Source organism: Archocentrus centrarchus, chromosome 9, assembly GCF_007364275.1.
Source record: "Archocentrus centrarchus isolate MPI-CPG fArcCen1 chromosome 9, fArcCen1, whole genome shotgun sequence".
NCBI classification, from domain to species: domain Eukaryota; kingdom Metazoa; phylum Chordata; class Actinopteri; order Cichliformes; family Cichlidae; genus Archocentrus; species Archocentrus centrarchus.
The window spans coordinates 9480146-9552234 of record NC_044354.1 but is presented as its reverse complement, the minus strand read 5'-3'; the positions used below and the strand labels follow the sequence as shown (position 1 = coordinate 9552234).

Sequence of the window (72089 nt, the reverse complement as noted above, 5' to 3'; positions counted from 1 at the left end):
GTCTTCAGCACATGAATAGTGCTGAATCTACAAGTATAAGACGTATGTGTGCACGCTTGTAAGGCTGTGCAGTGTGTTTGATTGTGAATGTGTTTAAAGTGGTCTAGTGGCCTTACATTAGACTTCAGAATTTCTGTGGTAGGAAATCCCAGGCCTGTGGGTTTGTGTGGATGTCTATTAGCCAGCTTGAGTGTGTGTCTACAGGTGTGTGCACATATTTTAAGTGCATATTTAAGAGTGTGTGCTGCTTCCTCTTTCCTCTTTCATCTATCTATCTATCTATCTATCTATCTATCTATCTATCTATCTATCTATCTATCTATCTATCTATCTATCTATCTATCTATCTATCTATCTATCTATCTATCTATCTATCTATCTATCTATCTATCTATCTATCTATCTATCTATCTATCTAATTTAGACATCTATACATATTAATGTTTCTTATGTTGGAATCCATTAACATCCAGTAAATGCAGCAGTTAAAATGATAAGCTGCCACCACAAGTTTGCCATCAGCTCCACCCTTGTTGCCTGCTTGGGCCAGCATGTAGGTCAACCAGTGCTAGATGTGTGTGTGTGTGTCTGTAAAAGTCTTGTAAAAACATCAGACTATGGGTTTGGAACAAGGTCCCTGGCAACATATGAAAAAAAAACGAGCGAGAGAAGGTAAGAAAAACCACGGCAAAGACTTGAGAGAGTGTGGTTTGATGCCCAAAGTGGAAACCCACACACTGATGTTTTTGTGTGTGCACGCGTTTATGTATGTGGCTGTGCATGTGCGTTGCGATGCTAATGCTTGAATGGGCACATATATGGATTCTAGAAGAAATGTAGTGTAAACCACGTGTGTTTTTCCTGTACTGCTACTCTGTGATTATTACAGAGCCAAGAGAGGAGTTGTCATGCAACTCATGCATTTGCTGGTGTGTGTGTGTTTGCATGTGTGTATGTTTGCTTTCATGCTTGGAATGGAAGCCTTATCACGGCCAAAAGGTAATTGTGCTAGCGGGCTGTTATTTCAACATCCAGACATAGTTTGGGACACACACACAAAAAAATTAATTAATGACTACTACTGTATAAGCTTTTTGCAATCTTGAATTCCCAGGTGCACCATCTCAATTATAATATCAAATTCACTTACAGTAGTCACACTGGACCATTTAAGACAACATAAAGCACAAAATAGAATGTAGCAAAACTGTAATGCTGGAAATTATAAATGTAACCCTTAACCCAGTGAAAAAAAATATTAACCATAAATAGATTTTAGGGAAAGCCAAACCATGGGATGAACAAATTTTTTAAGTTGTCTTTTTGACCTTGTGGTTTGGCCAGAGAGGGATGGAGCCAAGTGAGGAGATTGGATATCAATCTCTCCCAGGGTCACTGAGACCAGGAGCTGCACAGCTGCTGACAAATTAGTCAGTTCTGATCCAAACCAATGCTTTTACCAGTTCTCGTCCAAACCAAAGCTATTACCAACCTGGCCCTGCCACCGTGGCCCTTGCAGTTCTCACTAAATCATCCACCGATGCTGCTCCGTTATGGCCAGCTGCTGCGTGTGTTTGTGTGGAAAATATGATGGCTGCGATAAAGAGCATTTGTATTTCATCATTTGAAAAAGAAATGGGACATTAGAGATTGTTCTTTTTGCCTTTGTCATTACTTTGCTTTTGTAAACTTTAATTTACAAAAACAAAGTGTTTGCAACAAAAAAGCATGGAAAAGACAGGTGCAAAGAACCTCAAAGGTGTCCATTCCTATGTGATAAAATTTAAAATCTTCAGTTCTGTTTGGGCTTAACTCTCATGTCTGGTTTTGAGGCGAGACAGAAAGAGGGGGCCAAAGAGCGAGAGAACGAGAGAGAAACACTTTTTAGAAGAAAAGGGAGGAACTGTTGGAGGTGTCTCCTGACAATGGCCAGCTCTCCCTCATAAATGGATTAATGTCTCTCACAAAGTGTTAGCCTGTGTGTGCCTAGTGTTTTTATTTTATGTGCTTTTATATATTTATTTAGGAAAAACAGGGACAGGCTTCAGTGCCTGTAATGTAAAATAAGTCTGTTTTAAATGCTCTAATTTTAGCTCTAGTTATCTTTTTTTTTTTTTTTGTTGTTTTCCCTTTTCATTTTATTTGATATGAAGTGGGAAGAGTTAGTATGCCACGTTATTGGGTTTAAAGGTATAGATTGTACATAAAAGATGTGGCTTGTTGTTTTGTAATTACCATCTTGTTTAATGTGGAGCCAGATGTAACCATATTTGGATTAGAGCCGGGACTGGTTATAAAATTAATGCTGTCTGGCTTGGTTAGCAAGGTAAAAACATAGACTGCACTGCAAAGGCAGAAGTACCTGCTACTGGATGCCAACATATAAACATAGACTGTAAATAAATGATGGACGCAGTCACTGCGACGTCACCCATTGTTTACTGAAGGTTGTGGCAAAAATTTGTGGGAGAAAAACCCACAAGCCTGTGAAACATGACGTACACACGTGTAAATCGCCTAAACATAAACTACAAAAAAATGGTGCAATCTTACTGGGGTGATTCAGGAAGTGACCAGTCTTTCGAGTGCCCACCACATTATTAAATTCTTTATTGATTGGGTTGCCGTTTGCTCACCTCCTGCACCAAATCTGGAATTCAATTCAGTTCAATTCAATTCAATTCAGTTTTATTTAGCATGACTGGAGAGCATGGCTCTTTGTCAGCCTGGGGTTGATCTTATGTTCTTTGATTAGTGAGGTATAGTAAGAGATGAATAGTAAGATGTCCTAGCTTTACAGAGGGCTTTTTTATAGAGCAAAAAACTCTTTTCCAGGCTAAATGAAGATCTTCTAAATTAGTGAGGCACCATTTCCTTTCCAGCTTACAGGTTATCTGTTTTAAGCTGTGTGTTTTTGTGTTATACCAGGGGGTCAGGCACTTCTAATTTGAGGCTTTCCTTTTCAGAGGAGCCACAGCATCCAGAGTCATACGCAGTGAGGAAGAAAAACTACTGACAAGATAATGGACCTCTCTGGGAGCAGAGTTTAGGTAGCTGCTCTACACTGTATTGGTACATGGCACTGAAAAGCATAATAATGGGGGAATTATATCCTTAAACTTAGTTACAGAACTTTCAGAGAGAATTCTACTGTAATAAAACTTTTTCCCCTACTGCTGTGTAATAATCAACTGAACAGCAGTCAAGCTTTTTTTTTTTTTATCCCTGGGAGTGTCCACCACCTCTGGAACTTGGAGGTACTGCTGGAGTTCCAGCACAAACTACCTAAATATCCTCTATCCCCAAGAGTGATCACTATGGAGTAAATTTGAAAGGCCAAAAATTTGATTAATTTAACTCCATTCAGTCTCATTACACTGAGAAAGGTTGAAAATAGCCTGGCTAAAAGACAGAGCATTTGACTCTGGGGTATTGAATGAAAATGGGCATTCCCCTCAGCCTTGATAGCTGGGGATTGGTCTGCCAGAGCCTCCATCCTTGGCCACCACCCAACATACTTTCCCTACTCTACCCTCACCTGTGGTCATGAGCTTTGGGTAGTGACCAAAAGAATGAGATTGTGGATGCAAGTGGCAGAAATTAACTTTCTCTGAAGGATAACAGGCCTCTCCCTTCAAGATAGGTTGAAGAGTAAATCATTCAAGATGGATGGATGGATGGATGGATGGATGGATGGATGGATGGATTTACAATCAGTGCCCATCGATGGATGGGCACTGATTGTTTATATTTTGCAGTGTTTTAAATACATTGTTAGTGCATTAGTCAGTTGCATTGTGTTGTGTGTTACTTGCTATTCTTTTGTTCATTGTGGGCTTTGTGTGTACCATTTATAGGGATTGGTCAAAGGCTCAGTTTCTTTATAGGGTGGCTGGTGATAAAAAAATATGCTTGTCAGACTGAGTCTGAATGGTACCCATCCAGTTGCCAACAACCACTACCTGACAACATTGCACAGCAGCTGCTTGTTAAGTACAAGTTAACCACATCCCTAAAGTGTACTCTTTAGCCTCCTTTTTTACTCTAAGTGGGGCCATTACAAAATGAGCATGGTATTAAATAAGACTTAAAACTTGTGACTGAGGCCATAAATGCATTAAGAAAGTATTTACAGATCAAGGAAGCAAAATTGGGAATATTTGTATACAAGTCTAAGGTTTGTGGCTAGATGAACTGCCCCCTGCTGGACATGAAAAAGAATGCAGCTTTAAGCTGTGCCCATCTTTTACATACAGTCTGTGCATTTAAATTAAATAACACTAATAACACAAATTTCTTGAAGGGGGCTGTTGGTAAAGTGAACCGCATAGCATGCCAGGATATTTGTCTCACAATTGCATTTAAAAATTTTCAAAAGGCACAAAGCCCACAATCATACTAGAGAGGTAAAGCTCAGTAACTTTTGATCACTGCTCTGTACACTCTGCTGTAGGACACAAAAAATATAAAAAAAAACAGAAAATGAAAATGTCCAACGCAGAGGAAATCAAGTTCTATCCAGGCTCTACTGTCTTATAATATCTGGTGTGAGCAGTCACAGAAAAAGTGTTTAAAATTCTGCCTAGAGGAACACATCCTACCTTACATAACCTTTCTCACATCTTTCACATACAGACACTTATAAATATGTTAAGGTAAAATACGTGGGACCAAATAACTTTACAAAAATACAAAAAAAAAAAAAGGATTTACTCTATCCTATTTTCTTTTTCATGCACAAACACTCTTGATGGCACAACCAGGCATTTTTAAAGTATGCTGCTTTATTGCTTTGAGAGGAAGCTGGGGATTGGCTGAAAGGGGAAAGCAATTCTGTGACCAATGTGAAACAGTCTGTACACACCATCATGCCATCAGGCACGCATGGACACACAAATACACACTTCCTACTGTGAAGTGAACTTTCACAATTATGAACACTTTTAGGGAACTTTGCATGCCTTTGCGAATATTAAAAAAATATTTATGTATGAATTTAATCATACAGTGGGGTTTTTTTGGTACTGTGTGTGTGTTTTTATAACACTATCTTGCAGTCTTCCATCTCTTTTGGAGTGCACCTTCTGCATGAAATTTAGTTTGCCTGTGTGCACTTCTCTCCACTCTTATATGTCACCCTGTGTTCTTCCCTCTGCTTGAAATATGTGTTTACCACAGCCATTTCAATCCTTTTCACAAAATCCATCTGTCCTTCTGCATTTCTCTCCTTAACACCATGCTTACCCAACACCTTGCCTGTGTTCCTTTCATCTATATATCCAGTGAAGTCTGTTCTAATCACCATCCTCTCCCCCTTGGGGACACTCTCTATCACTTCATTCAACTTACTCCAGAATTCTCTTCTAACTTCAATTTGTGGGGCATATACACTGACAACATTCAAAATCATCCCTTCAATTTCCAGCTTCGAACTCATGATCCTGTCTGACACTCTGATACATACTCTACCTTCAAGATTACCTCTAATCCATCTCTTGTCTTTTTTACTGCTTGAACAACTGTCTACTACTACTTCTTCCTTTGTCTTCAGCCAACAGTAGAACATTTTCCACCGGCACCATGCTGGCCAACAGCACCGGAGGTCGTCATTGTTAAGCCGGGTCCTGACCAATCCAGTATTCTAATTCTTGGTGATCCCCATGTTTGATTTGGCAAAGATTTTACACCAAATGCCCATCCTGATGCAACTGTCCCCATTTATCCGGGCCAGTGACCAGTACTACCTGAAAACCGAACAGTTAGTTATTAAAAAAAGAAAGAGAAATCAGCACTGAAACTCCAGCAGCTGTCACATCTAACCTGTGCCAAGTGTTGTAGCTGTGTATGGTTCTTCCACATGCTACTGAGGCCAACTGTTTGTTAAATAAGATTTATTGCCAAGAAGAATTGTTACAACAAAGAAATACTGGACCAAACACAAATTTCCTTATTTTTTGTGCTAATTTTATTTCTGTAAGTCAGACCACTAGTTTGACACACATGAACTAAAAGTTGATTGTGCTGTTGCCAAAGCTGAAATCACTTCTGGCTTTATTGAGCCCCCAAAGACTCCACTTGAGCTGAAAATGACAGTGAGTTGGCCCTCAATACAACTTTGTCCATGTCATTCATTCATCACCCAAATTCAGCAAGTTGATACCAGAGCTTTGAGTGCATTTTTTACCATGACATACTGTATAACGCACACACACATACACTTGTATTCATACCAACACAATTACTGCACACACACACACATGTGCACACACACTGGGACACCTGCTTTCTATTAGTCCAATAGATTGCAGGGAAAATGAGTGGGAGTGTTAAACACACATACATCCATCTATCTGCCCCTCTGTCCCCAATAATTACACACTTCCTGCTCTAAAATCCTTCTCCAACAGCTTCCAATCTAAGTTCGAGTGTGCACGTGGAGGTGTGTGTGTTTGCGGGGATTGGTTTGCAGATGCATAAGTCTGCCAAGGTTCATCATTAGCAGCACAGAGACCGCATACTTCAAGTAAATGCTTAACTCTAGCACCTCTGAAATTTTTTCCAAGGGGTGGATAGATGGAACCAACTACAGTCTTAGTGTGTCACACCAATACAAAAAGCCATAATGGAATTTCAGGAATCATCATGTTGTTGTATTATATAGGATACGTAAAAATTGTGTTTTAATGTGTCATCTATAGGTGCACTACTCACTTTATTCAACTGCTTCTTAGTACAAATATCTAATCAGCCAATCATATGGCAGCAATTAAAAGAATTTAGGCATGCATACATGGTCAAGGTGACCTGCTGAAGTTCAGTTAAGACAGAAAACTGAGGTTAAAGTTTGCACAGGCTCACCTAAATTGGACAACAGAAGATTGTTAAAATGTTGCCTGGTCTGATGAGTCTTGATTCCTGCTGGGTCATTCAGATGGTATGGTCAGAATTTGGACTGTACAGCATGAAAGCATGAATCCATCCTGCCTTATAATGTGTGTGGGATATTTTCTTGGCACACTTTGGTATTTTTAATATCACGGGGAGGAAAAGTGACAAAAATTCATTTTGGATCTGGTGACATCCCTGCAGTGTACTGATCATCTGATGGCTGCTTCAAGCACAAAGCTCAGATCATCTCAAGCTGGTTTCTTGAACATGACAATGAGTTCACTGTAGTCAAATAGCCACCACAGTTACCAGAGCTCAGTCCCACAGAACTGCAGTTCCTGAGAATGGCTACAAAACCTAATCCTTCCCACAAATTGGATCAAAGATGAAAATAGCCACCATGACATTACTCACTGGCTTTGGACTCCGCATTTTGAAAGCTCTGCTTTAGTGTTTTACCACGTTAATTTTTTTTGTAGCCAGAAACGACCATATTTGGACGAGAACGCAGAGCGCTAAGTTATCAGCTAATGCAAGCAAGCTTGGTTTCATTAGTTGATTTCATAAACAGTAAGGCTGCAACACACAGACACACATATCTATTAATTTGTGTTGAGTAACAGAGAAATAAAATACATTCACTGACTCAAACTGAAGTGCAAAGGTCATGGGCAGGCCGAACCACACAGCAAGATATATAATTTGCCAGATAAACATGAAAACATTTGGTATTTTGGAACAAAAGACACAGACAGCACAAACACAAGGCAGAGGTCCAGTTCAGTGAATCCATTTAGAAGAGGTGAAAGCCAGCAGACAGCTACTGGGTACAGCTGCCTGTGTCAGATGCCTGTCAGTCCAAGCACCTACTGTCCAAACTCCAGTGTCCAGATGGATGATTTTTAATGTTGTAAACATGAACATTTTACATGGGAGCCACTTTCACAGCAGAAATAAACATGGCGGATACCAACACAGTGTATCTCTGTGCACTTTATGGATGTAGCTTTGCCAAGTAATCTTGCTAGCAATATTTGCACCCTCTGGTGCAAAGACTGTACTTATGCAGCGTATATATGCATGTAAGTTTTTTCTTTGTTTTAACATTGATTCTAAGGAACAAAAAATATCCAGGGAACAACCATGTTCAGGTTTAATAATTGCAATAATTTTCTAGATTGAACTTTGGACTTTTCAGAATGTGATCTGTTGCAGATGTTTCTCTGCATGTGTGTGTCAGTGTTGTACTCTAGGAGCAAATTTGAGGATGTAGTGAAGATCCTTAATTTTACATGAGTTATTCTTACTTTACTTTAACAACTTCACGTTTCACACTTCTCTGTCTCATTTGTATAAAATAAATTAATTTTAGTAAATTTAGAGCAACTGATTTATTAATACTACAGAATCTTTTGTGCTTGATTTCTTTTTCTTTATTGATCTCTTTCTATATATGTTTATGTGTATATTATACATCTCATTCATCTCTGTTTTACTTGTTAGTCTTTTGTCATTAACTGAGTTAACGAAAAGACTGAGGAGATTTAAAAAAGTTGATACAGAGATGAAGAAATAGATTTCTACGTCCATATGACATTTTCAAACTGAACTTTAAGGAGCGTTTAAAGTCAGGCAGGTTAGTCCTGTTATAGCTGAACCTAATTATGATCTTTTGATGTGTAAATACTAAGGGACTCATCGCTGTTCCTCTGTGCATTCACGCACTCATATCTGTATATATATTTTCTGTGCAGACAGTCTCTCTTTCGCTGGGGTCCTCAGAGCTTTCTTCCAGCCCTGTTCCTCATTAGGCATCTGTCATGGTGCCAGAATCAATAAGCGCACATGGAAGAGAGAAAATATTTCTCCTCTCGTCTCAGCTCCTCTTTGTGAATGGGCTGATCATTAGCAAATTCCAATGTGTTTACCATCATCACCAAGGAAAGACCCTCCTCAGATTTACTGTGCTTTGAGTAATTTGTACTCCTATTACTTCCATCTTTAAAAGCAGCTTTAAGTCCCCCTCCTTAATACAAAGTGCAACAGATATGTGAAAATCATACGCTCCACTTTGGCTTTGCGGAATCATGTATTTTCTCAACTCTTCCAGACACAGATGAAAATGTTTAGTTGTGGGTTTCTTTCTGTTGCTCTTTCCCTCTTCTGCCCCCTCCCCCCCATTCATCTTAAGATGACGCATCTGTTTCCATACGTTGTTGCATGTTTGCTGGCTGGCAAAGACAAACAGAATAGTTTAAACAAAGAGGTGGGTGGTGATGTGCTCATCTGGCTTGTGTGCGTGCATGCCACCAGGACTACATTAAACAAAAGGAAGAAAGGATGACAGAATCCAACCTCAGTTTGTCATCTACAGTGTAAACGGCCGTACATCACGCTAACATCTTGCATGTGCTCGGCCCAGTCGCTGCAGTCACACATAGCTGTGTCAACACAAGCAGTAGTGAAAACAAAAGGCTGGAAAGAGGGAGCTGAGAAAGAGATGGACAGAGACAAAGGAAAATGGAAAATTTAACAAAAAGTAAAAAGAGAGAAGTCCGATGGAAGCAGGATATTGGCGACGGAGAAAGAGAGAAGCTGAGGGCAGAATAAATGTTTCCAGTATTAGAGGAAGAGAAGAGATTATGACATGGCTTGGCACCACTCCGTAGTGCTCGTCTGTAACGCACAGAAAGAGTGGGTGGGTTTTCCACCTCACAGAATAAATGATGCGAGGGGAAATGGGAGTAAACAACATCAGTCATTATAATTACTCTCATACGGCTACTCCCATCCACCATCAACCATCCTCCATCCCTCCTCCCTTCACTCTTTTACTTATGCTATTTTCCATCTGTACTAACTTCCAGTCTCTTGACTTAATTACACCTTTCACTCGATTCTCTCTCACTCACACTCTTTTTCTAACAATCCTTGGCAAAGCACATTTCCTTTTTTGACTATTTCCAAATTAACCTATTTGTTTCAGGCCATAGATCTCAGGATTGAACTGGGGAGGTCTGAATCTGAGCTGTAAAGAAGAAATATGAGGCTGTGAAGGTTAGAAAAGCTAGGAGATCAGCATTTGTGTTAGGAAAGACAACAGCCAATAAGCCAGCCATAACAGTAATAATAATAATGGAATATTTCTTGATACATTTATTAATTAAATAAAGGCCTTGAGATAGATACTGCTTTGGCTCTGTAGGTGGACATCTTGCAGCAGAAACATGTCAGCTGTTTCTAAGAACTGGATGTGGTTCCCCCACTGTCTTGGATGTCTCTGCTACTCTGCCTCCCCACTTCTCCTTCTCTCATTTCTCTCATATGATTCCTGGAAAGCTGCAGTATCTTGTTTGAAAAATGTGTCCAACAGGGGCTAGTCCAGGCTTTTTTAATTGTGGTGGCATATGTTCAACCAAGGCATAGGCAAGGAGGCCTATGGGAAATCAGAAAATTCAATCAGAAATAAATACAGTGTTGAAGATTGGCTGAGAAAACACTGTACATGATTTATTAAGCAGGGATCTGTGCCCTAACACAGATGGTAATAAAAGTAGCAATGCCAAGGACTCTGAAAATTGTTTTGATTAACTGTTTTGCATTTTGGGCTGTGGAAGAAAGCTGAAGCACCCCACAGAAAGAAAACGCAAACTCCACAGTGAAAAGCCCTCACCAACCATGAGGTTTGAACAGATTCTTCTGATTCTGTGAGGTAACAGTGCAAACCACTGCAGCATCATGCCACCCAGAGTTTAGTGTAGACCATGTGCCGAGTAGCATTTCACCTCTGTTCCTTGCCAGGCTACAATGTTATACTTGCTGTTTATTAGACACTCTACTGTATTTTTTGAAATTCAGATCAAATTGATCTCAAAAGTCATACATTCACAATTTATTCCAAGGGAAACATATTAAGCATACAAAAGTTCATGGCAATCTATCCAACCCAAAATTGTTGAGACTCATCACCCAAGGAACTCAAAGGATGTACTGCATAGAAAATCACTAGATTTTTTTTTTTTTTTTCAAATAATCTAATCTGCATTTAGATAAGCATAACCTGCAGATCAGGGTACCAGTAAGGTAATGTCCTGGATTGTGAGGTTAAAGAACCAAAATGTAGACTCGGGACTCAAAAGTGACAAACAAAAGCTGGTAGATTCGCTCCAGAAAAGGCAATAAATGAAGGGTAATAAAAGCAAAGCAGCTATCCAAAAGGCAACAAACAGGGCGCAGGAATACAGAGACTTACAGTGAAGGAACAAAAGACAATCTGAAAAAGGCTACAGTGAAGATAGACTATTTATACACATGAGGGTAATTTGGGCTCAGGCAGGCAGCAAGACGCAGGTGTAGACAATAAGGGCAATCAGACACCGGAGGAAGTTACAAGATACCAACGATGCATGATTACCAAAGTAAAGTAGGAATAACTGAAATAATAAATAATAGAACTAAAGAATTATAAATAATAACTAGTCCTTTAGTCTAGTTATTATAAATAATAACTAGACTAAAGGACTAAAGGCTCAAGAAATAAACTCAAGCACCAAACTATAGAATTAACTAGAGCTCAAATATAACAGCATACATAAGAAAATAAAATGCAGGCTGCAAATAATAATAGAAAAACACTAGAAATAATAAAAACTCTCATGACAAAACCCACAGACCACAGCAGGTAATGTGAGAGGAACTCACATGCTTAAAATGTCAAACCTGATTTTAGTGTGGATCACATCCTGAAAACCTCTTCTTCACGAATCGAGGACATTTGATGGCATCTGTCATTCAACCCTAGAAAATCCAGCACAGATAGTCACAAAGAATTAGCATTCTGATGACTGTGCATTGCAGCAATTTGTGAATTCTCACATTTGAGTTTCAGAACTGTTCTACAACACTAGTGTAAATCTGGCCACAGGAGACTTGGACTTTAAAAATCATCTGGCTTGCTCTTGTAGGAAGAACAGCTATCTCCTCTGCAGGAGATAAAACAGTCGGCCAAGGCAAACAGGTCCCAGAATGGAGCTGAACTCCAGCAAAATGTTCCCTAAACCACCCACCTTGTTGCTTCTGCAGAACAGAAGGAAGGAGGTATGTTTTGTAATAAAAGTGGGGCTTCTAAATCTTTCTTCCAAAAAAAAAAAAAAAAAAATTGGCAATTTTTTGAGGGGGAATAATGTTATTCATCTGCTTCTAGATGAATAAAAATATCAATAATCTCATGCCTGTTTGTAATCTTTAATTTAGCTAGCTATTCCTCCCTGCTTCTAGTCTATATGCTAAGCCAAGCTAAGGATCTTCCGGCTGTTTCATCATATTTAGTACACAGTGCATGGGGTTCATGTTATTATCAAAATGCCAGTGACAAAAGTAATAGGTGCATTACTGAAAGATGCTTTTAAAAAATGCCATTCAAATTCCATTTGAAGCAAAACTAATCTAATGGCTCCATTTTAAAGTGTCTCATGATGATTTGACAAATGATCAGCAGAAACTGATGCATACGTTTCTTACTCAAGTCAGGTATTTACATACCTCCGGTAACTTTGACATCAATTTGGCAAACAGAGCTTATTCATTCCTGTTACACACATACACATAGCAGCAAACATAAGTCCACGGTTAAACGCCTTTCAAGGTGTCTGAGAGGCCTCAAAGGTAAAACTCCCATTTGTCTGAACCTGGAGTCGAATCAGCACACTATGTGATGTTTCCTGCAGATTTATTCTTGAACTCCCTTTTTCATAAAGAATGTGCAAATCTGCTCCCCTGGATCTCACTGGAGTGCATGTGTGCGTATGTGTGTGTCCCATGCAGTCATGTCAACAGAGCAATCATTCATGTAAAGGAGAGTATACACTTAGAGGGTTTAGCTCTGCTGGCAGGTGATGATGGACAAGCCTTTCAGGGAACAAGTGAGGGATGGAAAGAGGGAGGAGGGAGACAGATGGTTGGAAAAGAAGGACTGGAACAGAAAAATCCACAAACCCCTTTGTGTAATTCTCCTTACAAGTGTATGTTGCTGGTAAGAAAGCAAGGAAAGTTTAAAAAAAAAAAAAACAGCTTGAAATTTTAAAAAGGTAAAAGCTGTCATTGTATAGTGTATTTTCACTCCATTGTCACCCTGCCTGGTTAGAGAGCCATGGCCAAACAAGCCCCTTTTCTCTTGGTCAAGAGGACAGGTACAGGAAATAGTCATTCATTAACAAGCTGGAGCTCATTAGCTTTGGTGAAGTACTCTTCAGAATATGTGCAATTCCACCTCTGAGGGCAACTCTGAATGTGTGTGCATACATGTGTTTGTGAAGGGGCTTAGAGGTGAGGGGGGCTAAAGGGTAAGGCAGGGCCAGCGGAGGTGAGTGTGCAGGTTTGGTGACCTGGGGTCTTCCAGCAGATGAGGGAAATGCTGGTGAGAGAGATCTTAAGAACATTAGAACTCGATGAACCATGTCGCTTACAAACAACCATGGGGTCGGCACAGATAATTTACCTTTCAGCATATTTTTCAACACGCTGTTTTTCATTAAATGACTTTTAACCTGCAGAGGTTGCATTGTGATTTTCGTGAGAATTTAAGAACTTGAAACCTCTTTTTTTTTTCTTTTTTTTTTCACTGCCACATCACAATCTGCATGCAACACATTACCTCTGCTCTGAATTCTCATCAAGCAGCAACGTAAAAAAGTCAAGTCTAGTTAGAAAAGTTCAGGACATGATACACAACATGCTACCACCCACTTTTCCAAGTACACCCTGTCATTTGTAAGATGTCAGCCTGCAGTTTTGCACTGGCTGGACAGGATGCAGGAGAGTTGTGTGCCTTTATTGGCTTTAAAAGATAATGACATGCCTGCTGCCCACCGTTTACCGCTGATCCAGGGTCAGTGAGTTCCTTAGCCTCCTTGAGGTTCAGGTTCAGACTGTAGCTTAGGAAAATAGCTCTTGTATTTGTGGTTAGAAATACCAGAAAGGACACTTGTATTTTGATTGAAGCACTTTCCTCCAGGGTGGCTAAAACTTTCTCTCACAACTCTCGAGTATGAGAATAAATAGCTGCCACCCATGCAGTTGACAAGGCGCTTGTACTCTTTCACCATCAGTGCAGCAAGCTTAAGGCCACATGCCCTTTTTCATTACTCTGAACAGGCCAGCTGTATTGTAACTACAACCAATTTCCTTGCAGTCTATAAAGCTGTCAATCAAAATCATGCAGAATAGAGAGTGGAGGTGGCGGGGGGGGGGGGGGGGGGGGGGGGGGCTGTAGGGCTCCAGACCAGATGTCAGAGTTTGAAACTGCAGGATGTGTCAGAGGGAGGAGAGAGGGATGGAAGGAGATCATGTTTATCTGGAGAAGAATCAACTCACACTCAGACCAAAGCAATCATTTTAAGTTTCCATTTATTAAAGTTATGAACAAAAAGACAAATAAGTTATATTTTTATTAGTTAGAAATCTATCAGTGTTTGAACATTAATATTTAGAGAGCTAGTACAATTTCTACTTTCATGACTAGCTTTTGACAAACCCATAGAAACAGCTGATCGGAACATAATACTGAAGGGGAGGTGTCAATGTTGTCTAACAAGACAGTTAGCAATGAAAGTGTGCACCTTAAGGCTTTTTTTTTCTGTTATGGTATATCATTACATATAAACTCTTTAAAAATATACTTCTGTCAAATACCTTGACGACTACTATGTACACTACAAAAATAAATTTTCATATAAATAAATTATATGGCATACATTTATCTTTGTAACTGAAAACAGCATACATCCACGCCAACCGAGACCAGAAAGGCAGTCTGGAAGAACCAATGATTTTTTTTTTCCTTTTAAAATCCTCTAAGAGCTATGATGAGACCTGTAGTGTAAAATGTTATATACTCTTTTTCCTATTTAACATTAGTAAGCACTTTATACAGATCAAACTCCATTAATGTAAAAACATTAAAATGTAATAGTGTTTTTTTTTTTTCAATAGTCATAAAAATCCCTGCATTTGTTATCCACATCAAAACAATAATGAAAGAAAAAAAAACATATTTTATATTACAAAAATATAAATATCACAATTGACCAAAAACAAACAAACAAAAAAACATTTAGAATGAATAAAATAGTTGCCAGCTATGATTCTCTCCGCTACTGCCAATGTGACATTGGGAGAAAACAGAACAAGAAAAAAAAAAAAAAAAAAAAAAGAACACAAAGAGAACAACCTATTTCATGCAAGCAGCTGATGTAACAGGAGGAGAAAAACTGCAAAGACTTCTGGGAAAAGCTACAAGTGTTTAACAGGATGTGAGTGTAAAGTGGAGGTTTTGAGGAAGGTGTGTGCAGGGTGCCAAAGGGGCCTGGAGAGGCTACGAGTACACATGCAGATATAAAATGGCCGTTGGTGGTGGAGAGAGGGGCTGGCGGTGTAAACTCTGACCCCTGAGGCTCTGGGCTGTGCAACACAGCATTTTGAGTGGAGACGTCCAATTATTGTCATGGCATTAGGCTGTGGATTTTTTTGTGAGATGAGGATAGTGGGGACAGCTGTTGGCAAACTGGAGCCAGCTCTCTTTACTGTCACTAAGACGAGCATAGGCAGTAAGATGAAGAACTCTCACACATACACAAATGATTATACACACATGCACATTGTTAAACACATGGAGCACATTGTCAGGCCATATAGGGCTTAGCCCTTAGCAGGCTGCATGGGCTAGCTTACTGGATGGACAGAAAGAGCTACTTTAGGCGAGTTATTCCTGTGAAGTTTAAATGCAGTCAAGTGCCATGTTTAATTGGGTCATACAGTATACAGATTTTTTTTTTTTAGCTTATCCACTAGATGCAACCACTTAGGGTGCAGAGTTAGCACCCCGTGTTAACCCTGTTCCAGAATCAGTAACATGAATGTCCCTGTAAAGGTAGAGTGAGTTTCTGAGGTGGGTTTACTGCTCATAAGTCAGTATATAAGACGGAACCTGTTTTGAGCCTGCTAGGGTTAAACAATACATAACCTCGTACAGTAAAATACAACCAGCTTAACAGACAGTGATACAAAGCTGAGAGCAGAAACAGGTTCCAATGCCGAGGCGATAACAAAACAAACCAACCAAACAAAATAGATCAAAATTAAAAAACAGCTTTTAAAATTCTTCATATCAGCTCATATTAAATAGCACGCATAGCGTGTCAAGTTAAACAGTAAATGTTTCATAACTACCACAGGTTTGTGATAAAAATTAATAGTTTTACAAGCGTACCTTTATACAATAATCACTCACAGATAAACACACGCACACACACACACACACACACACACACACACACACACACACACACATATATATGTAGCTTGGTTTGATAAGTCTAACAGTTTCCCTCATATTTTAAATGAGTGTAAATGTTAGTCAGTTTTGAGGATGTATCTGATGTGTAAGCCAGAAAATGATGACGCTGTTTCACATTATACAGCCCTACACACACACACACACACACACACACACAGATCACTTCTTTTGTTTAAAGAGACATTTGCATAGAGTTATAAATGTATATTTTAAAAATATTGTAAGCAGCAACAGTGAATGCTGACCGGTGATTTTTGCCAAAATGAAGCTTTCTAATGGCACAGATCCACAGATAAGTCAACAGTAATCAGAGATCTATCTCTCTCCCACGCGCAGACACACAAACACGCACTCATGTACACAACACAAATAATATGGCAGCCCCAGTCTGTTAACATGAGGAGTTGTACAGCTCCTAAAATTATACCTACTTTATGTTCATATTTACATATGTATACATCTTTTAAATATAGATAGAAATATCTAAGACAATAGTCCACTGGGTTACAGTAAGAATGAGCACCATTATGGCAACACTGGCAAGTTTCTCGCTGCTTAGGTTGGGGGTGAGCCAGGTTGAGCTATGCTGGGCTGAGTTAGGCCAGACTGGGTCAGCTGCTCAGTAATACAGAAGAGTCCATCTTTGGCCATAGTACTTCTGTGCTCCAGACCTGGAAACAAAAAGGAGACTATATTGTCAGTACTTTGTGTTGAAACTAAAAAGGACAGTTGTGCTACAAATGGATCTCCTCAACCAGACTAGATCTCACCTCAGCTAGCTCGTCTGCCACTGTTGATCTCAGCTGCCTCAAACTCCAAATCTTGGAGCTCCATGGCCTCTACTTTGACTCCCCTGGTCCCTGTGTGGGTGTAGAGTGGCACATGTGGGTCCTGGAAGGCAGACTCTGGCCCCTCTGTCCCTGATGGGCAGTAACTGTCTGTTGCAGTGTATCCTGGATAAGTGGAAGCAGCGCTCTGGCTGGACAAGGGGGGTGGGTGGACTGCAACTGTGACTGAGGCTGATGCTGTTACCGTGGTGATGGGTTGGCCATACGGGGTGGGGTTGGGGTGTTGGTGTGGGAGGTGATGACTAGGTTGTGGGTTATGGGAAGAGCGGCCTCTGTGGCCTGCTGAGTGTTCTCTATGGCTGTGTGAGCCAAAATGGCCCCCAGCCTCAGTAGCAGTTTCAAAAGCGTCCATGCGCGGCCGGGCTGGGGGCGGGCCCTGCCAGTGCAGCTGGCTCTTGGGGTCCCTACTGCTGTTTTGAGTAGATCCATGCTGGGTAGCAGAATCACAACCCTGAGAGGAGACAGACTGCAGAACAGAAAAACACATTTAAAATTAGTTTTCCATTTCTGTAATGTGACCAGAGACAGATAATATACAATCAAAAGAGTCATACAGGCAACACAATATGGGATATTTTTCTTACTGAAGACACAGTATAGGCTGGAGGGTCAGGCTGTCTAGCTGAGCGCCTATGTCCTGATGCTCCCCTCCTAATCTCCTCTGTCCTAGCTCTGCCCCTGCTGATCTGGAGGTGGTACTGCTGGTCCTCTGCTCGAGTTTGTCCTCTGTGTGAATGCAGGTTGTAATTCTGCAGCTCCTGGCTGATACCGGATGCTGTGGTGTTTGAGCTGTACTCCGAGTCTGACGAGTCTGAAGCTGCACCAGAGGTGGTGGTGGCCGCAGTGGTGTGCTGAGGATGGAGTGAGAAATGGACCACATGAGGAGGGGCCTCTGGAGATGGGGTTGGTAACCGGCTACGACCATCAACTGGTGATACCTGAGTGGTAAGCAGAGAGAGTTATTATATATATTCTGGCTTTCTGAACTTAAAAAAAGTCAATTGTCCTGGGTAATTTAGATTTTCTTGCATTTTGCAAGTTCTTACCTCTGGATAAGGTCCAAAGTATGATAATAATACTGGGAGCAGGACTAATCCATTCAGTACTCCAAGGACTGTTAGGATGGCTAACACTGCAAAGAAATACCTGTCGTACAAAGAAAGAGTTCACAAAGGGGAATGAACTTTCATATCAGCTTTAAATAAATAAACATAACATTTTCTTGTGGCCTTCTCTGTCATACAACATGAAAACATTTATTAAAGCTATAAGATTTTATCAACGTCGCCAACACAGGCACACAAGAAGTGAAATGGAGCAGGCTGAAGAAACAAAGAAAATACCTGCGCAAACCACAGAGGTTTAGACGTGGGGAGACATGTGCAAGATCAACCATTACACATGCCCAAAATAATACTTTCACAAAGACACCCGCCACTCCCAAAACACCCACACACATGCAGACACACACACAAACCCCCCACAGACTAGGCTGGCATGCACTGCAGTCTTGAGGAGCAAAACAGAAATGTACCTTGTGCGTTTCTAAGTCCTGCCAAAGAGGGTTAGTCTTAAAGAAGCCGCGGAGAGAAAAGAAAGGGGAAACATAATTAGCCAGAGCTGGTTAATTCAAAGGCACGGGAGGAAAGGGAAAAAAGACGAGGGGGAGGGTGGGGGGGTTATTGGGGGTGAGGGTACTCTTTCTTGGGTGTGTGGTGTATAAGCAAACAAGGAGAAAACAAAGCAGTGAGGAATGTGTGTGGGGGGGGGGGGGGCAAAGGAGAGCAAAAGTGGGGGGGTGACATTGGGGCATGGGGGGGGTACAAGAGGACAGGGGCCTCTCTCTCTCTTTCCTCTCTAGCTCAAAAAAAAAAAAGCAAGGAGCAAACAAATGAAGTGAAGGGTATAGAATTTAAACAATTTACTCTAGGAAGAAGAGAAGGGGACCCTCAGCACCACCCCTCCCTGGCCTCTCTCCCTCTCCTTTCTTTCTCTCTCTTCCTCGCTTTTTTCTCTCCCTTCCTTCCAGCTAAGCCCCTGTGAAATTCCCGGCCACTCCACAAGCCACTCCGTCTAATTAAATCTCCAATGTATCAGGTAAGACTCCCCAATCTCCACTCTAAATCTCCCTCTCTTACTAACCCTGCTTCCTTCATTATGGAAGCCACCCCCCCAATAGCCACCCATTGGTTTTCCAGTGGAAGCTCTCAGGTATTCAGGGCCACACTATGAATGCTTTTTTTTTTTTTTTTTTTGACTCTTGACTATATTCTTTGTTTGTGTGCGTGGGTGGGTGTAAATAGGAGCTAACAAATGTGTAGATGTGCTGTGCAGCTGGGCCTCAGATTAAGTGCACATTCATAACTAATCCTTGTGTTGTGTTATAGTGGGGTGTGTGTGTGTAGAGAATGAAGAGGCACTGCAGAAAGGACTATCCACAAGTAAGGAGCAAGGGTCCATGTCTACACAGCAGGGGGGGGCCTTTCATACACAGTTCTAGAAAATTGAATGACTGTGAAACAGTCTCTTTCTCATCCTTCCACTTTATTTACATGACAGACAAGCTAAGATGGACTCCAAAAAAAAAAAAAAAAAAAAAAAAATACAAATTGTTGCAAAGCTACCCAAAAGATGGATGAAGTGACTTATAGAAACTCAGACTTCTCAGGTGCAGCCTGCAATGATGAGATCAGCAAGTGGTATTTTCACCACCTGTTGTTGCAGGAATTTTGACAGGACTGCCTGCTGTAGATGGTTGTGTTAAGGTGATAGTATTTTGTACTGACTGTTAAATTGGGGCTGATGGAAGTCTGGAACAAGGGAGGATATAGCCTTAATTAAGTCAATGCAGGGAGAAAAAGAGAGACTGCATTTGCCAAAGGCGTCAGCTAACTATCAGGAATTGTCCTAGGATGATTTGGAAATTGTTTTAATGTATCTACTTTTCAGAAAAATAACTGGTAGATGGAAATATGAAATTTGGGTGCTAAGTACACTGGAAGAATCGAAAAAGCTGGCCATTGCTCCCAGAGGCTGTGTCAGCAGACTAGCTAATGGAATACTCTACATCAGAAACCAACACGGAGCAGTAAACAAATACTTACATCTACAAAACTGTGTCTTAATCTGCGAAATGGAAGGTAGTAAAGTAAACTTTTTAAGGATACTTTATTGGTACAAGTTTTTACACAGTTGAAATTTAGTCACCTTAATAATAACAGCATATTTAAGAACTTGGTAGCAAATGGACACGTTACAGCCATAACGGGCCTTTGATTAGCTTTCTGGTAACACTCAAAAACTGAAGTGTCATAGACATGCAAATCACACTTCATAGTTTTAAATGCCACAGATCCTTTATCTGCTTTTATTTGATTATCATAACTGTTTCTCAAAGCTGACCTGAAATAATTGTGCCATTACTACAGCTAGCATTTCCACACACACCATCAGGAGTGAAAGCTTTTGGAGAAACATATGCACACATATGTACGTGTGCACGTGTGCAGCCCACATACCAGGTTGTATGCCCCGCCAGGCTGTTTAGAGTGAAAACATTCACAGGGCTGATGGGGAAAGCCAGGGAAACATTTCTTTCGGCACAAGCAGAAAAATATGAGCTGGGCCTGTTGTTATTGCGCCGTCTTGGGGCGCTGCTTTGTTTGCTCAGACAACAGCAGAACCTTTAAATGGAGGCCCGAGACTGAGCCAGAAACCAGAGCACGCCACTGGAGGTGAGGAGAGGTCTATAGGCCTCTATAGTTTGTATGTGTATGTTTGTATGGGTGTGTATCTGTGTGGACTCTTACTGGCAGGCACACCATCATTGACCCCCATGATTACAGGGTCACGGAGCAGGTTGGTGTGTCTATATGAGGGGGGACTGTGTGGGTGTGCACAGATGAGGCATGCGCATATGAATGCTTACAGATCACATGGATTTCAGTGCTTCCAGTTCTCAAAAAAACAGGCCAATACAGCTACCTCATCCAGCGGCAACCAAGGATGCACGTACATATAGCCATGCAAAGACATGAGCTACTTTAAATAATGCACTGAGGTCTGGGGAAACTTCTCAAAATAATATAGAGTTTGAAAATATACAGAATTCTTCATACTCTTACTTTGAATGGCAGCTGGCTGCTACCTTTCAGTCTGACGCTTAAGAGGGTGCACACAAAAAAGCAGCCACCTGCATGGAGCCCCGGCAGTGTGTCGGTTTTAATTTCCACTTCTCCTGTCTTTGCACAGCTGCCCTCTTGCCCCCCACTCTGTTACTCCTTTCCGTGCTTATAAATGTCTAGTGAGGGCAGTTAAACCAGTTGAAGGAGATTACAAAAGCCAGAGGTCTTTCCTGCTCTCTCTCTGCCCCTCACTCTCTTTCACTTTGCCCCCCCTCTGTCACCTCCCTTACAGCCCTTTTCCCCAACCTATTTTTGACCTTTAATTTTCAATCCTTCCCCTGGTTTCCCCTAAAACATCAGGCATGACGTGACATTATGAGGATGAAGAGGCAGACGAAAGAAAAGACATAAAGGATGAATGTTTGTTTGATGCGGTTTCTTAGAGATTATCCCCAGAAATGGACAAAATAATAATAATAATAACAGGATTGTTAGTGGTAGCGGGAAATGGATGAGGTTTAAAGAGAGGCAGGAGAAAAGCGCAGCTGTCATGCATGACTGGAGTCTTCCTGTGTGGCATACAGATCTTGGTCTACGGTCATTATTTAAATCCTATATTTGAATGAATGTAGCAGTTTCTTGTAAGTGATTTTTTACTGACCTGACAATAAAGTCAAACTCAGAGCCTGCGAGCATCAGGATGCCTAAAAATGTAGAAAAGGCTCCATCGAGCACCGGAGCAAACATGTGCTCCAGTGCCAGCACTGCCCGCTTGTGACGATCCCCTATGGCTGTCAGGAATGCCTACAACACACACAGAAAAAGAAGTTAGGAGCAGTTATGATTAGAAAGTAAGTAAAAGAAACACACACTAATGTTGATTCATTAATTCATTTTTTAAGCCTACCAGGGCCACATGGACGGTAAATTCCACTCCGATGCCCACAGAGGCGATGAGAATGACAACAGGGACGGCGCTCAGCTTGATTCCCATCAGCCCCATGAAGCCAAACAGCTCCACAGTCATGAGAGAAAGCACCAACACCTGAAGGGAAAGAAAGAGTTTCTGTAAGAAATGTGTGTGGTTGTTCAATCTACAGGAAGCTTTAGTTACACCTGCCTTAAAAAAAAAAAAAAATAAATAAAAAATCTGCACAAACCAGTCTTTACAGCCATTTTATGTTCTTCATCAATTCAAATGTTTTTGTTTGTAGGTTTTTCATGGCACAAATGTCTTTTTCTCTTATAAATTTGACTTCAAAAGATCATAACAATACCCTTTATTCAAAATGATGAGAAAATGGCAGTTAATCTAGCAATATAATGCACATTTGCTAGGTGAAAGAGGTGAAAACTGTCTGTGAGAAGTAGGTTTAATTACCACAAAAGGAATCAATCTACTTTATGATCTAGCATAAACAAATCACTGTTCCCTGCATGTGCTGTGTGAACTTACATTTGACCTGGACTTTGACTGCATACAAGACAGATGAGGCAGAGAAATAATACATGAGGGTGATATGTGTGAATATCTCTGAGGTATAAATGTGTTACGCAGTAACCATACATGTGGGTGAAATGTGTGTGTGTGTGTGTGTGTGTGTGTGTGTGTGTGTGTGTGTGTGTGTGTGTGTGTGTGTGTGTGTGTGTGTGTGTGTGTGTGTGTAGGCTCCTGAGCAGAGCAGGACAGGAGCTGCCATTATCAGCTGACAGGTGTCAGGTTACATGGGGCCCAAATCCTTTGAAGAGGGTTAAGGTGGGCAGAGGAGGTAGGTATGTGTACGTGCATGTATAGGTGACCCAGCACGGAGTATGTGCATATCCACAAAGGCTATTTGTACTTTGTGATGTGTGCACCACTTTCTTCTGAAGTGCATTTTGGGTGAACTCATCATAAGTGTGCAGATACATTAATAACACGTTACTAAAATATAGAGTTTGAGGAAAAGGTGTTACTAGTTTTAACAATTTTTCTTTCATTATAAGAATTAGTAGACTTTTAATGCTTATCACTTATTCTCTGTGTGAGGTAAATTCTGTACTTTTGTTTATTTCAAGTCATTTTTTTCCCATAGATAATATAAAATGTAAATTGCAAACAAAGACAGAAAGCAGCCAGATTACAATGGATTATGCTGAGACCCATTCTGATTCGAAGTGTTAAGAACAATCAATATCAAGTGGATTAGAAACTAACTATATAAATCTAACAAGACATAATATTTAAACTCTACATGGTTATGATGGGTTTCAGGGCTTGAAGACTTTCAAACGGCTTGAGTGTTTGATATTGTAGGGCTGCCTATAGTTTGGTCCATGACACCTCTCTCATAACTGATGTTTTGATCTTGCTAGTAAGGCCTGGAGACAATAAACATGAAGTCCCCTCCTCCCTTGTTTTAGGGTTCAGGCGGCCTGGCCACTGCCTGTTGTAAAATGCAACCCACCAGAGAGAAAAACCAGAGTGCTCTGTGTACGTGTTTCCATGTGAATTATGTACCTGCGTGTTTAAACATTCATACTGTATGTGTGTGCAAGTATGTACATGTACTCAAAGTGTTTTTGAGAACTGCCTTGTGTATCCGAATGCATGTTTGCAGGTATCCTTGGAAACGTCTCTTCTGAGAGGAGCAAGAGTGGATGAATGTTAGAGATGGAAATAAAATCAAACATTTTATAGGTTTAGAGTGGGAGCCAGTTGCTGGAGCAACTTTTTGTCCTCTTCCCATTTATTTCAGAATTACTGTCTGGGAGTGTTGGACTAGACTAAACAGACTGGTCCTAACAAAACAGCACAAGATAAACACTGGTGACGGGGGCTACGATAACACACACCAGCCCCTTCTCTTTTCCGACTCTCTCCCTCTGACATGCATTCTGGACCACACGCAAAAACCAGGAAATGACAGGAGAGGGAAAAAAATGACTTAAAGCTAAAAGTTTTAAGTAAATAACTGAAAGCTAAGGTCTCTTTCTCTATGTCAGGCAGCCAACTTATCAAAAGGCGCAGGCACATTTTTATCTTTCTCTAAAATTATGTCTCAGTACATCCGCTGCAGTCTAGGGATATATGTGTGTTCTTTGGTCATTATCATCCTTTGTACTTGCAGTTACTGCATTTGTCTAGGTGCACTCTGTGCATTTTCTCTAACACTTACTATAATGCCAGCGGTCCAGGGGTTGAGTAGAAAAAGGGCACAGACGAGAAAGGTACAAGCAAGCACCACGCTGATGGACAGCAGAAGCCAGTGGCGTAGACTAACATACTGTTCCCAGAACAGGAAAGGGTAGCCGTTGGGGTAGGAGGGCAAGCCTTGTCGGCTGTAATTGCTGCAGATGGCCCGTACGCTCTCGATGGCTTCCACAAACTGCGGCGTCTCCCGGAGCCCGTTGAGGTAGAAGGGGAACTGTGCGTATTCGATGGGCTCAGCAGCTGGAACTGGATGGAGAGAAAATCCGATAACGTTAGCAAAACTGTCCACTTGACTTAAAGATTTTTCATTATATGACATTTGCCCAATGCAACTGGTGAAGTATTCACTTTGGGGATTTGGAAGCAAAGACCACACAGATGATAAAGTTTCAACTAAAAAAAAAAAAAAAAAAAGACTGTTGAGGAACATTTAGGAAGTAATCGGATAAATCAACAGTGGCAACAGTGGCATCTGTAGATGACATTTGTCTATTCTGATTTACTCTAATTAGGTTCTGATCACTGTATATCTGCAGAACTAATTGAGACTCTTCAGCCAAACCATCAATACCAAGGCTTTCCCTCCCTAATCCAGCTCTGTTCCAAGAGAAGCTACATCTGTGGATGAACACGCGTGCGTGTGTGTGTGTGTGTGTGTGTGTGTGTTGTGGGGGTGGGCGAGGAGAGTGAAACAGACCTCCATTGACTCAATCCTGGCCAGCCTGTGGCCCAGCCAGGCTAATGAGGGCCTATCAGTTCCAGACACAGCAGACTGTCAGAGCTAACGTTGATTCAAGGTAATTACAATGTCAGAATCACTGCCATTACCACACCCTAACCTTAGCGCCACCACGTTAAGCAGAACATAAATGCGCAATCACGTGTATCTGCCTGTCATGTTGCTACAGAGTCATATTACATGCTGACAAAATATTGCATTCATTTAGAATCTGCTTTTGGTGTAATGAACAGCACATTGATGGTAGTGGCGGTATCACCACCACACTCCACGTCTCCATAACTGCCAATTTTTATTTCCTGTATTTCCTTGTCTGATGCTGCTTTTATGTATTCCACAGTAACTGCAGGGTTAGATGGAAGAACTTGCTAACATGGTACGGCCCATTATAATCTCAACTATAAATTTCCATTAGAACACCTGCAACTTTTGGCAGACACAGATCTAATCCAGGGGGCTTCCGCACAGCCAAACACTTCATGCAGCTTATCCAATCAACTCCACCCCACCTCCACCCCCTCTGTCAAGGACTTCCTGCTTGTTATCCAATTGTGCTTCCAACCCCAATCCTGTCTCACTCTTAACTATCCAATCATCCCCTCCCTCATCGTGGAACACCTTCTTGCACCAGATCACAGGCTAGAGTCAAATATCAACATAAGTATACTTTTTATGTGACTTACAGTCTGTGTGTGTGGCAGGGAAACGAGAGCAGGGTGTGCGCTGTTTTTGGGGTCACTGAGTTTTAATAATGTGTGTATGTGGGTGTAATGGTAGAGCCCCATGGTAGTCAGGATTATAGCATTTACCACAGGCGCTATTAGAAGAATAACAGCGAGTTGCGTCTTGGTCCTCAGCTTTGCAGAGTGAGTTCAGTCATGCACAAATGCACACATATTGCAGTGCTACAGTAAAGTCTAATACCTCACTTAGAGCTAAAAGGACCAATAACTCAAACCACAAGCGGTGACCACTGCTTACATGTACTCGCTGCCTTATGGAACCTGAAAAAGTTGTAGCCGAGACTCATAAACCTCACGAAAGTTAGGCATAAAGTTTCAGTAAGCAGATAATAAATGCAATATGTTTGGCTGTACCTTATAGTAATATTTCAAATGAATGGATTGCCGAACTTGTTGGAGCTAAAAGCATTATTATTTACAATTTCTTCCTTAGCTTGAAAGAAAACCTCCACTCTGTCGCACTGCTATGCATTCGGTTCTCAACTGTCCAATGTGAACATAGGGCGTGCAGACTTACTGCTGAGGCGTGTCTCGGGCATGGAGTCGGTAGGGTCGTGGAGCCACTCAGGAGGGTGTGGACGAATGTTAGCTTGTGAGGCGGCATAGGCCACAGGATCATTGCTGACCCAAGCTGTTAGGTAGATATAAAAAGCTCCAGGGTTGATGATCCCGTCTGCATCCACAAGCCTCTGGCGAGTCAGCTACAAAAACCCACAAATGAGATGAATTAATGATGGTAATTAAACTAATACATTTTGGTATAGTCTCTTACATTGCAGTTTTCAGACACATAATTAATTGAATGCATTGTGTCATTCACGTGTATACTAGTACCAAGCAAAACTTTGAAATTTGAATTGAAATGGAATTATTAGAAAATGGAAAAAATTAAATTGAGGAAAAACATCGGGGGGAAAAAAAAATTGGGGCGCTTGCGGCTGTTAAGTATACACTAGAAACGAAAGGTATTGTGGAAATATGGGATGTTTAACCATAACATTCTACAGGTGAGCTGACCACAGAAATGCTTATTTATACACACGCATGAGTGCAAGAGAACGGAGCAGCTTTCAAAATATGACTCAAATATTAGCCCCTCTCTCTTTCCAACCAAAGAAAAACCAACAAGTCAGACACTGGTTGCCTTTCTGAACATTCCCGTACTTCTGATCACAGCTTCCCAGAATTATCATGCCACATTAAAACATGGAAAATGTTGAATCAGCTTCTCCCTTTACATATAGTAGATATTGGCTGGCCAACCCTCAGACCCAATGTCCTGACCACTCTGAATAAATTTCTAAAGGAAACCTTGCAATGCTCTCCTGTCAAGAAGCAGCTGTTGCTGCTGCCTGTAGTACCAAGAAATCCAGTATTTAAACGAAGGAAGCTTTAATTAGATATTCTGGTTATTGTAGAGCTGTGCAGGTTGTGTTTTGAGTTTCTGGACTTGGACAATCTCAGGTGAGTTAAAAAAAATGTATTTAGTTTTTTTCTTGTTGGCCTTGTTAAGAGAATAAGTGCAATGTTCAACATACATATTGGTAAGTAGGTCCACCACTTTGGTCCAGATTGAATATCTCAGCAATATATAACCAAAGCTGTGCCTAAAGACAAAAATGGTACAATACAAATAATGACATCACTTAGCTTTCCTTATGATAAAATCTCTAAGGGGCTTTGTAACACATATGTTTCAGTTGGTGTGTGATTCTGCGATTCTGCCTTATCGCAGTGTTTTATTCAGCATCGCTTGGCTTGAAGGCGTAGGTCAGTAGGTAGATGCGAATGACTGTCTCACTAAGGGCTGTTTCTTTTGCCCTCCCATGTGGAAACAGGAGTGTAGTCTAGCATTGCTACCTCCTAAGAGGTAAAACCATTACTGCACACCACTCTGCCACTCTCCTTTCTAGGAACCATAAATCCCTCTTTCACAGAGGCAGGGAGCATTCTGGGGGTTGAAGCTGGACTCATGGGGTTAGGTACATGAAGAAAGGAGTAGTTTTTTTTTTTTCTTTTGTGGTGGGGGGTGGGGGAGAGAAAAATTGCTTGAGTTAGCGTAACAATAAAAAAATTGGCTGGAGTCCCTGAGCGCGTCTGTGTGCAGTTAACCTGGTTGTTAACACTGAAGGAAATGCCACCCAGCAAATGGAGTAGAGCTATAAAAATAACACAACATCTGTACAAATGTTCCTCACACATGGTTCTCCTGACCCCTATGGGTACCCAGAAAGCCTGGCGCCACAGATGGACCCTGCCCTAAGAAGAAAAGAGCTCTTGATAGTGTTAGTGTAAGACAAAGCCTTTTTTTGGGACTTTCAAACTTTCAACCTACTCCTTAATCTCTAATCTCAAATACCAAACATTTATCTTTTTATTGCAATATATATATACACCTTTAAAACCACACATACAAGAACCAAATGGTCACCAGCATAGAGATTTGTTAGCAGGGACAAATCAAAAACAGAACACCTCTGCACAGATTCATAGAGTGGCATATCAAAATAAAACATCTAGCAGTGTAATTTACCAGATTTGGTAAAGATCTGGTCCTTATTTTGAGAAACAAAAGACAGCTACTGCTCAACAAGTACATGCACATCAGGAAAAAAAAAAAAGGAGAAACACACATTCAAAACACACAAATGCGCACACAGAGCTGTCTCAAAGAAACCACGTGCTTCCAGCTCCCTCATTGAAAGAGGACACAGCAGTGGAGCAGAGGAAGAGAAAGGGAGGGAGGAGAAGACAGAGGGAGTGAGAGGGAGAGAGCGAGTGGTAGTGTGAGCAGGAGTTTGTGAAGGAGAAGGAGCGAGGGAGAGACAGATTCCAGAGGATCTGGATCGAATTTAACAGCAGGATACTCAACAACTGTATGTCTTCAAGCTGTCACGGGAAGCCCAGGCAGCTCTGCTGGCGGCCCCCACGCCTCACGGCAAGTACACTTCCCTCACAGGCAGAGGAAGTGATGTCACGGGGCCGCACACCAGGACTGCCCCTGTTTCCTGTCAGCTAAATAACTGCTCCAATGGAGTTTATTTGGGTATGAGAATAGCCATAAGAGTAAAAGGGAGGGGTGGAGAAAAGCTTTAATACACATCTGTAGAGCCGTATGACTTGAACACAGAGTTGCACAAATTCCAAATATAAATAAACACAAGACACAGAGTCAAAGTTAATTACCCTTGATGAAAATGAGCTCAGTGTTGAAATGGACATGGCTTGTTTTGTGTTTGAGCTTTGCAGATATCCCGGCCAAGAATTTTGTTTTTATATTTCTCCAGTTTCTTATCTTCTGTTTTCGCGTTTTCCTGCCAAAGAATGCAGCCATGCATCCACATATGTTGTTTTTTTGGAGGTGATACTAAACTAAGAAAAGCATTCAATGCCCTGTTGAAGCTGAGAACATTTACCCAGCTCCACAAACACAATCTTTCCCCTCATTTCCTCCTGTTTCTCCCCCAGACTTTCACATTATCAGGTTGGTATCTTTCCACTGACATATAAGAGACCTGATTTAATCTTCTACTAAGTTCCTGTCTCGACCTCCTTCCGAGACCCAAGGTGCTTGGTAGCTACACTCGAGTCGCTGTTGGACATCAAACACTCATTAAGTACCATGCAGGAGACAGCTTCAACAGCTTTAACATCTCAGCTGGATTTCGTTACATGATTAAGATAACATGCTTTCTTGTTTACTCACTTTTATGTTTCATTTGTACTTTAACCGAGGAGCAATGTCAACATCGCCACCAATCGCAGTGCAGGCCTAACCTTTCAGAAACTCATTGCCAAGAACTTCTTGTAGCTCAGCCAGTACCAAAGATGAAATATGGGTACTCTTCTACCTAAACAGTCATGTGCTGCACTCAAACCATAAATTTTCCCCTCACCCAAAGCAGACTTTCAGGCCACATAACGCAGCACATGCGGCACCTTTTTTTTCCCCTGCAGGTCTCGTAAATATAACAATTGTTTGATTGAATACTTTTGCATGCTGGTGTATATTATGGAATTAAGTGGCTGGGAAGAGTAGGAGTTTTTAATTTTACATGTGCTGTGAATATAGCACCGGCATCTCAGACTCAAACAAATGTCAGACCTTTAAGTCACAGAATGTATCCAACTGCAGCAAATAAGCATTTCTCTACCACCTCAAGGGCTCCACATAATAGTCTGCCCAAGTAGATTCTTTCATTTATATATAAAAAATATATGCAAATATGTTCTAAAATTTTACTTCTTAGTGAATCAGACTAATGTTTTTACTTAGGGCCACAGAATCCAGATTAATAATTTATAGACCCTCTGGGGTTTACAGGCGTTTTTCTGCACCAGTTTGTTTCAGCCATCCAATTTCTCACACTATAAACTGTGGCTGGAGTCACTGACAAAGTGTCAAGCTGAAAGACTTGATGTTAAAGGGAAACAGCTCACTGTCAAGGCCCTGCTATATGCACGTCGCATGCACACAAAAACACACACAAACTGACAAATCGTTTAAATGAAGAGTTAATAGGTTTTTCAGAGGCAGGCTGCAGCTCCAGCGAGAGCTTTAAATTCCTGGGCTCGGTAAAGTCATCACATGAAGACAGACAGAGTGAAAGAGAAAAATATGAATAGAAATGGTTTTAAGCTGGGCGTGGCTCTTCTAGACGGACACGCATGCACATACAGTGGTACAAAAGAGCTTTGAAATTGGTCTGAGTGTCTCTCAAGTCTATCCTCAAGTTGTAATCCATGTCATGCAGTCAGCTTGGTCTACACTTAAATACAGTCTGCATACACTTCCTCACACCTCCACATGGCACAGCATTTTCATCTTGGAACTGCAGTGTACCAATGATAGTCAAAAAAACCCACAGATTCAAGTACCCGAGATTTTACACATACGGAACCAATCCTGTCCACTTGTGGGATGGCGCTAACTTATCAGAGCTGACAAATGAGAACAAGGTTTATCCAGTGCAACAATAATCACTTACCAAGAAGTGTTTATCCATCTAAAGCCTTTGCTTTGAGATCAAATTTTTGTTTCCTTTTAATCATCCAGGGTGCTTTTTTTTTGGCGACTTCTGTGAATTATTCTCTCCTCTTATCATCATAACAGCACCTTCAGTGTGTTCTGGGAACTACCGATTTACAATTTAAGCACTTGTGCTATGTCTTCCTCCATGCAGAAGAGCACTTGTGAATTTAAACCGTGAAGGGATTATTGTAATTATTGTCATTAAAGAAAACTAAATGTGCACATTTGGTAGATGCATTTTTAGGGGGGTTGCATTAATGACAAGAGGAATCACTTATCCACTTTTAAGATGTTTAAATCCTAAACTTACCAGGTTGAAGTTGATCGGCTTGTCCCTGCGCCCTGTCTGCACTAAGAGTTTATACGCCAGGACGCCATCATCAGAGCCATTCCTGTAGTTGTTGTGGGTTATGCGGCCGGCCTCCCAGTCCTTGTCAAATGCCTGCTGGAGACCTGTAGGAAACCACAGCAAAACATACTAGTTAGATGTGGATGTTTAAAAAGGTTACATGCCCTGTTATCTTCATTCTTCCACTGCAACACACAACAAATAATAACCCAGAACAGCAAAACAGAACATAACACCCCAACCTACCCCTAACACTATAATAAGCTTGATTGATTTAATATGATAACTCAGTTCCATTCTCAACCACTAAACATGCCTTCAAAAACGTAAAATCGGCTGCTTTTAATTCAAAGAGATCGTTAGGGGCTTTATCAGTAACATCTGCCTTCTTTTCTATACCACTCTCTGATCCATATGTGTATCGCTCCTCTTTTCTCGGCTCTCCCCCAAGGCCCATGCTGTGGTCCGTCTGTGGGAGATGTTGTTTTGGGTCTCGTTCCTTGGCCTGTCTGGCTCCAATTTGTCCCACCATTGCAGAGAGCAATATCAGGCACAGTTCTCTGTCTTTCACCCACACGCTCCCTGTGTGGTTCCCAGCCGGCTCACACACAGACTCTCACAATGTGTTTTATCGTTAAGAGCAAGGCAGTGAGTGCGTTTCCTCACTGAGAATCAAGCCATTCTTAAGACTGGGTTGAAATGTGAAAAATGATCTTGTTCAACGGTACTTTGCGACTCTCTAGAAAACAATCCATCCAGAAGTGAATCCTGCATTCACTCAAAATTAATTTAAGGTGCTGTGTGGCAGCTGCTATAAACACATTAAAGTGATGCATTTCATCTAGAAAACCAACAGAAAAAAAAAACTAGAACAAGCAGTACTAGTTTAATACGTGCCAATTTGCACTAACGGCTTATTTGCTGCCAAAGGTTTTCAAATACTGCACACTGCCTGAGACCAAGTTGAAAAATATTGCCTCCCACTTCACTTTTCTCCATCAATCCCACTTATGGAAGACACAAGTGATTTTAATCAGCTACTGTCAGTGTCCATTTTTGCAATCCCTCCTACTTCTGAACTCTTGCCTAACATCTTGTTTCCTGCAGATTCATGTCAAAACAAAGAAGAAAATTATGATCTCAAAATGGTTTCATGTGAAAGTAAATTATTTCCATGCCTAAACTATCCCGAACAGCAAAGTTAAATGAGCTACAAACAAAAAACAAAACTGTGATGTCAGTGTAGGGGCAAAAAACACTGGCTCTAAACCATAATGCTACATCAGACCCATTTTGTTCTAAATTAGAAGGTGAAGTTTACATCCTTGTTTGTTCAGGCTCATGTAATACATGGAAATTTGAAAGGAATTTAATGTGTCCATAAAAGATTATTTTCACTAATTCAGTATCCAACCAAATTTTTGCATCATTTTCTCCTTTAGTCACAATTATCTTAGATTTGCTGAATGTCACAGTAGCTTTGACTTCTGACCATCACATAATTGTGGTCAGTTCATCCTTGAAACCAGATGAATGTTCGCATTCATGAGAATGGGATGGAGAACCTGAAAGTGTAATCTGTGTTGAGCCATAAATAATGACTAATATTCCTTTTTATTCACTATGATTCAATCCAGTTTAGGTCTGGTTGAGGTGGTACTTGTACATCAAGCTTAAATGTACCTTGCAGCCAGTCCCTGAAGTAGTGAAGCCACATGCGAGGCAGCTGTCCATTTTCCTCCTTCAGCACGTAGCGAATAGTGTGGAACCTCTGGTGGAGCTGGTGAAGCAGTGGCTGGTTTTGGGCATAATCGGCCCGCTGTGTTACCACATACATGTTGTAGAAGGAGAAGAACTTGAACTGGGCACCGAGGAAGTCATACTCGCTTGTCTCCCTGGGTACAATGTCTGTCAGCTCCAGGCCATCCCTCACTTGGGTGGTCCCGTACAAACTGACTCCCAGCAGGCAGAGGAACAGCACAATCACAACCACCTGGAATCAGAGGGATGAAGATACAGCTTTATCAATGAACTCACGGCACATCGACGTGCACCAATTGCATCTTAAAACATGTTGCATGTTCCAAAAGAGTGAGGAATGGAACGATGGTTCAAATATCATTCAATGCATAATTTAAGATAGATTTTGGGAGCATGTTGCAAAAGATGCAGAGGAGGAAGCACTTACTTTAAATGAATTAGAACAGCAGTATTGCTCAAAGATGATTGGCCAAGAAATAAAAACACCCAAATGACTCCACAGATTTCAATGAGACTACAAAATGATCGTTCAAATTTTCTGCTGTAAACATCCAAATAAATTGACTTTCTGCTTCAGCTTGCATGCACAGTTTTATAAGGTTTACTAACATTACTGCAATTTAAAGGGGGTCAATTTGCATTTTTACCTCCAAATAAACTGTCTGCTTCTTTACAAGCTGTCAGATGCATTTTTATACAGTATATATATATATATATATATATATATATATATATCCAATCTGACAGTATAATAACATTGAGCAACATTTTGTGATGTCAAGTACAGACCACCAAATGAAAGGACTGACCACCCACTAGACTGAAGCCAGACTGGGTGTGTGCGCACATGTGTGTGTGTCTCATATAGGACGTGACCACAATTTCCACCCCCGATTTCCTCCTTCCACTCTACACTCCGGTGACTAACCCTCCCATTCAAATTATCACCATTGTGAGTCAGCACACAGACACACTTTTACCTCATACAGAAGCTATTCCGCTTTTTTCTTTGTCTCCTATTCTACAGAAACACAGAGAGCAACTGAACTCACCTTGGTGGTTGGCTGTAGAAGGAAGGGAGCATATTGCTTCTCAGCAAAAGAGGCCAGGGTCCAGCGTGAGCAGGGGGGCTCGAGGCAGCGTAAGCCCAGTGAGGCTTCTCCGATCTGGGACAACAGGTCCCGTGTGGAGCTGTTGTTCTCTGGACTCTGGCCAGTTGATGAAGCTCCATCACCCTGAGCAACTGAGCTAGCACTTGGGGTCGAGGCAGCAGGAGGAGGTGCAGGATGATGATGGGAAAAGGTGGCAGAACTTCGAGATCCCCCATTATTTCGGCTCCCACTGTTGTTGTTGTTGCTGATATTGGCATGATTGCTGCTACTGTAATACTCGTTGTTACGGTTGGTCCTAGCTGGAGCTGGGTTGATAGGCTGCACAGAGATCTGGGATCTGGGTTCAGCTGTGGTGTAAAAGGCCTGAGTTCGGGGATCGTACTCCGTCCTGAGCTGCACTGTGGACTGCATGGTGATTTGGGTCTGCTGAGCAAAACCATGGCTACTATAGGAAGGAGGGGGGCTGCTGTAGCTTGGGGGAGGTGTGTGATATGAGGGAGGAGGGGTGCGATATGATGGGGAAGGGCTGTAGCGACTCCCGTCTGCCCCATCCAGATATGCCTGGGGCTCCATCTGAATCACACGATTGGCACAAGGGCTGCAGACATAAATAATGTGAAACACTGTCAGACAATACACTGTAGCGAAAGAAAATTTAAAACCAGACCTAATGGAAAAAAATTCCAGTACATACGTACATCTAATTACTAGTTAAGTGTTGCATTACATCAGTTAAAAATATTTATCAGCCCCATGTTATTGTGAATCTTCTCTCCTTTGCCAGCAGCATGAAATATAGGGCTGAGACCCAAGCATGGAATTTAATAGTGTTTGTACACATCTGTACGATAACCGAGCCAATGAGCATGCCCAGGCTGGCAGGCAGACTGGCAAAGTTTAATAAAGACTGAAAAAGATAAACATACAGTCATACAACCAAGCAGTCAAACAGAAAGAGACAACTTTAGCAGTAATTAGTTTTTGACTGAGGGGGATTAAGGTGAAGATATCATTAAAGATAGCTCTGTGTGCACGTTGTTCATTATCACGGAAGAGATCAGAAGAAAACATAAAAAGGTAGAAGAGGAAAGCAGTAACCTTCATCACATATGAAAGCTCTTTTTGTAAGTCTGCATGTGTGTGCACACCTGTAGAAGCAGCAGAAAATGTCAAAACGTCTGTCTTCTCGACGATAGAGATCCATGCTGAGGATGGCGGGAAAGATGAGCAGCACCATGGCAAAGTTAAACACCACCACCACTGCGGCCTGCAAGAAAAACTGCATTGTCGTCCATGCACATGTTGCAAATTGCAAAATTATTTAGAAAACATTGCACAAAGGAAAGAATTATCATTTAACAAAAACAGTGGTGCTCTGAATATATATTAAAACAACAAGCTGAATAGGCTCAAGTGAGGGAAAATTGCCTTTCAACACATTTCCAGTTCCTTTCAAGACAAAAACACTGAGTGTGCAGAGAAAAAGTGAGGCATATGTATGTGTAATAGAAGCCAGTACAATGTTGTGGTTAAGTATTTGAAGGTGGTGCACTGGAGCAGAGGGTGGGGGTTGAGGTTAGGTTGGGACCCTGCCCAGAGTACAATCTGGATATTGCGTAGTTGCCAGACCACTACACACACACACACACACACACAATCCCGTGTGTGTGCCAGACCACCCAAGGAGTCAGAGGCCCGCGGGGCCTGAGGTGATGAGCAGGCGCTGTGGCTATACAGACAACACACACACACACACACACACACACACACACACACACACACACACACACACACACACACACACACCCCTTTCAAACTCACACAGAAAAATGCACATAAACACACGTATCTGTCACCTTAAAAACTGTACAGCCTCCTACTTAAACCACACCATAACACCAACCAGACACACACATACACTCACATCCTTGCCCTCCCTCATTCCTCAGCTCACTACTCAGTCAGCAAGAGAGATATAATGTCAAAGAAAAAGACGTGAAGAAAGAAAAAGCTCTGTAAGTAGAGCAGAACAATTAATTCTCAATTGGCCCACTAACATCCAGACAGATACAGTATGAGTCTACTGACACACACACACACACACACACACACACACACACACACACACAGTGACCATGAGCTGACCCCAGAGTGGGGATATTTATCATCACATCTGTTTTCTGCACATGAACGTGTGTGTTCCTGTGTGTGTGTGTGTGTGTGTGTGTTTCACTGCTCTTATCGGGACAAGATTCCTTTTTTTTTTTTTTCCCTTTTTTTATACTGATAGGAGGAAGTGAATGAGACATAACGCAGGAAAGCAAGAGCGATGAATTCAAGGTGGAGTTGACCACGGGAAGTGTTTAATGCTGATAAAGAGATGCACAGATACACACTAAGACTACATGCACAGATACAACATTGTGGTGTGTGGATGCAGTTCATAATAAAAGATGAGTATCACCAGGATTGTCTAGTTCATGAAGTTTTGCTGCCTAGCAGTAACAAAACCACTAGTGTAAAGTATGCATGGTATGTGTATGTGTGTGTATTATGCATGCGTTTTTCTCAGTGTGTGTGTGTGTGTGTGTGTGTAGAAAACAAGGCTGCATGGATTAGACCCATGAGGTAAATGGATCATGTTTGACAGACTCGCTGTACTAAAGCCATCAATCCACACATGCTAATATTCTACTCAATGTGGCAACGTCTTACCTCACACTGCGTGTGTATGCATGTGTGTGTGCGTCTATGTATGTGTGTGAGAAATCGAGTAAGAGCAAGAAAGAGGAGGGGGATGACTTATTATTTTCTTGAAGCATTACAGTAAGTGATATATCACTTATGTAACCGCAAATTGTTGCAAATGTGTATTACAAGAGGTTTTCGTACCTTCCTTTTGCAAAATATGTGTTTAAATTCTCTATTGAATGCCTTTAATGTGCTTGACTGTGATGAGTGTCTATCTCTCTGTATTAGTGCTGTGATGGACTGGCCACCTGTCTAGGGCGAACTGACAGGCTTAATGATCATCCACAATCATTAAGCCTGTAAATAAACCTACCCAACCACATATTTGACAAAAATACGATACTCATGCCCACACTCACACCAAATCAAGTGTCACAATGCGAAAAAGCCATCATCAGTCCAGCACTGACTCAAAACACCAAGTTGAGATGAGATATCATTCAAATCTGTTGTTGTAACCCTCAGTTTTTTCAAAATTTCTATTGCATATTTTTAGTGCTGCAATAACTCTTTACAGCATGTATCACTATGACTGACTGTTAAATGACTTAAGAATTCATTGATTATTGGATGCATTTTGTATTAGTTTTCATTGTTCTGGTGATGTCTATAATTACTGACAGATGTTAGAGAAGTCAAAGCTCCCCTCTGGTTCACCCACCTTTCCGCGTACGCTCACTCACATGCACACATCTAGGCCATTGCATTTCAAACCTCCCACACAGATACTACAACTCCCCACAAGCACATATAAACATGGATGTGAGGGTATGTGAATACGCACGCACGCACACACACACACACACACACACACACACACACACACACGCACGCACACACACACACAGGGTTTCAGTTACATGGACCTCAGCCACAATCTGGACAGACACCGGGCCCACCACTAAACAGCCTCAAAGAAAGAAGGAGGGAGGGGTGGGGTGGGGTGGATTTAACAAAACACACACTCCTCCTCATGTGCGCGCGCACACACACACACACACACACACACACACACACACACACACACACACACACACACACACACACACACACACACTTTCAATGTGATGAATGAAATCAATAAAACAACAGTCTGGAGAAATCTGGAGCCAATGAAGACAGGAACAGAACTATTAGAAAGAGAGAGGCCCCACACGACTGAACTCTCTCTCACACACACACCCAACCCTCACTCACTAGCCACTATACCTGTAGAGAAAAGGCTCTGAGCGCTGGGATGGGGATGAGGGCTGCCATGAAGAATGCTGTGACATTGCTGATGGAGGTGAGAGCCACACTGGCCCCTGTCCTTTTCAGACACTCCCCCGTACGGTCCTGACGGAGACAGAAAGAGAGGTTGATGAAAGGAAAAGCGATGGAACTTTTGATCAGAGTTTAGCCAAAGGCACAAGTGTAATACTGGAGATTATGTACAATTATCATGATACTGATATGACTGACAGTGATTGCAGTGTTTCTTGAAGCCCTGAAGTGCTTAAATAATCCACCTGGGCCCGTCTACTTCTGTCTGAAGTAATGGAGGAAATAGCCGACAGAACAAAATGACTCAGTGAAATCACTGCTGCCGAAAAGCGTTGTTTTTTTTTTTGCTTTTTTTTCTTGTAGTATAATGCGCACAAAGAGAACAGTGATAAGCGCACATCTCTAGAATACTTTGGGCGCAACTGTGTGAAGATTTAAGGACGTGCAGGACCACACAGTGAGCATCTGCAGGCATGTGCATCTTTGTGTGTGTCTCTGTGTGTGTATCAGACAGGAGAGATCAGGTTCGGCTCTGTTTAGTTTTCATCTCAGCCACACAAAGGAAGCTCGGGGATGAGGGAGGCATAGAGACGAGGGCTTGAACGGGAGGGAAGCAAGGGAAAACAAAAACAAGCAAATACATGCCTGTGTTTTCCCCTCTGGAGATGAAAAGCTATCATGCTACACACACACACACACGGTCGCAGAGATACACAATTTTGACACTTTTGCAAACTTTGCATCATTCTACCATTTCTTTTTTAATGTTATTTTTTAATTCTGTGTGCTTGATCTGCGAATGGATGCAAAGACTCTTACTACTGTTTTAATCTACACTTTAAACTGCTTTAAACACACAAAATACTTTAAGCGCATCAAATTAGATAATGGACTTTTTTCTTTAGAACCACTCATAAATGTGTATTTCTGCATTTGGTCATTTGGTTATTAACCTGTGCGTAAAGCGGAATAATCCAATACAAACAGAAATGCCATTCTGTTCTAGAAAAATGAACATATTTAATTTGGAGTGCTGCTTAGATAAGAAGGCTGGGTGTTTGATGAATGGTTTGTTTGATGCTACATCACAGGCACAGACAGGCTTTCACACATTCCTCCACGGAGAAGATAAAACAACAAAGGGGGCATGCAGGAATGGTTGACTGTGGGTGTTTGTCTCACCTCGAATGGGATCCTCTTGTTTCTGCCCGGTTTCACTGAAGGCATGGGCAAGAAGAAAGACATCATCTACTACTCCGACTCCAGAGCCAAAAAGGGAAGCACCTGTAGCACACATAACCACAAACTTAATGAGCTCCTGCATGCATTTACCTCAGAAGAAGAGCAGCCAGAACCACATATTATTATAGATACCCACTCATGCAGTATCCTGTATATTAAAGAGCTGTGTTGCGTAACACAAATTTAGCACCAAGCTAAATTATTTTGAAGCACCAAAAGCCAAAAACATGTATCCAATGTCCCAGTAATACGTACTATATTCTGTCAGTGTCAACCTATTCAATTAAGTAATTTTAAAGATTTCTCTTCTTCTATTAATATAAATATGATTTTAAAGTCTAGCGGAGACTGCAACTCAGTGCAGGCCATCCTAGCCCACTTTAGAGGGCAGCTGGTTAGTGTTGTCAGGAACTGTACTTCACCTGAAAGGGTGAACTGGCCCATAGAATTCTGTCAATGCATTGTCACAAGTCAGTAGGTGTTGATCTTTATTAACCGTCAAAGTGGTCCAGTGACATGTGTGTAAGTTACCTGCGTGGTGGCAGCATTGAAGGAAATGCCCAGGAGGGAGCAGAGGCCCAAGCCAGCTGCCACTGACAGCGTCACCAGTAGGACACCTGCCAGCCCCACAGCCCCCTGAGACTTGGCACAGTCCCATCGCAGCATGGTCAGACACGCATAGGCCAGCTAGGCATGAACAGCAAACAAATAAGCCATTAGTCAATCAGCCTATTGTGGTGTAGGTCCCTTCTCATTTACAAGAAAGAAAAGCTAATTAAATATGGCCTTTTTTGTTGTTGCTGTTGTTGTTTTTAATATGGCTCTAGTCTTACCATCAACAGGTACCCGCTGGCCACACGGATAACACTTATGTCAGAAAACGACTTGAGAATATCTTCCAGAGTGGTGGTTGTGAAGACAAGACCTTCTGAGACGAGTTTGCTGTCACACTGTGCTGCACCGCCTAAAGACAAGACAAAGTGGAAGAAGAAAACTAAATCAGTTAATCAGCTAATCAGATATTATTATCCCCATCTCATTCTTCCCTTAATGTGATATAAAATAGATCAGCACCAACTATCAACATACAGTTTCAGCAGAACACACAACTGACCATCCCTCATTGCTGCTTACACAATATTAACTAAAATGTACATGTCTGAAGGAACAAAATTCATTTTTAGTGATTCAGTGCTATCAGTCTTTGATAAATTAAATGTAATATAATACTTGTCTCTAGGTTTAAACTAACTAATATCACTTGGTGTCTCTTAAAAAACTGCCCTGAATAAGGCGATTTGTTGTAGGAGACTCTGCAGACAGTACCATGACCTATCCCCTCTCTCTCTCTTACTATCTCAGGGCAGACAGATGGCTTCAACATTGAACTCCTGTTACTGCTCAGTGGGGAGCAATGCTGGCTGACACACATTAGGAAACACACTCTAGATCACACACACCACACACACACTCGCACCCATATGTAAACTTGCACATGTGTCTGGCGCATATCAACACTTGTGCATATTCTTGCAGACACACCTAAATATGAATAATATACACAAAGAACACTTTCTGGCATATTTTTCCACTTTTAAGCTTGTCCTTGATGAATACAAAAAAATCTCATTTAAATATATGATCACACCTTTTTTTAAATTGGTAAGTTTTAGGCCTAGTGATAAATGACACACGTGCGCACGCGTGCGCGCACACACACACACACAAGGTCACACCATGTGGAACATTGGTTGGGGCCCCGAAAACAAAGACCAGATGATGTCACACATGAGCCACCAATGGGGCCACAGCTGGGAAAGTGATTTGTGTGAAGTTTTGAGTGTGTGGTTGTGTGTAAGTTTGAGAGAGAGAGAGAGAGAGAGAGAGAGAGAGAGAGAGAGAGAGAGAGAGAGAGAGAGACTCTCTCTCTCTCTCTCTCTCTCTCTCTCTCTCTCTCTCTCTCTCTCTCTCTCTCTCTCTTCTCTCTCTCTCTCTCTCTTCTCTATCTCTCTCCTATATCCCTAGCTGTCTAGCTCTATATCCAGCACTTACTTATGTATTCCAGACATGCTCACCCTGTTGCTCTATTGCCCCTCTCTACTGAGGAGTGAAAGGAAAACTTCAGCCCTTTACCACACACCAACAGTGCTTCTAGTATCTATCTGGGGGCCCCGGCTTTGGATGGGGCCTTCCCATGTTCACCTGTATCCGGTTGGTGATTTACGTTGTGGCTGTAGAGGATTCAGGCTAGATTTCTCTTCTCTTTTCACTTTCTTTCTCTCTTTTCTGAATTTTTCTTGTTCTCATTTCTAAATTTTCTGGCCCTTACCTCAGAGTACCGCCTCTGCCAGGCTTCAAGTATAGCTGCAGCCTTTTCTTCATTCCAGTTGATGTGGGAAACCTCATCGTAGCCCCGAAAGTGCTCAAACATCTGCTTGGGAGTCATCAGCTGGAACATGGTCTGTAAGGCCTGAGCACTGGAAAAGAGTTAAGGGGGAAGGTGGCAGAGAGAAAATGAGGGGAGGAAAGGGGAAGGAAAACATGGAAAGGATGAAAGAACAAAAGAAAGGAGGTCAAGCCTTCAGTGAGAACATCACATCCAGAAAGGAAGAGCACGGGGTTGGTGAGAAGGTTCTTTGGATTGTGCGAAATAACGACAAAAATCAAAACTTGGACTTGTAAAGTTTTAAGCAGGCCAATCAATATCTTCATTTGATTCCCAACGATAACTGACACTCCATAAATAAGAAGTAAAAATGCTGCATCTTAGACAAGCTTTGAACATCTGCGGTTGAACAGATTAGGTGTTCATCAAAATAATGGTCCATCAAAAGCGTCAAAACCAGCAGGGAGATGAGAGAAAAAGATGGACACATCCCAGAAACTCAATTTTTCAGTTTAATCAGTTTAACACCCAGTGTGTGATTAATTGATCTCAAAATAATAAGATCAATATCTCACAATCACACACATAACCAATAAAAATAATTAAATAAGGATAATATAAGTGTGTGTTTTCATATTTCCTCACATGTACCCTCTGCCTTGAGTCCAGCATGCTGTCCTTCAGCCCTTTTCAGGCTCTGTGTCATGAGGACCATTACATCAAGTGTAATGAAAAATTAACACTGCTATAGGGTGATAAATTATTAAGGTAATAAAGTAATATAGCTGATTAGTTAATAATAATGACTCTGGACCAGAGTGCAGCTTTTTAACAGTAGTCCAGTGAGCGGATTTATTTTCAAATCATAAAATTATATAAACCAAAGCAGAAGACATTTGCCTGTCTTTATGAATGTGTGCTCTGTAATATGGTGATAATCACAGTAATGGTGGCAGTTAGCAAACAAGGTGAAGAAGCTGGGTGCCAGCAGCAACAGCCCAATAGAGAGGGCAGCCATATTACACACATACACTCATACACACACACACAAGCAGACAGGCACGCACAGACACTCTAATGACCCAACTTTGCCAGGAAAACACACAACCACAAAACACAAACAACGCACCCCACTGTACCCTGTGACCACTATATGGGTGAATGTGTGTGTGAGTCGGCCTTTGTGCATACATGTATCCATACACCAAAAAGTGCATTTTAACCTTAAAGTAAGCGGTATGTTAGCAAAAGGTTGGGTGATTTGTGCCGCTTTTTCCTGTTGAAGGAAGTTTCTTACTGGCAAATATATTTTTGATTTCTATGCAAATTTTGTGTTTCCTACTTAAATTAACATAACAGTGTTAATATGTTCGCTCGCCATGCACTGAACTTGTACATGTCTACCTAATCTTTAGGCTCTAACCTGATGCTTGTGCTGGAATTAAGTCCATGTATCGCTGTATATTTGGACAAACTAGCCAGGCAATGCATCACTCTGTGCACACACACAAACACACACACACACACACACGTGTGAGTGGGTAGTGTCCAAGCGGAGCAGCCAGAGCTGAGCAGGAACAGCTGGAGCTCTAAGATTTCACTGGAATTTGCTAATGACTGCAAGATTTATAGTACACAGCACACACGCAAACGTGCACGTGCTGCTTTGGTGCGTAAGAGAACAAAAAACACACAGTCTTTCCAGAGTACGCGCTGTCATGATTACTACAGTGTTTACAAAGGCGCAAAGTTTGTTATGTTACCTGAGCAGGGGTCCACTGCCGTTCTTGGTGGTCCCTCCAACAATCAGTTCCTCCTGCCAGTGCATGTACTTTCTGGCCAGACCATGGCAACCTCCACTCAGGGCCCGTGCCACATCGAATGGCTGGAGCAATAAAAGCAAGAGGCAAGAAAATAACTGTCAGCAACTAATCTCAAACTAAACACTTTATGTTTGGGCCGAAAAAAAAAAAAAAAAATGCTCCACGCGTATTCAGATGTTCCGAGCCAAAAGCTTGAGGCTTGATGCATGCCTACCTTAGTTGAGTTCTTATTGGGCGCAGTGCGGGGGCAGTCAGGATCGGCGGGGTTTAGACAGGGTCTGTCCATGTAACCGTGTCCAATGTCTGCTTTTTCTAACATCTCCTCAAAGTTTTCCACATGGTAGTTTAGCTGTCGCAACTCCTCAAGGAACTCGTTCGGGTCAAAATTGGTCCACTGCATAGGTTCTTTACCTCTGCAAAGTTAAAGACAAATGTTAGTATGGTTTTATGGTGCTGGGTTACTATTCTGAAGGAGAGTTGCATTTGTACTATTGGATGCCTGGAAAGTGAAATTAGCTATAGTAAGATCAAACTAGATGACCATATAACCTGTTTGAATGAGCGCTGATGAGTTATTATGTATAGATACCCAGTGTATATGATGCCCACACTGTGAAAATATGTTGGAAAGTTTCTGTTGATAACCTTGTTGTCGTCATTGTGTGTCTGTTGATGGTATATTTCAGGTTTTGTTTTTAGTTTCTTTAACATTATCTGCAGAACACATGTTTTGTTCCTCGTTCCAGTGGATAAAACCATGAAAAGATAAGATGTTCAACATTACATTTTATCTCACGAAAAACAGCCACAATTCTGAGAATTACAAATAATCTCTTCCTTGCTAGGTGACAGCAAATAATAAGTGGAGATAATTTCCCATCATGCAACAGCTTTTCTGCTCCAACCCAGACCTCGTTCCTCTGTGCTCTCTATCCTCACACATTCCGATCTCTCTTTTTCCTCTCTGCCATTCAGACGACATTGTATGTGCTTAACCAGGCTTGGGTTATTATTCCCAGCCTCCCAACCAGAACATAGTAAAAACCTTATTTACCAGTCCACACACATAGACCACACGCACACACATAGACAACATATATCCACGCGCTCTGATGACGGTGACTCAAGCTGATGCACCTTTACATACTGGACAAAACATGCATGCACTGATGACAACGGCACACAATATGTGCATGCGTAAACACATGCAGAGGTAAAGGTCTGCTGAGTATTACTGTAGCAGCAGGCCATTAGCAACAGAACGGCCAGACAATGGTGGGAGGCCCAGGGCTCGAGAGAAACTATCGCCAGCGATACGCATGCCAGCAACCACTACAATAGAGCCTTCAGAGGGGACGAGTTCAGGACACAAACACACACACACACACACACTCACACACTCACACACACACACACAACACACACACACACACACACACTCACACGTACACACGTTTCTCTGTGGTGTCTCTTTGGATGGGTTGAGTGTGTTACAGCTGCCACTTATAAAGGGGTAAAAAACAAGATTCAGAGATTCACATCTCTTCTAACCTTTTCTCATTATCACATTGCCACAGCTAACATAGCCTACTGTATACACTAGAGTTATGAGCTCAGCTCAGCACTGTATGTTGACACTGTGGTCTTATTGTTCCAACATCATCAGTCAGTTTGCCAACTGGCCTCACAGTAAAGAAAGCTATTATGTGAGCCCAATTAGGATTTTTTTTTTGGCCATAACCTTGGAAGAGACTGGTCAATCTAATGATATGCTGCAATTATCACATCTCAAATACAGATTCTGTCTAGTAAAAAAAAGTCTGAGTACTTACGGGAGATAGACCGTTCCAGACTGGAGCTTAGCTCCCTCCCAGAAACAGTCCAGAGGTGTGATGATGAGGCAGGGATGTAGCCTTTCTATGATCTAAATGGGTAATCACACCGTAGAATTGACAAACACTGCTGACAATAGCAACAATACAAAGATACAAAGTCCATTCATCCATCCATGTGCTGTTTGCATCTTACCTGATTCAGATAATGTGTTTCTGTAACTACTTCTCCTGATTTGTAGCATAAATCTTCTAATTTCCATTGTCTGAAAAGGAGAACAAAACAGTTTAGCTTTTTCTTAAAAGTGACTTAACTCACCTAGAAGTGGAAAACAAAATCCTTAAATACAGACTGACAAGAGGCAAGACTCGAACAGAGGCAGTTATGGAATAGCAAGTTACCTGTTATAAAGGTAAACATGAACTCTGCTGGCTCGGATAGCTGACTCCAGGTGCTGCAGGAGCGCCTCCACCGTTAAAACATTGGCTCCCTCCTCCCGTGGCGTCTGGATCATCAGCTGAGAGTTAAACATGGCCTCCTCGCCTATTTTCTGTCGTGTGTACTTGAGTTCCTGGTTCACACGCCCACCAACTGGACAAAGAAGAGTGAATGTGAGTTACATATTTAAAGATTTTGCAAAAAAAAAACCCACAAACATTCAGACTGTTAATGTGCTGGAGTGATCGTATTATTATTTAGTACAGTTAAAGTTCATCAGGTTTCATTTCCCTCAACAGACCAAAAGTTCTGGTAGTAAGAAACTTATTGCAGTTAATTCTTTCAAAACTTGTGAAAATCTACACACAACACAGAAAAATGTCTCTGAGTATGTATGTAAAAAAAATCTTTAAAAAGATCCTTAAAAAAATAAATGATTTAATTGCACAGGGTGCAAATATTTACAAAATATAACACACTAAAGTAAAACACTGATTTCTATTGTGGTCCTTCACATGCACAGGAGTACTGCTGTCTAGGCAACATCACACCACCATGAAATCTATTCAACAATCAATACTTTTCAAACTAAGATTTTAATGCAATTTTTTGCTTTAAACTACAAAATAAATAATGAGACTTTAAGACAGTACCTCTAGCAAAGACGAATATTAAGCCCGATCTAGCTGCACCACACACAACGCACACAGCATGGTGTGCTAAAAAGTCTGCGACTCAGACAGTGATCCTCTGCTCTTTCTGCAAAGCAGACCCAAAGACATCATAGCCTGTCCATAGACATTATCTGACTTGTATCTTAAATAAAAGCACTTTCCTTACAGTGAGCCTGTAACACTACAATGGCAAACATCCCAAGTCCTTTGAATCCACAAGCGCAGCATCACCCCCAACAAATCCACATTTTACAAAACAGCTCAGTGTTTCCACTCAAATTGCTAACATGTCAGCAGTGCCAAAACATGCTGTCTGCATATGTGTGTGACACTGTGTGTGTGTTTGATAGAGAGAGGCTCTCTCCAAGCTTTGCTCCCAGTATCGTGTGAGACTAAGCCCTGTGCGTGCGCTCTGAGCTTCTGAGCTAGCCCGAGCTACAAAAGCAGCCTTTCAGACCCTTTAGCTGCCCTGCTCCACCCCAGTACATCCAAGGAAAGTCTGGCAAGGTCTCCCTCACAAACACGCACGCACGCACACACACACACAGCACACACACGCAAACAAATTTAGGCATGCAAGGATGGGGCAAGGTCTCAAATTATCAGTCAAACGAATGACAAAAAAAAAAAAAAAAAAAAATGGACCAGAATTGCTGAAGTTTTATGCTCAGGTTTAAGATTTGTGTCTTTCATGTGCTTCTTCTGCCAGTTCGGTGTGTCTGTGTCTAATTTACGAGCAGATGATTTGAGCCATTCAATCGTCAGTGACTAAACCTCAGTGAAAGCTCGAGCAATTTATAGTCATCTTATTTCACTTGGTCACCCAGCCACACACATACACAAAACAAGAAAACTCTCCAGTGAGCGAGCCGACTGTGTGAAAAATCTGTAACATTTTATTATGCCTTAATCCAATTTAACAATTCTGCTCAATCCATGCAACAGTGGGCATGGATTGAATATTTTTAGTCTATTGTAATGGCATTAAAGTTGAACATAAGCATGCCTGTTCTGTTGGGCTGGACCACCCAGTCAGACCAAGGGAACAGGGAGAGAGGGGCCATGTCTTGGAGCATTAGGAAAACACATTTGATTTCTTTTTTCTGGACCCAAACAGCATTCCTATCTGAACCTGTCTGAATGCATGTTTATAATGCTCATCATTAATAGCAGGCCTGGCTAACTGGAGCGACAATGCTTTCCACTGCGAGGCCAGCTACAGAGCTAACGTTACACCAGCCCTCCTTCAAAGGAAAACGCATGGAACTGATTAAGATCTGACGCGCACTGACAGCACACTAACAAGTCGACTTGTCTCAACGCTCAAAGGCAATGCTAGCCCGAGGCTTGGTTTAAGTGCACTGCCGGGGGGGGGGTATGAACGTGGGCATATAGAAAAAGGTGCATCCATCAATCAATATACTACTACATGGGAGACAAGGGGGGAAAAAAAGTCTGATTGAAAAAAGATGGGAGGGTCATGTTTAGAAAGAACCCACTGTCTGTTCTGAACTCTTTCCAAGTTGTGGACTGCCACCCAAAGACCTTGAGTTTACAGCAAGCAGTGAGGAATGGGACAAGTCAAAGGAATGCACTCTCCCTCTACAGGAAACAGCACATTACAGCCTCAGGCTTAGAGAATTCCACACTTCACGAGGTTACAAAGTTTTGGGGTCAACACTCACACAGCCTTGGGGTGAAATTAACACCCCAGCTGGACCAAGAAAATGCGTGTGCGCACACACACTCAGCGTACACGCAAGCGTGTGCATATGAGTGTGTGTGTACACACAGCTGTGTTTCTTCAATGACACATATTCCCATATTCCTTCTCCTAAGAAAACTGGTTGACCCCAGCATGTGTTGATATCTTGAAGGTGTCCCACTCCAGGCTCAGCAGCTGAGACCAAAACAAAGTGGGAATGATTTTCAATAACTCCCTCATCGGCTCGGTATCTCCAGTGCTTACAAAAACAGAAAGATAATTTGTACAAAAAAAAAAAAAACTTCTCACATTTTATATGAGTAGAATCTGATTAAGTCAAATTGTACTAGTCATTAACTTTGTCACACATTTGCAAAAGTCAGCAAACTGGTTTTGAGCCAAAAAATGCTTTCATCCCACTAAATTACATCACAATTAGTTTTGACAGAACTGTAATCAGCAAGCTGTTTCCAGCTTTTTTAAAGTGCTGTTCCTTAGTTGTCTATGTTAATTAATTTGGGCTCTGGAAAAATTGTGATAGAAATGCTTTATTATTTTCAGATCAAACTATTAATCACAGTAATCAGCAACATATGACTGTTAGTTATTTGGCTAATCATGTCTGCAAAAACCCTGCCAGCGTTTTCTGTATTATTTCTACTGAGGAGTTCGTGTGCACTGGCACCTGTGTGTATGTACTTGCGTGTAAGCATTACTAGTGATTAATGAATGACTACAAAAAAAAAAAAAAAAAAAAGCATCTTAAAAAATTGAAGAGAAGAGAAGAGAAGAGTAGAGAAGAGAAGTATGCATGTCACTGTAGTGGAGCCCTCGGTGTGGGTATTCAGCATGTTGCATAACATTAACCCCTGGTCCCCCCTATTCTCCAAGTAGTGGAATGGTGGGGGGTGGCGGGCACCAAAGGAGAGAAAGTAGGTTTCTAAGGAACTGACATCACCCCCTTCCTCCTTTCAGTTCTGAACACCCCCTCCTCATTCTCATTTTCTCTCTCTCTTTGCTCTATTCAGCTCTATGCTGTGATTGGCCAGATCATGATGGCAATCAGCCCGGCCCCTCTGTCAAAGCCAGGCCACCCTCCATATCCTCTCGCCAACTTTCTCTCTTTTCCATGCAACACACAACAGCTTGGCCCCACCCCAGCACATCTCTTATGTCTGACAACGGAAGCAACCCACACTTTGGAGGAGAACACGCACCACAGCAGCACATTACTCCTACAACTGTGCGATGCTGGTATAATACCAATAACAGTGTACACCTGAACATATATGCACATGTTTTCTGCACATGATTTCCCTTCAGTAAATCAAGCATTCTCCATCACTTAAAGAGGTGTGACATAATATATACTTGCTGGTGGCTAAACATGTGTGTGTGTGTGTGGTGTGTGTGTGTGTGTGTGTGTGTGTGTGTGTGTGTGTGTGTTTACAGAGAACGGATTAGCTGGATTAGGCCCCATCTCAGCAGGCACCCCCTGTGGTGAGGAGGAAGTCCCCCAAAACCAGGTCATCTCACTACCACCAAGTCTATAGCGACCTCCCAAACCCTGAGCCCCCAGTACCATCAAAGGAATGAAGAGACAACCACCCTAAAAACTACAATGATTGTCCTTTAATAGCTCCTCCAAAAGCTGCCTAAAGAGAATCAAATGTAAGTGTAGTCTCTGGAGCTTGAACCTACACAGACAATGTAAGTGTACATGCAGGCAACTCTGCTTTTAGGCAAAGTGTTTGTAAAAATGCTTGTAAAACCCTTTAAACACAGGAAGTGACACCTGTTGCATGAGATACAAAAATATCACTTTCATGAAAGGGCTTGATATAAAAAATACATTTATATGACACAGGCACACACCTGCCGGTAACAGGTTTCACAGTTGATGAGTCAGAGTGAAAACCAAGCCATGAAGTCAAGAGGATCATGAATACACTTGAGACACGAATGTGTTGAGGCTCAGATATGAGGAACAAGAACATTTCTTCAACACTGAAAGTGCTGGCTACATCATTCTTAAAATGGAAGTGGTCCGTCCCTGCCAACAGTCTTTCTGGAGCTGACCACCTATTCATACTGTATCAGCGATGAAGGGTCTCAGCCAGAAAGATTTATTATGAAGATGCTCAATTAGTGAAAAGCAAAAATTTCAGTCCACATGCGTTGTTCCATAAGGCATCCAGAAATTCTAAAAACTAAAGTGATGCAGAAAGAAGAGCAGTGGACAATCACTCGAGTATGCCAAATCTTCCTGTAAGGTTTTTGCAGTCAGATGAGGGTTTCATTTCTTTTTAGGCCATCCCAGTTCTTGTGTAAAAGTTCTTTACTTGATCTCCACCGGTCCTGTTTACTCTTTTCTTATTACATTACAAACTGTAAAAAAAGTGACGTACAAAATCTATTTTCTATGTGGACAATGATCATTTAAATTTTCAGGCAGCTGCCTATAGGAGTCCTCAGGACGTAGGAGTGCTAAATCCTGAAGCAAAGTTTGAGTAATATATTTGCATCACCACAGCCAAGCTAATTAAGATCTGAGACCTTGGTATTTTTTAGTGCCCAAACTTTTTGCGTGGGAACCCAAAATAAAAGAAAAAATTGCACAAGAAAAATAAAAAAGTTTTGCCTTTCTTAAAATGAAATAATGTTTCAATCTTTGGACACCAAATCATCTTTTAGTCACTGGTATAGAAGCTACGAGCAGAGGCAATACTTTGGTAAAATATCCCATAAATCTAATGATAGGGCTACTTATTCTAGGAATGATTAAAAAAATACTCAAGAGCTTTAGAAATATACTAATACAGTATACCATATACTAAAAGTGCATCTGTTGCACATCATTTTCTCAATCATCTATTTGACCTTGCTTGATCCCTGCTACTGGTCACGCTGCGCAGGTAGCTTCCCACAGCAGGTGCCCACCTCTCCTCCTTTTCAGCTGCTACTGCCAATTACCCAATGAAGCTTTGGTCACTAAGAAGACCCACCTGTTTCTGTCCTCCACCATTCATCTGCTCTGTATATTATGCTGCAAGGTAAAAAAATAAATATATAAAAAAAACTATATGTGCTGCAGACTTCTGTCAAAGCTTTAATCAAAATTTGTTAGCGAATTTTTGAACTGCAGGCAGGCAAAGATTATGATCAGCTCACACAGGAACAACCAAGAAAGAAGTCCAGGCTTTCTTTCCCAGGAGCAGACAAATATGAGTGCAGAAGAGGAAAAAGAGTGGCAGCAACTGGCAAAGGAGATGCCAGTGTGTAAGGAGATGCAAAAAAACAACTTTGCAGCAGAGAAAGAGTACTGGCTGCGCAGCATACACAGCAGTACACAGTGCATTAACAGTACTTTTGAATGTTCGCTCTGCCATGCAGTTGCACACAGCCACAAATATGTGGTGAAAAGGCCTTACTGAGAGCAGAGACCCTATCTGACCCATGTTGGAGTTCCCCTCACTCTCTGCTCTCTCCCTCCCTCGCACTCTTTCCCTCTCTCCTTCAGCTTAAAAAGAGGAGGGGCTGCCACACAGAGAGGGGAGGGTAAACAAGCATGGTCGAGAGTGGGGAACTGAAATAAAAGGGGAAAAAAATGAGAGAGTGACAGAAAAGTGAAGGGAAAAAAGGAACAGAGAGTGGAAGTGCTCTGACGTGCAGCTGTAGCCGATGTCTCCTCATGCAGCCGCGCACCCCCGCCCAGCACTCCGACCCCCTGCACAATGTGACACCCCAGCTGCCAACCACTGCCCCAGAATCCCCACCCATACCACCAAATCTCACCCCCCAACTATTGCATTACCATATGTATAGCTCCCCTCTCCCCTGATTATGCTAATCACCTGTCCGGCCTCTGCAGCCCCTAAAATGGGTGTATTTAGCAGTCGGCTGGCTCCCAATGCAGCTTCCCCTGGGCCTGAGGTGTACATTCACACACTCCTCAATGGGCAGATTCTTCCACGTTGCTGCCTTCATTCAGGTCCCTCTCTCCTCTACCCCCCCACCCCCACAAAAAAAAAAAAAAAAAAAAAATCCTATTCAGTGCCAATGGATTCAGAGAGCAGTGGAAAGAGTAGTTGGGGAAGAAAACGTTGACAGAAGTCTGTGTTTGTAGCATGTGTGCATGCAGTGTGTAGCTGTTGTGGTTCAATTAAAAGTGATGTCATAATGCAGCCAAACAGATATAGCAGATCTGAAGCCACTATCATTAAAGTCATGTAAAAGCTTTATAAAATCTTTGGCTATAATGTACCCCTCACTTTGATCAATTTAGCTGTTTTTACACATAATATTTGTAAAAAAATTTTGGAGAATCAAGCTGTGTTATTTTCTACAGTTGGGACTATTCGGTCTGATTTAGGAAATGAACCTGCTTGAATGTAATGTGCAAGTGGCAGCACACATTACGCCCACGCACTAGGGGTGAGTACCCCTGATAATTGTGTGGTTTCACACATTGGTACAATCTGACATCATGCTCACTTTGTACTCAGAAGCTGGCAGGTTAAAGACCAGCTAATGTCCAGTCCAACTGCTGCAGATATTTTGCATTCTCACATGTTTCTTCTTTCTTCGTCAGGTGGTATTGAAAAAAAGAGACTCCAGCACATCTGAGAAAACAGTTTAAAAGACATTAAAAAATAATTTGAAAAGCAAAAATCTTGTGACAACTGTTCTATTAATTAAAGTTCTGCTGGAAGAAGAAGAAGACGAAAAAAAAAAAAAAGAAAGAATCACATCCTGTATCTTCTGACAGTGCCTGTCAAACTTAAGCCAGGTGACCCTCTCCTCTTACTGCATTTACAGCCTTGTGACTGGCCCAAAACCAAACCATAACAGACCATGACATGAGCCTGAACAACCAATCTCAACCAGCCATCTTTGTCATTTCCTGTAAAGATGGCTCATGATTTCAGGTATCCCAAAACCACGCATTCCTAAGGGTGGAATAAAGGACACAGAAACAGAGAGCGTGAAAGTAAGACAAAGAAAGACCAAGAGAAAGAGCAGGTTCATGGTTACCACCCTCATAACTGATCTGAAATTGAAGAATCTGTGTATTCATCACAACAACCATTCGTCCAGTCTGTTTTAAACTTGGTAGGTGCACTGCTGGGAATCTGACTTACTCAGGTTGTTGAGGTTGTTTGGATGAAGGGTGATCTCATTTTTGGGTTCAGGACATTTTTGGGTTCAGGGAGCCTGTGCCTTGCTTGCTTAGGCAACCTTCTGGGATGTATCTGCTACTTTGTGCCTGACAGTGACATACACTACAACTCTTTATTAGGAATTAGGCATTTCTCTTTTTCCTTAATTGCAATTACCATCTATTCTACAAATTCAGTAAATGTTGTTTGCTTATACAGCATTCTGTTCTGTATTGGTCTACCCAATAAATTTAGCAAAATTTTTAAAGTAGGGAAGATTGTAAGTGAGAGCACTGGGGTGTCCCCTTATTTTGACTATGAGGCAAAGGCCAATGGTTTACATGGATCACAGTTGCATCCCTCCTGAATGTGTAGGCAGTAGTAGCATGACAAAATGCAGAATTTAAGTGCAAATAGACATTGACAAAGCCTGTAATTTGTTCCTTTTGCTGAATTAACCACTGACAGTCAAGGCAGATTTCTTAACTATTTCTTGCTTTCTTCTGGTAGAGGGTCATGCGATGAGGTGGTGACAAATTAGGGAACACGACATGCAGTGACTGATAAAACAGCAAAGGGCAGCAAAAGTTCCTGCAAGTTGAGACTAAAACACAGTGCTATGGTTTTCAAACTTAAAGGGCGTCTGAAGTGTAGAAAGTTTTACATTTCAGGGATCCTAAAACAAGCCATGTGACGGACTTGGGACCTGTCTAAGGACCCAAGTCTTACCCTTACCCTCTTACCCTCTTACCCTTGTGAGCTCAGATAGGCCCGGCCCTCTGAGACCTAAGCTGGATGTGCAAATAATAAAATGGATGAGTCCAAAGATGATGGAGTAGTGTGGATACCAGCGAAAAACGAAGTAGAAAAACGTATAAACAGACATGGTCTTTATAACACCAGTCTAACATGCAGACAGGTTACAGTACAAGACACTATTTCACTCTGTTGCATATTGATTCAATCTGGAGCTCTAAACTTCTAATCATCTGTGAAAGGAATGTTATCTTTGTATCTTTATGCCTTGCATGTGCATGTGTGGTACTTGTGTAATTGCTGTGGCTGCCAGATTCTATGACGACGTGCTGCAGGAATTGCAATGAAATATACAGCTACGTATGTAACTATGGTGTGCCAGAGGGGCAAAAAAAAAAAAAAAAAAAATTTCCCCCCCACACACACGCACACACACAATTTGGAAATGTTAGCAAGAAAAATTCTCTGCTCTGCAGTCTGAGAAGCATCAATCCACACCCCAATCTCAGGCCTAGTGTACGGTAGGCACTGCAGCCAAAACACAAACACACTACCGCTACTATACTCCTGCTTCTTCCCTCACTCTGTCTCCTCTCCAGCGCACACACAAACACACACACACACACACACACACACACACACACACACACACACACACACACACACACACACACACACTCCCTCTGCTGTTTTGTACTTTTCTCCACCCTTCTGGCAGTCAGCGCTGCGAGGGAGGGAACAGAGGAAAGGGGAAGAGGGAGGGAGAGGAGGAGAGGGAAGGGAAGGAGGGAGGCCAGACCACCCTGCTCTCATGGCAGGGCTGAGTGTTTACATTGCCGTGGCTCACTCTGTAATACATCTGGCATTCTGAGGCCACTCTCTCTCCAGCCAGGGGACGGGGAGTGGTGTGGTGGTGGAGGAAGGGGAGGGGGTTTGGGGGGGGTTCGGGTAAAGACAGAGACCTTTCTGGCCGAGAGAGAGAGAGAGAGAGAGAGAGAGAGAGAGAGAGAGAGAGAGAGAGAGAGGTGGGGGGGTAATTCTCTCCACAGTCTCCTGTGGTCGGTCATTCGCAGGGCTCTGGTTTTTGAATAAGAGCGCATGAAAGAATGCAAAATGTAAACAGAGTGCTCGGAGGCATCTCAGGATGTTGTTTTGTGAATGGGAACGTGCTTGCCTCGAGAGAGAGCGCGCGCACACACACACACAGGGCATGCTTGACGAGCAAATCTTTAAATGTTATTTCACATTTACTTTTGCCAGGTCGGGCTAATATACACAAAGCTGTTTTTAAAGGCTGGAGAGCAGCTTCAGAAACAGCGCAGCGAGTCTGTGTACAGTACCAGAGGTGCAATGTTTCCCCACACTAAATCCCTCACCAGCCAGCCTGCACTTTTCATCAACTCGTAAAGTTTAACACAACACACTGGAATGTTATTCCTCATAGAGGGGTTTAATCATGTTTGTAGTGAACTGATAAACACAAACCAGTTTGGAACAAGTGTGCATGTGTATGTACACTCACATTTGTGTATGACTGTATACACTTGATGTCAGCGAGTGAAACGGATGAGGAGAGAAAGATAGATGACTCTATGTCGTGTATTCTGCGCTAACTAGGGAGAAATATTGGGTGTGGGGGCGTTTGTATGTTTGATCTCTTGATGCTGCTGGTGCTGCTGAAAGAAAGCTGCAGGAGATATAGTGTGAGAGAAAGAGTGAAAGGAAAAGAGAGAAAAAGAAAGATGATGGGAGAAAAGAGATAAAGGAAAATACTACCAAAATAGACTGCCATGCCAGCCCTGCTCAACCACCCACTCATTCACAGAACCAAAACTGCAAAGCCTCTCCGTGTATGTGTGCGCACATGCACCCATGCTTGTATACACATCAAAAGCTGAATAATTCAACCATGCAAACCACAATCCTCTCAGTGGAGACACCACATTCAGGGCACTCCTCCTCCTCCTCCTCTTCTTCGTCCACAAAAAAGGATGTCAGGGCTTCTTCTGCATGCACTTAACATTATACTGCTCCCTTTTCCACTGCCATTACCAGCAAAACAACAAAACAACCACCAACTCTGTTAAATCAGCTCTTAATCATACTAGATATAAAACAGACATGCAGGAACAGGGAAGGAACGGCTTCAGAAAACAAAACAAAAAATTTGGTCCTATCAGTCTGGATTTGAAACCTTAAATCAGGCAGCACACGAACATAGCCTGGCACCGTTTTAACTGTTACCATACTGATTTTAGGGGCGAGCTAAAGGCAATCCATTTTCCATTTAAAGGAAATTAAATTGTGAAATTTCTGCAGTACAACTTTGAAATTGCCCTCTCTGTCACATCTCTCTTCCACATATATTCTGTCATTAAAGTTGGAATAATGCTGTGTTTTTTGTAGCATTTGGATATTTATTGGACATGCAATTATTATACAGTAATTCAGAGATTAAATCAAAAAATACATTCACTGCCCTCTGCTGGAGAAGCGATTTCAAAAGTTTGATCATAAACTCACAAAACTGAAAACTCACACAGTGAGAAAGCGATGCAAACTCTCCTGAAAACAGCTGGTAATGAGGTGCTCTCATATACAGTAGGCATACACATGCACAATGCACACACGTGAACATATACAAACAGTGACTGGTGACAGCTGTGACCTATGCTGCACCCCCCCCCCCCCCCCCCCTTCACTTCTGCTGTGAGTCTTCACTCTGCACCCAGGCCACAGGGTGAGTATCAGGTGAGGTTTTAAATAGTGGGGCCTCTACAAGATGACCTCAGGGTCCCAGGGGTCTACCCCTGTGGCCCCCGGCCTCTGCACTTATGCCCCCCAAGAAAGCACTCCGGCACCAAAGCCCTCCCCTCAGTCTGTAGCCTTGAGACTACAATCCACTGCCCTGTGCCCAGACCCGGCCATAAATCTGGAGACTGCAAGCTCTTTTAAACTTGAATCATTCATATAATTGCCATACATTTGATATCAGACAGAACTGTCAGGTTACTACACTCTCTATAATCAGTTTCCATAGGGGAAAAGGATTCAATTTTCCTTAACCAGTCATTAAAAAACAAAGTGTCTGACTGGATGTAATGTATTTCTAGGTCAACACTGATGTGTAGCCATGTCAACATGGTTTTAAGATTGGAGCAGAGCTAAGTTAAAACAAACTATTAAACTAAAAACATGCTGTTTACGTAGCGGTTACCAGTTAATATGAAGCCTTCGTTTCCGCCTGTTATTAGTCCTTCCTTATTTTTCATCACCCCCTCTTTGGTTCACACAGCTTGACAACAGGAGTGGACAGATTCAGAATTCTGGACTCAGAGTGACTGGGATACTCACTCATCTGTGTGGAGCTCACTCCAAACTCGAGGTGCGATGAAAACAAAATACATCCTCTGCATGTTACAGGGCCCGTCCTCACTCCAGTCCGGGCTGTATCTATAGACTAAATAAAATGCAGCCAAGATTACACTACAGCTCTATGTCATCTGCTTCACCCCTACTGTCAACTTCAACCCTTGCCCAGAGCTCAAGCTTCAAAAGCCTTATTTCCAAACCATCCCCTCCCTGTGTCTTCTCTTCCCCATCAGCAAAGCCCCATAATCTCCAGTCGTTCTCTCTGTGCACAGAAACAGAGCAAAAGACTGAGGGGCTGTCCTACAGGAAGGCCAATGTTTATGTGATACTGTTTTAATTAGAGGCAGGCAGTGTTCCTATTTTCTTTACAATTTAGCCAGTGCTTGCCTTACCTAGAATAACGAAGTGATGGCTCCATTTTCCATTTGCAGCCAGGAGGAAACATAAAGGAGTCTCATTCCTCTCGTCTACATCTCTGCGCCCTGAATGTGGCTTATTGTTAATCACTGCAAGATCATCTAGATGTTTGTCAAGATTCAACTGAGGATGCATCAAAAGTTGAACACAAGCCAGTGAGCATGTTTTCCAACACAGAGGAACGCACACGGAGAGCTTCAAGCCACAATTGTGTGTGTGTGGAGATCGAGACAGTACACTACAATACTACAGCTTCCTGTTTGAACTAATCATTTCCTGTGAGTGGATATAAACACAGAGTTTGTCCATAGTGTGGATACAATCTGCCCTAAATAGATGCCACAGTCACTTTTATGTTTTCTAAGTTGGAAAAACAGGACTCAAACTCTTCCTATCTTGCCCTGATTGTTAAGTGCAAGCTTCCATGCATCCTCAGATGTCTGACACATTTGCCTCTTTGTGCAGACATGCATCTCACTCCCAACTGGTCTCTGTCACTTTGTCTAATAAACAGAACTTCCTGTGTCAGAGTATTATAAACAGTGCTGAGTGAGCACTGTGTGAAAAGAGACAATCCCTGCAAAAGCCGTGGCACGGGACGCACAAGCTAACTGCAGCACACACTTAACAGTGGTCTGCTGGAGACCTCAGCTGCTCTGGCACTATCAGAAAGCAGGTGACGACCGACACGACATGAGATCGCAAACGTAAACGCTGCTCCAGTCAACACTAGAGGAGTTGAGATATCTGATACAAGCTGGGTTGTACTGTACGTGTGCGCGCATCCACAGGCCACACAGCTTCCACGTGGGGTCGTCCATGGGTCGCCTGCGGAGGGGCAGTTCCAAATGAAACATAACCAGCCGCTCTGTCCTCTCCTCTTTCCTCTCGGAAGATGGGCCAGTCCCCAGCACGGCCCAGCACAGCGTTCCATGGTCCAGGCAGAACTAATCTATCCCTCAGCTGTGCAGTCTAATCTAAACAAACAGATCTCTCCCTACCAGCATCTGGAACCCCTCATGCATCGGGACGTAGAAACCATGGCAGCCCTGTCTTGTAGTCAGTGTCTGTGTACGAGCAGATCTCCGTGTCTCGTGTGAGCCAGTTTGAGACCATTTGGTAGATGTCTACCAGAGGTCACTACACTACTTGTGTGTCAGCCAAGTTCAGGTTCAGTTCTGTCAATGCCAAAATTTAATGGTGGAACAAAACAAAAGCACACAGTCAATCTGAGTTTGAACATTCTGAATTTGATGCAACACCAGCAGAGTGACGCATCAGCTCAACTTACAATAGACTCAGATGAAACATCTAAAAATGCTGACAAATCACAAGTTACCCGAGCCAAACAGATATATTTTGTCTAACAAAGACAAAAATGTGTGTATAATAAGAGGAAACTGAGAAATATCTACAGATTCTCACATCTGAGAAGCTGCAAAAAGGCAATTTTTTTTTCTACTCAATAACTCTGAAATTGTAGGGGTTTCTTTTAGTAATTTTAACTCCAATAGAATGAAGATTGTAATAAATCTGCAGTTTGCTGCTTCTTGAAGCAGAGCAGCTTCAATTTACAGCAAGCAGCTGCAATGCATCACAAACCCAAAACAACTTACTTCTGTCTGTTTGTGCATACTTTAAATGCCAAAATTGAGCTAAAACTAGTTCTTTGAGAAGGGCAACAGTGTGAAATGAAAGAGTAAAGTTGATAAGTTACAACAACCCAAAGTGATGCTCTTAATATTTTTAGAAATTTTTGTTAAACGTCCACAGAAAATAGAGGCTAATTGCAAATGTTTGATTTTTTTTAAATAAATTACTAGAAATTATACATTTATTGCACATTAATTTCAGCACTTATGTGTAAGAGCAAAGGATGCACCGTCAAGTGTGTAATAACATTCAGTGCCCTCACTGAAGTATACACGACCGTGGTCAGACATGTGAAAGGGTGTGAAAACAGTGCGATCCTCTCAAGTACAATCAGGAGTCCTGTCCCAAAGAGGCTCCCCTCTGCCCAAACTGTGGCTAACTGCGCCTGCGTCGCAGATTAGAAGAACACGCCGTCTGTCAGACCCCTGGCAGCTGCACGCAAGGGGAGACCAGCCAACCCCGGGCAGGAGGTGTGGTGCTTGATCTGTACAGGAATCAGTGCTTGATCTCATGAACTGTTTTTTTTTAGTTTTTTTTTTTTTAACTTGAGACACAGTTTAAGAAGTTGAAAGGCAACCACACAAGCACATGCTTAAAAACCAAAAAGCATTCTTTTTATAAGCAAATAGTGTTCCACTGCAATTTCTCAACAAATCTACCCCTCCATTCATGACTCCTACAGCCGACTCTACCCATAAGCACAGGAATGCGGATCAAAGGAAAGGAAAAAGCTCAGCCCCTTCCCCTTACTCCCCCCTCCCAAAAAAAAAGCACCACCCATATGCACAGTTTCTTTCTTCTGTTTATATATTTTATTCTTCATAAGATGTTTCTGAATTTAAAAATGAAAAAAAGAACAAGTGTTCCATCCACCCCACAGACATGAGTTCCTGCCCTCGCTCCGCTTTTTCCCTGCAGCCGGAGACAAATCTTTTTGGAAAGTTGAGAGCTGTCCAAAACGGGACCACACACAGTCAACTGCTGGGGCAGGCAGACACACACTCACACACACACACACACACACACTCTCACAAAATGGCGGCTTTCACAAAAATTTCCTCTACCCCAAAAGCCCCTTATGAACTTAATTACAACTTTTTATGAGCACAGTTATACTCAGCTCCTGCACATCTTATGTGTGCATCTAGAATGGTTTTAGAAGTTAAGTATACTGGGAAAGAAGCAAGTATTTTCAAGTTTCGCTTGGGTGCTTGCCAGCACCTAAACATAAACAAGCCCCCCCCCCACCCCAACCCCCCCAATTTCATTTAGTAGCACCAACAAACCTTCCTCCTCCAAACTAAACTGTGCAAAATCCTTGTAAACATGCAATATTAAGTCAAACTGTTTCAAAAGCACTGAGAAGATGAAAATTCCCAGCAGGCTGCACTCAAACGCCAGATGAATTGTACAGCTTGTCAAAAACAAAATAAATCAAGAGCTTCTTACCTTCCACCCAGAGTTTCTCCACATCCGTTTCCAAATTAGCTGCCCGTAAGCCCACAGCAAAAGCTCCAAAAATCATGAGGCCAACAACCAAAAACTTTCCGCAGTTCTTTTGAATGTAACAGCCCAGCCTAAATAAAAGTCTCTGGAACTTCGCTCTCAGCCACAGAGGTGCCTTCCTCCCAGTTGCCTTCCCCTATGATAAGACAAGAGTCCCACTGTTAATGTCAGTTAACAGATAAAGCACCACACTTACCTGCTCAGGTGAGGCTGTAGGATTAAGGAGAAGTTTTTAATGTTACACTTTCAAATAAACTACAAGAACTGGTGTTCATTTTAAAGAATCTTTACATATTTAAACTACAAGCCCCTGTTAGGACAATGAGAGCCGTGATCTTCCATAACCTTTGACAAATAAAGCTCTTTCTTCTTCTTTATTAAGTGAAATCTACACATGTGCTGGGCCCCAGCTGGGGAGTGCCTGGACAATCCTGAAGACTCTCCAGAGTTAGAGGTACAGGTACTGTCAGATCAGCAGCCTTAGCATGACACATGCAATGAAAAGGTGCCACCGTTCTCAGTCATTTTACTGCTACAATGATGAATTATGAATATGGTGATACAAAAAAAAAACGCCTACTCCAAAATAAGTGCAGCTGGACCAAAAGTAGACAGAGATAAATAGGACATAACTGTGAAACTACAACTATACAAAAGGTGAACTTCTCATATCATTCCACTCCTTGAGATATTTTTTATGAAAAATGGCCATTGGAAGCATACTATTACTATTAGTAGGAGACTATAATTTCTAAAAACAGACTAAAAAAATACCTAATGTATTGAAAGCTCCTCGCTTGACATAAACTATTACATTTTGGGGACAGTATAATTGCTGCTGAAGTAACCTGCACGCACACATCGCCCGGTGATATTAAATACCCTGAATCGGCGCATGTGGTAAAACCACAAATGCCACCACCACACACTCACACGCGCTCTCCCCGTCCGGCGACTCGTGTGTTCCGGCCTGCACGGGGAGTGGAGGAGCTCTCACTGGGGGGATCACAATATTTGTGAACGGAAGAGGGCAGCCACATGGACCTTTTTTCCTCTTTACACGAGTCACCCCAAGTTTAGTCAGTGTCACACAAACTCTTTAACGCTTTAGGAGCTTCGCGTAAAAGACAGGCTGGATGTTATGAAAAAGTCAACTGCACTGCTGCCTGCGAGTAAACGCTGCGTGTTTTTGCCTGGTGTGGGGCCACTATAGGTTGGGATGCACTGGAAACAATCGAGTGTTTGTATTGGGAAACGGGAACTTACAACTTGCTGCACGTCCTTCATCATAAGCCGGCTGCACAGGAAGAGTCGCATGAAATCAAACAAAACTACTTTGGGCTTTCTGCAACCTTGCCTTACCGCGGTGTACCCCTTGCCCAGCCCGTCCCGTTACCTAGCAGCGACTGGACAGTTTGGCCACTTTTTTCGACGAATACAATGAAACCAGCATCATAAACCTCTTTCCCGTTCAAGATGAGAAATAAGCACCTCTGAAATTTGCTCCAGAGCAAAGCCCGCATCGCAGTAACTCGGCCGCTGCAAATACTCCAAATCCAGCGGTGTGTTGCGGGTATAGTCCCCCCTGTTCCTCCGCGTTATCCTCGGCCGATCGGGGTCTCTGTTTTCCTGCTCGGAGGGCGCATTACCAGCCGAGGCCATGTTGCGGGGACAGCGATATGGTTTCCCACTTTATAGTGTTTCCCCGAAAGCGTGTAGCGATATCCCAAGGTAACAGAGTTTCACTCTCGGAGATCTCACACCCGTGAAGTAGGACTTCATACTCCTGTTGGAGACGGCGAGTCAAAGTCTGCGCCTTCCATCCCAACATTTCGTGATCCGGAGGTCTCCACCGCTTTCACCGCATTCACCGTGTCTCTTAAAAAAGTAAGTTTCTTTCAAAAAGCGAGGTGCGCAAAGTGATTTCCATACACAAGTTGTCGGGTATGAAACCTCGATAGTCGTAGCATTCTGGTGACATCTATGTGGTCTTCCCCTGGGCCGCGCGTCACGGCCAACTCTGAGATTCAATAGAAGAGGAGAAAAAGACCTCTCTCCATTTGGAGGCAGAGAAAGAGGAGGGGTGAGAAGAGAAAAAAATACTCGAGATCCCGCCTCTGGGGCTGTCAGATTGCAGGACTTTCTTGCATCTGATTGGTTCCAGAAGGGCAGAAATTACTCAGCAAACACGACTATTATTAGCTGCTTAGCAACAGCTCACTAAAGTAGAGAGACCACCCAGGCAGACAGACCTCATGTGAGCATCTCCAACTTCAGGGGAGGCTCGCCGAGAGCCGAACCCATTTGGTGCATTCAGGTTTTCACGTACATCTCCGTTATAATAATGAAGCGTTTCCCTGAGAGGACCCGAAGTCAAAGCCAGTGTACCCAGTTTGTGAAACGGAAGGGGGGCTCTAGGCATGTTATAACTTAAGTTTTTTATCCCCCCCCTCACCACCTCTGGTGACAGTTGAGCCTCTAACTGGTTCAAGGGGAGATGTTATCGGACTTGCAAGCTGTAGTGTCGCTTCGATCTTTAGTCTCATCTTCTGGTAATAGTGTTTTGTCCATCTCCAGATGCAACAAAGCCTCAAGACCACACTTCTCTGTAAAACAATAACCCCTTGATAAGACTGCTAACTGGGAAAATGTGACCTTTATAAAGTGCCAGTATATTTGTGATTTACGGGCCATTACATACGCAAATGCATTTTCTTCACTTTATTCTATTGATCCAATACTGCAATGTCACAGAAGTGGGTTTATGCAGCTTTCGTTCAAAAATAATGAAATCATGTTTCACAGAGTTGCACAAGACCTAGCTGCACATTTAAATCCAGCAGCGTAGTAAACACGCACATTGCGGATGTCGTTATAATCTCACGGCACGTCCTCAAGCACCTAACACCTGCTGGCCGAAGCAGGTAGCATTTATCGGTGCTGCAGCCTTCAGACTCAGACTCAGATCAAATCCGTGATTTCCGCCCCCGCGGAGAGCGAAACGCGTCATTTATAATAAAGATTAAAAAAAAGAAAAGAAAAAGAAATGATTAACTGTTGTTAGGAGAAAGAAAGAAAGCGGAAAAACTGCATCGCATCCGGATGAGTCTTAGTCGCAGTCATCATGCTCTGAAAAGGTTCACTCACAATTACACGACTGTTCCTTTTTGGCCACGTTGGTGGTCTCCTCAGCTCCATAGGCAGGACCCTTTGATTGTCACGTGATTAGCCCAAAATTGTAAACTGTGCCAATCATGCACGCAGCAGCTTCCCGTGTTTCAGGATATGGGATTTGAAGAAAGAGAGCGCAGAGTTACATAGTTTACTTTTTAAAACAGTTATTGTTTGTGAGTGAACACACACCTGTGCTTACACAGTTGTACTCTCATAACAAATAAGTGCATGCATTGATTTAGAAACAGACACATACATGTGCACGTGTGCACATAAGGAGCACGCACATGGATCAATCAACCATGTCCACACAGAGGCATAAGCTGTTGTAGATGATGTGTAATAAGGAAAACAGAAATAGTCACATATCCAATTCACAAACTCAGGAGGTAGACAAATCTGAAGGTCGGTGGATCGATTCTCCAGCTACTCCAGTCTGCACATAAAACTATCTTTGGGCAACATAATCTACAGATGATGCATCTGCGTGTGTGTGTGTCTGTGTGTGTGTGCAAATGTTAGACAAAGCACTGAGGTATGAATGTGTGAATGATTGGGTGAATAAGGGTTGTAGTAAAAAGTGCTTTGGATGCTCAGAGTAGAAAAGTGCTTCGTAAGTACCAGACCATTTACAATGTTAGCACCTGAAAACGGACTGATTCATGTTTCTATCAAAGAAAGACATTGTGTCACCCTCGGAGCAAATCATTTTACATTTGGTTACCAGTCTAAACCACCCTCAGGATTGATATCATCCTCTTTTGCTGAAAATAACATGACTTATAAAGGCTTATTTTTGATCTGACGATACCATCAACATTAAAATTCTTCTTTGGAGTTAGTAGGGTGGTTGGGTGTGGCAGAGAACACCCACCTTGAATATGTATAATTTAACTGCCATCAAACATCCCAGGTGCGATATTTGAGTGAGGAAAAGCATCCAAGGGGAAACAAAGTTAGGCTGCGATGCCCCCTAATGCTCCTGAGCAGAACCAGGCCGGTCCCAGTGGAATAGGAGGAAGCAGGAGCCATAACTGCTGCACAATATCTGTGTTAGGCAGGTTCAGGTTGTTGTCATGACAGTAACGCTGCAGGACTCCATCAAAGTGCCTCGGGTCATTGTGGAAAATGCCCCACCCCCCACCTTTGAATACCGTAGTTAAAAGTTGTAAAGATATGCCTGTAAAAATGCTCTGGGGAGATTATTATTGCAAGCATCTGTGTGAACTAATGATATACATATGCACAAACACTTAAACAGCCTTGACCAAACATGAACATATATCCTTTATTTATTTATTAACTGCTATAACATGGATCAGATAGACTAATTGTCAACTTTAGGAAGGGAGGAATTAATCCAGCTAATTCCAATTTGCAAGTGAAGGAAACAGTTTAGGTTTATGTCAAGGTCAGCTGTGTGGCAGGCAGGATGTGGACCCAAATGCAGGACTCAGACTGATATAAACTTAAAGCAGCTTTAATACTGAGCTCTTTCACAACAATACACAGAGCAGCTGAACAGGAGCAAATTATCCAGAAACCAGAAATCTCCAGCAAACATGGAACAAGGAAACACACAACCATGAGGGAGCACACGACAAAGGGAGACAGAGACAAATACAAACACGGGATAACGAGAAGATGTGAAACAGGTGGGAACCCAGCTGGGGATAACACAATGACCTGGAAGGAAGTTAAACTAGACACAAGAGACAAAGACGAACGATCGGCAAAATAAAACAGGAAGAGAGTCACAAGGGAACGAGGAGACATGATTAACTTGGCCAAAACAGACAGACAAAGACTCAGCCAGACACGGAAACACCAGGGAGGCTGGAATAACAGGGATTCAAGGAATAGCCCAAACAGACTGAAACCAAGAACAGAAGTAGATGAGAACTTAAAATCTGAGAATAAAAAAAAAAAAAAAAAACAGGAAATGTAGCAACAAGAAAATACAAAACCAAAACCATAATCAGAGGCACAAAGCTAAAGAAAACAGACATCCCAAAAACTTAAAACCCTGGGTCCAAGACAGTTTCAGATTTGTCAGCTTGACTACTTAGAGTCCAATACTCTAAAATTCTAAAAATGTTGGTCTTAAGTACCCTTTTAAGGCTCTCTGAAATTCTTGTTTTGCTGAATTTCAATGGTGTTGTGATGTAAAGGTGTACATTATGACCCAATGATCTCACCATTTAGTGTAGTGCAAGGCGGCTGCCAAGATCAAAACCAGCCAGAAAGCATTAGAGGTCAACTAGGCAAGAAACGTACAATCAGAAAATGCAGTCATCGTTTTTCAAGGTGCTGACTGGACTCAATGCAGACTCTGAATACAAGGCAACATGTTTATTTACAACTAGGCAAAGGCAAGGTTTGACAGTTAAAAGAATTCAAGTTAGCAGTTCCAAGGCTCCAATACAGACAGGTCCACAGGTTAATCTCGCCACAGGGAAACTCTCTTTCTGTCACTCACTCAGAAACAATCCTGGATTCCTGTGCACAGGTGAACAAACAGGTGAGGCAAAGACACAGAACAAAAGCATGCAAATGTGTGAAGGAGCCAACTTCACAAACTGTTTCTAGCGTAACAATCAGGCATCAAGTGAAGGTCTTCCTCCACCTTAAATAGTAAGCAGCAAATCAGACGATTACGACAGGTGAGTTCATTAATTCCAGGTGTGCAGAACTGAATGGTGGGAAGCAGAGGAAGGGCCTGCCCCTGAAACACAAGGTGTGGTTCTCTCACACACACACACACACACCACACACACACACACACACACACACACACACACACCACACACACACACACACACACACACACACACACACAGAAAGAGATAGAATCAGACTCCTTAGTAGTTTTGAGGATTCTGAGAGTTAATGTTTACCTTTCTGGGATTATTAATTTTTATCTAGTGCTCTTCCACAGCCACATGGATATCTTAATGAGGAAAAGAGATGAAGTATTCATTTAGGTGCTTGAGGAATTGGGCATTAATCCCGTAATGACTTCACCAGCCAATCACCTTTGTGACCCCTGGCAGGGCCCCTCACACCCCTCAGAGGCTCGTTGCTGGCTAGTGGCCATGGGAAAAAGCTGAAAAACCTTGTTTAGTGCATGCGTTTATTTATATCTGCAGGTGGATTACAGTTCCAAGCAGAACTGTGCCAACACATTGCTATCCCTGAGTCAAAACAAGTGTCTTTTCAGCCAGAACCATTGTTATGCTTGGTTCAAGGATATGCAGAGATTTCTAATCAATATTGTCTCCACTACCTGGTGTAATTATCAACTTTACACTTATTTTAACAGTCTAACCACTGGATTTCGAGTCAAATCATTTTCCAGCCACACAGTTAAAAAAAAAAGTCTCATAAATGTAGAAAGTTGTACTCTACTTTAGTTGAGTATTTATGAAGCTGTGTTTTCCAATCATTATAAGACTACAGTAGGTGGAGGAGTGGTGCATAGTGAACCGCAAGCCATTCACACTGCAAGTCACTCACATTAAAGTGCATTTAAAGAAAGACCAAAAGGGGCATAAACAGAAAAAAAACAAAAAAAAAACCCAGAATGCAACCAAAGTGCATCTGTTTATTGAAAACAAATGTTCTCACAATCACAGTTAAGTAAGAATACCCTTTACTCTGTCCTTCATTCCATCTACAAAAATTGAAGGAAAAAAAAAAAAAAATATGGCTGTCTGGGACTGAAGGTTTCTTGGACAAAAGCACTGTTTATACATCTAACTTAACTTTAGCTGCATTGCACTGATGATAAAAAATGGGCTGTGCAAAATCTGTAAGTACCCGTAGCATGACTTCTTGTTTGCTTGTGTGCCCTTGTGCACACACAGCTGAGCCCATGTTAATCATATGTTGTTTTCTGGGTTTTGCCCAACATTTCTAACCAAGTTGGGTGGTTTGCTGTGGAAACATGGAAACTTTGCTTAAAGGACAGCCAACAGGGTGAACAATAAGACAATAATAGAAGTTTTATACAAATATTCTGGCTAGCCAAAACTTGAATGAGAAAACAAAGGCTAAGGTCAGAGTTTTATCTCAACCATATCTATGACTGTAAACCAGTGCAGCTATATCTGACTTATGTAAAATTTAGCCTACATTTGAATTATGTTTTTACTTTTATTCTTTACTTGTTTACCTGTGAGGTAGTTGGAGATCCAGGTGACCAGGCAGGGGTCCACTCTCATCCTGTCCAGTTTATCCTGAAGCATAAGGGGCTGGATGGTGATGAAGGCACTTGAGAAATCCACAAAGAGGATCCTCACCATGTCACTTCTCTTCTCTAGATGAGTGTGTGCTCGGTGCAGCAGGTAGAGGATGGCGTTCTCCACACCGACACCTGCCTGGTATGCAAACTGCAGACACTCCTCGGCGTGTTTCTCCTGGGGTCTGAGGAGGCTGAGGAAGAGCTGTTCCAACATGTTTGACCTTTTCATATTTTTCTAAAATTATAGTTTTATCTTAGTTTGTAAAATCAGTGCAATCAGTGCACTTATGTATATTGTGATTGGTCAAATGTTGCCCCTTTGATTTTTTTTTTTTTTTAAAAGCCTGTCATGTCTGCAGATCTTGCAAACAGAACTGTGATCTGAATGCGTTGTTGTACCAAACATATTTGCTGTTTCAAGATGAGCTCTATAGGTTCTCTATAGGCTCCTCTTGTTACTGTGTGACCCTTTATTTTATTTGAATTATTTTTAACATGCTATGTGACAATTGTGCCCAGAAATGACAGGCTTAGGAAAAAGAAAAGAGAAGAGAAAGAAAAGAGAAAGGGAAAGAGGAAGAAGAAAAAAAAATAGAGAGAAAAATAGAAAAAAGAAACAGGAAAGAGTGCTGCCCCTTTGATTTGAATGTGCAGGGGAAACCCTGGTTAACTTAGCAAGGTGATAACCAGCTATGTGTGACTGCTTATTCTGTTTGCCAGTATCAGGGTAAGTGAATCCAGATCACGGAAAGATACCCTGGATGTGTTGAACTCACTTTGTAGCACAGGACCCTGCTGTAATTGTGTCCTCTGTGTAAACTGGGCTGTCACCTGTGTCTTGTTCTCTAACTAGTGCTCTGTGTATAAAGTCCTGTGTTTGCCAGTTTGTCTGTGAGGTTTCCCTGGTTTACTTCCTTTCTGCCCATTTTTTTTTTGTTTGTTTTGTTTTTTGTGTGTGTGTGTGTGTGTGTGTGTGTGCGTCACTACCCCTTCCTTTTTAGTCTTTAAGGACAGTTCACTTCAGAGCTGGCCTCTTCTGACTAAAATGTAGAAGAAGAAGAAAGAGCTTTATTTGTCACATACATTTACATGCAGTGAAATTCATTCTCTGCATTTAACCCATCACACACGGAGTATGTAGTACACACAGCACAGCATGGAGCAGGGGGCAGCCAAAGGGCGCCCGGGGAGCAACCTGGGGTGGTGGGCTTGCTCAGGGACCCACAGTGATGCCACCCTCTTCTTCTCCCCTAGGCCACCACTCCAGTCGTGCTATTTTTGCATCTTTATAAAATCACAAAGATTTGGTTAAGCAGTTTGCATTTTTACAATTTTTCTGACGACAACTTATTCCTGTGATGGCCTTATATTAAAAAAAAAAGAGAATTGTTGGTCCAAACCATCAAAATGTGACGCAAGTTGTATTAAACGGGAAATGTCCCTTGTGTATTTCTATCTGTAAGGCTACACCTTACAGATAGAAATAGGTGCACTGATAGAAAATCTCTCTGGTCAGTGCATCTCTACATTATCCCCCTTTGGAAGGCCCATATAGGTACCGTTTCCAATATTTCTGCCAGCTCATAAAGCTATCCCCTCCTCCTCCATCTTACTGCCCCCCCCCCCCCCCCCCCCCCCCCCCGGTCCACCATGGCTCCCTGTGAAGCAGCAGGGTCTGAGTGCACAGTGAGAGCCTGCTGGGATGTTTATGTTTCACCTCAAGATTGTCTTCAATCATACACAGAGCTGTTTGACAGGTTACAGCAGCAGATTTTGGCCTCTGTTTACCTCTTCCAATTTCCTTAAGGCTTTGCATACTCAATCAGAGGAGCTCTGCAAGGACATTTAGCAGCAACACAGAGAAGCGGACCAAAAGTTTAACGAGATAAAAAAAAAAAAAATGCATGCTTGACTGACTTAATCAGAAAAGGTAAACTCTGCAGTGAAGAAAGCAGAGCAGATTCTGATTCTGATTTTGCTTCTTTTGTGCAATCACACAGATATGTCAGAGAAATTAAAGCTTACGTACATAAAGCAATTTGATTTGCACGTCTTACTAGCGATGCCTCTCAAAAAAGTCGGTAGGCAGGATGTGAGAATGGAGAAATGAGAAGAAGTGTTCCTGACAGGAAGTGTGTGACTGCAAATGAGAAGCAAAATTTAACATGCAGGGCATTAAAGATTTTTTAAAATCCTGTCAGTCTCATTGGCACTATGTGTAGCAGTCCACAGTCAGTCTGCTGTTTGGCTGGCATTTACTTTGAAATCTGGGATGGACAATGTTGGAGCAAGCAGATATTTAGACAAGGCAGTGGTCTGTTCTGCAGAACTGGCCTGAGAAGCTGTAATTTTTGGAAGCGAGCTGAGCCTCCAATGTTAACAGGAAACGTGTGCTGGTCTGAATGTATACACATGGCCTCAACAAATAAGCAGTATAATACAATATCAACGCTGTGGCTCCGTAGAAAAAGGGCCTGCAAAAAAATTAAGGAAAGTTAGACTGTCCAAAACAGGCTGAGAGCGAGTGAGAGCAATCAAACAGATGGAGTTAGTTTCGGATAAAATTCATTTTTGTAAATCGTGTAAAAGAAAGAAAGGAAATTTTGACTCACAGAAACACATTCACAAACAAATGTATTTGTTTAAATTCAAACATCTGCACTCCTGTATCTTGACTGCACCCTATTAATGGAGGATTTTCTTATTTCAATTTGAACTGAGGTGGGTCTCTGTGGGAGGCCCACTGGAAAAAGTGACACATTTAAGGGTAAGAACCTAATAAGCTGTCCAGACCTCTGTTTACTCACTCAGACCTCCTGTTCAGTTGAGTTATAACAACAGCAGGAACTGTTACCTTTCTGGAATTCAAGCTCATAAACAAGCTGCATTTGCTCTCATTAAGAGAAACTGATTCAACAGCACAGAGAATGGATGCATACTTTGTATTTGTTAATGAATCTAATGTTCCATTTTAAATTAATAATTTAATATAACCTCCTTGTAAATGTCTGTAGTGTGTCAGTGGTGGCAGTTTGAGCTGAAGAACTTTATTAATGAGGATAAAAAGGTATTTAGCAGTGCTTGGAATACCAGAGCTCTTCTCAGGTGTGCCTAATAGCATAATAAACCTGTAATTACAGGATTTTCTGTTGGTTTATAAGAGGAATGAAGTGCACTTTGAAATATAAATTCCATCCGTTTGAATCACACAATAAAGAGAAAGTCTCTGTATGCTGTTCTGAAACAGTACAAATAATTGTAAATAGATTCATAGTGCCTATTTTAAATGAAGCAGCAATCTCAGACCTGGAAATGTTGCCAATGCCTTGAGTGGCCACTTGAGGCTCTTCCAAAGTGAGTAAATCCCCATAGACACCTCTATACCACAGCGTTGTGGACAGAAATGATGCTACTGAGAAGTTGGACTGCCTGTTGGCTGAATTACTGACTTGGGTGGACATTAGCAGGGCAAGGCTATTTACATTAATTGGCCGAATTACATCCTCCATCCATCCGGTGGGGGTGGAGCCTATCCCAGCTGCCATAGGGTGAG

At 42.0% G+C, this 72089-nt stretch overlaps 1 protein-coding gene across 1 annotated transcript; it reads right to left on the bottom strand.

Annotated features, from left to right (window-relative positions):
• Positions 1-14293: 14293 nt before the first annotated feature.
• On the bottom strand, positions 14294-63183 carry ptch1 (patched 1). Its single transcript, XM_030737498.1, is given in 27 exon segments — positions 14294-16911; positions 17011-17554; positions 17673-18026; positions 18135-18234; positions 21874-22016; positions 22120-22257; positions 24371-24651; positions 26405-26588; positions 31230-31372; positions 32952-33261; positions 34082-34739; positions 35290-35408; positions 38102-38227; positions 39338-39358; positions 39360-39421; positions 39424-39439; positions 39929-40084; positions 40231-40316; positions 40319-40361; positions 41727-41874; positions 43547-43668; positions 43821-44019; positions 45439-45530; positions 45635-45704; positions 45841-46030; positions 61063-61255; positions 62611-63183. Coding segments are annotated over 26 exon segments (4668 nt in total). The 5' UTR covers positions 62782-63183; the 3' UTR covers positions 14294-16911; position 17011.
• Between the last annotated feature and the right edge of the window lie 8906 nt (positions 63184-72089).